This window comes from Aegilops tauschii, chromosome 6, assembly GCF_002575655.3.
Source record: "Aegilops tauschii subsp. strangulata cultivar AL8/78 chromosome 6, Aet v6.0, whole genome shotgun sequence".
NCBI lineage: Eukaryota > Viridiplantae > Streptophyta > Magnoliopsida > Poales > Poaceae > Aegilops > Aegilops tauschii.
The window spans coordinates 172,148,225-172,220,313 of NC_053040.3; the positions used below are offsets into that span (position 1 = coordinate 172,148,225).

A 72,089-nucleotide genomic window follows, 5' to 3' on the forward strand; every position below is an offset into this window, starting at 1 on the left:
AAGGAACGAAGAGAGTATAATTTTGTGATATGGGGCGAACGCCCGGAAGTAGGGTTTAAGCAGTCAGCTGTTGATGCTCCAAGAATCGGTCTCCGCCTCTCCAAATAAATTCCACCGACAGCCAAAATAATCCCAATAACGATCTGTAGCACGTCGGCGACAATGGCCTCCTCCCTCCGTGTCTTCTGCGCCGGCGGAGTGACCGCCCTTCCCGCACCGAGCCGCTCCACCAATGCCTGCGCCGCCCCCTTCCTCGTCGGGCGCAGAAGCAGCAGCAGCACGCACCAGGCAAGCGCTGCCCTGACGCCGTGCCGCGCACGCCCTAGCACTTCGGACTTGCGATCCTGGTGGGCGGCGGAACTTACCCCGGAAGACATCTCTTTCGACGACTTCCCCGAGCCGACAACTGGGCGCGGCCAGGAAGAGCTGCGCGCCATATGGAAAGCCCTCGTCACCGACCCCCTACAGCCCGTCCTGCTCGCCATGCGCGAGGTCAGGGCCTCCGGCCACTTCTTCCGCTGTCGCAGCTTCCATGCGGGGATAATCTGTGGTATTGTGGCTATGCCTTTTTTTTGTGTGTGTCCCTAATTATATTGTCCCAACTATTTGAATTGTCTTGTCGTTTCGATCGAATACTTCAGAAGTTCAGAGTGAAAATTTACTACCGTTCAGTTGCAACAACTGATTTTTTCCCCTTCCCGAATAATTGTAATCTGATACGTACCTCTGTTTTCTGCACGTTAATCTGAATTGTCGTGGTGTATCTGTTATTCATCAAAAGAGGCAGCACAACACACATTGTCTCCACTTATAATAGAACATAGATGTTCTGATAATCTGACATGTGAGGAAATATGGCACACGTCTGACTTAATAAGCTATGCTTTATGCAGGCCCCTTGCTACTGGCTGCTGCTTTCTGCCAGCTCGGCAAATTAGCGCCGAGGTTTTGCATCGATATAAGTCTTGGATATATATTCTACAAGTTAAGTGTCTTGGCAGCAGAGTTGAAAAGAAATCGGAAGGCAAACAATATATGTGCTCGGATACAGCTCGGTAAGTTTTCAAACTCAAGATGTTGCTTAGCAGGTGTTTATAGTGGAGGAAACAACTAGCATATCAAATTTCGAGATATTGGAACCAATAATTTTTCCTTTATAGTTCCTTCTACATTCTATGAAGCGAGCAGTTCCATAGGATCTATCGAGGACTACTACTCACTCTTAGAAAATCTCCTCTCTTTTGCTCAAAGAAAATTACGTTCTTCAGTGAGAAGTCCAGACACTCCTTAAAAAAAAAATCATTTGAACGCAAAAATGTTCTTTTGGTTTTTGTTATAGATATGTAAGAAATAGATAGAAATAAGATTGTGTCCAATAGGATGTGAACTTGTACTGAATGTCTGGAAGAACTCTGTCATTAGACAATAGACGCTTTGTTCTCGTATTTTCTTCTTTCTTTTCATTTTGATTACTCTTGTTTTAGCTTTTCTCGTTCACTTCGTTTTTCATTGAGTCATTTGTAAATTGGGTCGTCTAAATTATATTTGCACCATTTCGTTTGGGCACTCCTCTCTAATACAAAAGGACAGTAAATAGGGGAGAGGAAGGTGACAGAGGGCTCAGATAATACAAAAAGATCTGCCCATGGGTCCCACTAGGGGTAGTATTTTGGGCATTGGAAAAGATTTCTGACAGCGAAAAGTAATAGTGTTGATGGCACGGGCATGATAATTCTTCTTTACAATAAAACTCTGTCCAATTTAACCATAGTGGCCCTTTCCTGCTCGTTGCTCCAACTATGCTTCTCCAACTGCATTCTTGGGACTTCTTCTGACATGTCCGATCACTGCCCTGTCCTGCTGTCCTGCGATGCCCAGTTCAAGCCATGCCGACATTTCCGGTTCGACAACTTCTGTACTAAGATTGATGGCTTCGATGAGACAGTGGCAGCTGCTTGGGACACTCCATGCAATAGTTCAGACCCACTGGTGATCCTACGTAAATCCCTGAAGGCTACTGCGAAGGCTCTCAGGTCTTGGAGTTCCAAATCAATGATAACATCGCCCTCAGAGACCTCATTTCTTCTGAGGCATTGCTCGTTTGGATTCAGCCATGGAATTGAGAGCCCTGTCTCTGGAAGAAATCCAATTCAGAGCATGGCTGGAAATACACCGACTGGGGCTTACTGCCCTCGAGCGCACTATGTGGCGGAAGAAATCCAAAACTCCTGCTATGCTCGTCATTGAGTCATATTTTGGTGAATGGATGCATGACCGATGAGATTAACCATGCCAAGGGTTTGCGTCAAGGAGATCCTCTATCACCGTTGCTTTTCACCTTGGTAATGGACTGCCTGGCCGCTCTCCTTTCCTTCACCGAGGGGGGCGGCCTGCTGCGCCCCATTGGAACGATTGACATGCCTTTCCGTGCACCAATATATGTTGATGATGTGGTCATGTTTCTGAACCCCTGTCAGCAAGAATGTTCATCCATCGGCAAGCTGCTGCAGTTCTTTGGGGAGGCCTCGGGACTATCGTGCAATTTCTCCAAGAGCACAATCACTCCAATCTGCTGTGATGGGCTGATGGTGGAGAACCTTGCCACCCAATTGGAGTGTCCAAGCGCCAGGCGGACGTACCGCTCGTGCATGCGTCGGCGTCGTCTAGAGTTAGGGTTTGGCGGCGCGCGGCTGTGGGCTTCACGCGGCGGCCGGGCAGCTCACATCCCTCCGGTGATGGCTGGCCGGGGCGACGGGCGTTGCCACCTTCATGGCCCGCGCAGCATCAGCGGCGGCAGGAGCCCCCCCCCCCCGTCCCACGCAACAGCATCAGCAACTCGCTGTTCCTTCTGGCGGGGTGGGTGCTTGACGCGGCGCGGTGGCTGGCGGGGCAATCGCGGGTCGGGCTGGAAACGGCGGCGGCGGCCGCGGCGACTATGGAGCCGGCCCCAACAGCAGCGGGCACGGTGACTATGGCGCGGGTCGCGGATGTTTTAATAGTGGTCACGGTGGCTATGGTGCTGGCCGCGGTTATGACGGTGGCTATCCGGGCTACCAGAACGGATGGAACCAGTGGAAAGAGGCGGCAATCAATGGCAGCAAAACTTCAACCCTTCACCCGGCGAGTTCATCGAGGGTGCCATGGTGCCTAACTGTCGTCAGCGGGGTAGTCGGGGGGGGGGGGGGGGGGAGGGGGGGCTGAAACCCTCCTCCGCGTCGCCCGTATGTCCCCAAGGTTCATCCTAAGCAGCCGACGATCAAGCCGGCGACGTTTGACGGTGGGACGGCCAAGGCGGTCGCATCCACTGCTTCTACTTCCATGGCACCTCTGCCCGAGGAGGCAGTGACAGCCGTTTCGGCGTTGGCGGCGGTATCTATTCCGGCCGTGATAGTTGTCGATGATAGAGATGGGATGAGTGACAAAGGGACTGACAAAGCTGAGAATATGCGGGCTAATAAGGCGACCTGTAAGAAAGAAAATATGACCTGTTACTGATGTGGCGAGCCAAGCCACTTTGTGATTGACTGCAAGGCGGTGCTATGTGACATTTGTCTAAAGCCTGGTCACTCATCTGAGGAGTGTCCGCTGCTTTTGGTACCTAAGCCTGTGATGACCATATACGGTGTCTGCAACAGCAAGCTCATGTTCTTTGGGACTCCACGCACGGTCTAGGTAACCCCTTGTACGGAGAGCTCGAAGTTTGGTTTGGTCAAGGTCACTCAGGGGACTTTGACAGAGGAGCAGGTGTGTTAGCAGCTCAGGCGGCTAGTTTCTGAGACTTTTTTCTGGGCACCTGTCAGATTGGAGGATCAGGTCTACAGAGTGGAGTTCCTTAGGAGGGAGGATCTTAATCACCTGCTGAAGTGTGGACTCAGTAAGGTGCCTGGGAGCAACTGCATTCTTGAGTTCGACGAATGCAAAAAACCTGAACCAACGGGGATACCGTTGGAGAAGGTTTGGATCAGACTCTCAGGTGTCCTAGAGACTCTGCTTAATGATTCCCTTATTGTTTGGAGTCTTGGCTCTCTGTTAGGTAAAACAGAGAAGGTGGATATGCCATTTACACGTTTGCATGGAGTTGCTAGGCTACTTGTTGGTGTTGTTGATGCGGAATTCATCACGGATTATGTTCCTTGGACGTACGATGGTCTGTCCTATGACCTCGATGTTTTGGTTGAGGAGGCTCATCTGACAGATAATAACACTGTGATCAAAGATGTTGATATGACCGATGGAGGTGCCGGTAGTGGTGATCAGGGGATTGAGGGAAATCCCGGTGACCAGGTTGGCAAGGAGAAATCACAAAGTGACTCCATCCGGGCTTTGGCCGCCTGCCATGTGCCCCGCTGAAACCGAAGTGATGGGCGAAGATGCCCTCCTGGGATGACCCGCCTGAAAGTGCAATCATGCCCTTAATTGTATTTTGATGTTGATGACAATATACTCATAGGGGACTAACAAAGTTTGTCAAGTATATCTCAGGTTTTAGTCCCCTCAGGAGCATGTGTGTGGATTATGATTTCGGTAATATTTAGCTTCCTCAAGAACGAAGAAACAAGTCTACTGGCTTATGCCCCTTTTTTATGTTTGTTCTTGAGTATAGGGATCCCGCACTATTAACAGGGGAACATGGGGTCTCGCGAAAGTCTTGCTCAAGTGATCTTCTTTAAACACCTGTCTACAGAACTAAATCATCGGACGTCCGGTGTACATCGGATGTCCGGTACTTTCTTCACAGTGCCAAAACGTCGGATTTCCGATATCCACCGGACGTCCGGCATTTCCTTCACAGAGCCAAAACATCGGACGTCCGGTATCCATCGGTCGTCCGGTACTTTCTATACCGTGCCAAAACATCGGGCTTCCAGTCTCTGTCGGTCGTCCGGTGGCTGCCGAGGCCTCGGACGTCCGGTACTTCCTTTGCAGTGTTAAAACGTCGGACTTTTGATCCCTGTCGGAAGTCCGGTGTCTCCCGTGGCCTCGGACGTCCGATGGCTGCTGCGCTCAGATTGGCCCTAACGGCCACTTATTGAGGGACACTATATATACCTCTCAGTTACCCCGTGGGAGGTTTGACCATTTACGAAGAACATCCTCAAGAACACTTTTCACTCTCTCTCTCACACTCCTACACCAAATCTTAGATCCCCAACGGATTTGAGAGCATTTGAGAGAAGTTGTCCACTCAAGTGATAGATCCACTCCTTCCCCATCCTTGCACCAAAGGAATTCGTGATTTGAGCAAGTCTTGAGCCTTCCCCCATCGTTCTTGTTACTCTTGGAGGTTGGAGACTCCTAGGCGGTAGGAGTCATTCGGAGAGGAATCGACCATTGTGATTACCCCCGGAAAGTTTGTGAGGGTTTGAAGACCACCCCAAGGTCTACCACTAGTGGTTGAGAAACACCTTCGTGGTGTTGTCTCAAAGGGAGAATAGGGTGAGCCTTCGTGGCGTTGGTGTGCCTTCGTGGTAACATCCACCTCTCTAATGGTAACGTAGCTTCCCTCCAAGGAAGTGAACATCAGCATACATCCTCGTCTCTCGGAGTTGCGGTTATCCCTAACACTAACTTCCTACTTGTGGTTACTTGTCTCTTAGTCTTTACTTATATCATATTGTGCTTGCTTACTCACATACTTGTGTTCTTGTTTACCTTGCTTAGCTCTTAGCATCATACTTGCAATTGTTAGGCTCACTTTCATATTCCGCATTATTGCCTAAAATTGCTAACTACTCCCTCTGTTCCAAAATAGATGACTCAACTTTGTACTAACTTCATATAAAATTGAGTCATCTATTTTGGAATGGAGGGAGTAACAAATTAAAATTTGTAATTGTACCTATTCACCCCCCCCCCCCTCTAGGTCCATCTCGATCATTTCACCGCCAGTGCACCGTCAACCGTGACGGCCCTGGCAGAGATCTCGGTCGGCCGTCCGTCATCAACTAGCCAGGACACCTCCTGTGTCGGCCGGCCGCCATCACCAACCAGCCGGGACACCTCCTGTGTCGTGCTGGTCAGCTGTGGCGAAGAAGAACGAGACGAAGTCCGTGACGAAACCGACTGCTCGGCCGGTTCGGCACCCTCCATCGCGGCAAGAGAGGCAGCCGCCACCGGACTTCCCTCCGCCGTGCAAGTAGAAGCAGTGGGGGCTACCTCCACTGCCGCCGGAGTATCCTGGTCACCGGGATTTCCCTCCATCCCCTGATAACCGCTACCGGCACCGCCATCAGTCATATCAACATCTTTGATCACAATGTTATTATCTGTTAGATGAGCCTCCTCAATCAGAACATCGAGGTCATAGGACAGACCATCGTACATCCAAGGAACATAATCCGGGATGAATTCCGCATCAACAACACCAACAAGTAGCCTAGCAACTCCATGCAGACGTGTAAATGGCATATCCACCTTCTCTGTTTTACCTAACAGAGAGCCAAGACTCCAAACAATAAGGAAATCACTAAGCAGAGTCTCTGGGACACCTGAGAGTCTGATCCAAACCTTCTCCAACGGTATCCCGTCGGCTCAGGTTTTTTGCATTCGTCGAACTCAAGAATGCAGTTGCTCCCAGGCACCTTACTGAGTCCACACTTCAGTAGGTGATTAAGATCCTCCCTACTAGGGAACTCCACTCTGTATACCTGATCCTCCAATCTGACAGGTGCCTAGAGAAAAGTCTCAGAAACTAGCCGCCTGAGCTGCTGACACACCTGCTCCTCTGACAAAGTCCCATGAGTGACCTTGACCAAACCAAACTTCGAGCTCTCCGTACAAGGGGTTACCGAGACCTTGCGTGGAGTCTCAAAGAACATGAGCTTGCTGTTGCAGACACCGTATATGGTCACCACAGGCTTAGGTACCAAAAGTAGTGGGCACTCCTCAGATGAGTGGCCAGGCTTCAGACAAATGTCACATAGCACCGCCTTGCAGTCAATCACAAAGTGGCCTGGCTCGCCACATCGGTAACAGGTCATCTTTTCTTTCTTACGAGCCGCCTTATTATCAGCTTTGTCGCTCCCTTTGTCACTCATCCCATCTCTATCATCGACAACTGCCGCGGCCGGAATAGATACCGCCGCCAACGCCGAAACGGCTGCCACCGCCTCCTCGGGCAGAGTCGCCGTGGAAGTAGAAGCAGTGGACGCGACCGCCTTGGCCGTCCCACCGTTAGACGTCGCCGGCTTGATCATCGGCTGCTTAGGATGAACCTTGGGAACATATGGGCGATGCATAGGAGGGTTTCGGCCACCCCCCCCCCCCCCCCCTCCTGACCACCCCGCTGACGATATTTAGGCCCCATGGCACCCTCGATGAACTCGCCGGTTGGAGGGTTGAAGTTTTGCTGCCATTGATTGCTGCCGTAACCCCGCCCTCCACCGTCTTGCCACTGGTTCCATCCGTTCCGGTAGCCCTGATAGCCACCGTCATAACCGCTGCCAGCACCATAGCCACCGCGACCACTATTAAAACATCCGCGACCCGCGCCATAGTCACCGCACCCGCTGCTGTTGGGGCCGGCTCTGTAGTCGCCGCCGCCGTTTCCAGTCTGGCCCGCGATTGCCCCGCCAGCCGCCGCGCCGCGTCGAGCACCCACCCCGCCAGAAGGAACAGCGAGCTGCTGCTGCTGTTGCATGGGACGGGCGGGGGGGGGGGGGGGGGGCTCCTGCCGCTGCTGCTGCGCGGGCCACGAAGGCGGCAACGCCCCAGCCATCATTTGAGGGACGCGAGCTGCCCGGCAGCCGCGTGAAGGAAAGCCCACAGCCGCGCGCCGCCAAACCCTAAACTCCAGACGACGCCGACGCATGCACGAGCGGTACGTCCGCCTGGCGCTGGAAATCCAAGGCTACTCTAAAAATAAAGATGTTCTCCTGGTTGGCTGTCCTTGGCAAGTGTTGAACGACTGACAGTTTGATCAAGAGGGGTTGGCCACACAACCCAGTGTGCTCGCTATGCAGCACCGTGCAGGAGACTGGCATTCATCTGTTTTTTTTTCGCGAATATGCAAAGCTTGCGTATCAATTCATTGATAGGTAGAAGAGAAGCAACAGTGACATACATACCGAAAAAGGCTTCCGCCCCACTTTATAAATAAAGCAAACTGCCAAAGACAGAATCCAGTACACACAAGAAACACCACACCACACGACACAAAGTACGGAAGGAAGTACTGAGAGGTTCTGCTGAGAGCACAGCTCAACAAGCCCAAAAGGAACAACAAAATACAAGCCGCAGTCCCAGAGCAGGGGCAGCTAATCTGGCTCGGGAGAAGGTGGTGGCAGCGGTGACGTCAGGCGGAGCGCGATGTAGCGAAGACCAGCGGAGATGGAGCGATGATCGCGTGCTCCGGGCGACGGCTAAGGGGCTTCCAAAGCTGCAGGAAAACACAAAGTTTGTATAGGGCATCCGTAGACCGCCGAAGAGGCGTATGTTCAATCACAAGCTTGTTGCGGATCGTCCACAACGTCCATGAGAGAACTCCGACCCCAAGCCACCTAATGTGACGGGAGCCCATAGGAGAGGTTTGTAATTCCGCGAACATATCGGGGAAATTGATGTGGCACCACCCACCACCCATCACTTCCCGGAAACAACTCCAGAGGAATTGGGCCGTCACACATGAGAAGAATATATGGTTCGGGCTCTCCATGGTGTCGCAGAGCGGACATAGGCCATCACTGGGGCCATTGCGTTTGAGTACATAGATGAGAGAATGGAGGAGCACAACACAAGGTGTGGGATGAGAAGAGAGGGATACAACACGGCACAAACTCTCTAAGCTCGAACTCTAGCCGAGAAGGCAAAGAGCGAGATACAAGGCATCTAGACCACGTCACGACCAATGGTAGGCACCAACGTCGCACGGCCACGACACCAGGAACACCAGGACTTACCGGATCAATGTACCTCCCACCTCAAGTGCCTAGAGAATTGACAAGTGGGATGCACGACCTGGTCGGACCAGAGGGAGAAGCCATGGAGAGAGCGCCACCGATCGCGTACATTGCGTCCCAGATGCCCATGCCACAAGGAACAACCCGAACCACCAAAGCGTCCAAGATCTCGAATCCAACACCGAACATACCACGAGTAACCAAGACGATGCCTTCATGAAGGGTACGACGCCGAGATGCCCCCGCTGTCCGGTCTGGCGAACCAGGCCTAGGGTTTCCCCTGATACTTGAAAAGGGGCATGGAGAAGAGGCCATGGCAGCGTCTCCAAGAAGGGGTGGGCACCCGCAGGTGTCGCCACCGCCAGCATCGGCAACCCGAGCAAGGATTTCGCCCCGGCCAAAGTCCGAACAATCATCTGTTAGCCACCTGCTCTTTCACCACCTTGGTATCGATCCTGATGCTTGACAACCTACACCTGCCGCACCACTTATGCCCTTCACCGGACGTCACCAGCTGGTGGACGTCATCCTATTTGCACTTGCCAGGCCAGCACACCAAGGCTTGGTCCTCCGTTGTGCAACTTGTTTGGTGGTACATCTGGAAAGAGAGAAACAAATGTATCTTCCGGCACATGGCTGCTACCCCCAAGGCTGTAATGTCGTGCATCGCCAATGAAGCTTCTCTGTGGTCGGCCGCTTGTAAATCGAAGATTGCTGGGCTGATCAACAGACCAGGGGAACCTGACTAATTAACTGAACTACCAACCTTTTGCTGTTTGCATGGCCATTTGTTGACTGACCCATGCGATGGCCACTCCGGCCATTCAGTTGGGTCTAGTCCGCTGAGGTCCATGAGCGTGCTGTAATTTTCTTTCTTTGGCTCGGTATCACCGACTGTAATTCTTCTCTCTTATTGAAATGAAAGCTGCCCTGACGGCATTTCAGTCAAAATAATAATTCTTTACAGAACTTGTAGAAAAGAACTAGACATAGCACCTCTGACTTCCATTGAGGAAGATGTGAGAAACAGATGGCACAACTGCACAAGCAAAACTCACAGGGCCTCTTTCGTGTGGTTTCTTGAACACATGAATAGATAAAACACAGGGATATAGTGCCATACCGTCTTTGCTACTACATGATTGCTTGGATGTTTAATTTTGCACATGAAAATATAGGATTCTTTACAAGAAGTTAAAGTGGATGGAAATTTTCTTATGAAATTTAGTACTAATGAGTCCTTATAGAAAATCCTATGGATTCAATCCTACAAATCAACAACGCTCATGGGAAACCTCCAAACTTCCTTTAGAAATCCTGTGAGGGGGGGCGGTTGGAAAGAACAACTATGTAAACAAGAGGAAAGGGGGACCTCAGGGCCGAAGCAGGTATACAGGAGGATAGATATACCACCGGCTAGTACTGAAGAGCAAGCAAAAGAGAATGAAGCTACTAATAATGTCATGGTGGTTTTTACTGCTAGTTGTGACAAGCCGGGTGGAGGTACGGGAGGGGAGATATATGGAGATGGAGAGAGGGCGCAAAAAAAGAAGAAACCTACTCCTACTAATTCCTAAAATTCTGAAAGTTCAGCTGATGGAACTGCCGGAGGCATGGGAACCGCGAGTCAGTTCGCAAGCTTAGCAATGTGGTGAAACAAGAAAGCCCCTCTTTGCTCCTCTTTGCTCTTCGTGATGGAGACGAAGATCAAGAAGTAAGGAGTGGAGAATCTGCAGAACGATTTAGGTTTTGCAGGTTGTTTTGCCGTGGATAGCAACGGACTCAGTGGAGGGATTGTTCTTTTTTGGTTGCATGAGGTTGTGGTTGATCTGAAGAATTTCAGTTCGGGCCATATTGACACTATGATGCGGAGACAAAGCGAACAATCTATTGAATGAGAATTTACAGGTTTCTATGGAGCTCCTCGGGCTGAGAATAGATATCATAGCCGGAGATTCTTGAAAACGCTATATGGTACTCGTATTAAACATGATGGATTTGTATGGGTGATTTTAATGAAACACTCTATGGCAGCGAACATTTTTCTTTATCTGCTAGACACGAATGGCAAATGCGTGCATTCGAGGAGGTGACTGATGAATGTCATTCCAAGATCCGGGTTACTCCGGCTTGCCATATAGTACATGGGATAATCGGCAGCGGGGCAATTCAAATGTCAAAGCTCGGCTGGGCAGAGCGTTTGGTAATGCAGCGTTCTTGGCCCGTTTTGCACGCGCGCGCGCGCACGCACGCACCTTTCAGATACGAGAACGTGTGGCAAACAAACGTCGATGTGAATATTTGATTGCTGAAAATTGGCGCAAGGGATCTGGTGATAATGGTCTACAGGGTGTTGCTCAAGCCGTGTCAGACCTCCAAGCCACACTGAATGCATGGGGCGCTCGAGAGTTTGGTAGTCTGACCCGCACTGCTCGGAAACTCCGCCAAAAAGTAGAGAAAATGCGTGGCAAATCTGTGGCTCATGGGCCATCGGACAAGAAGAAGTCCATCATGGATAAACTTCGGAAAACAACCTATAATAGCCGTGTGATCAGTCCAAAAACATTTTACACAAATTCACACGTTCTAAAAGATTAAAATTTCATGAATTTTCCAAGTGGCAATTACAAATTTTCAATTTTTTTGTCATGATGTATGAGACAAACATTTTATAAATTTGCCATGTGATCAATCCAATTTTTTTTCATAAATCCAACATGTTCTAGAAAGCAAGTATTCATAAAATTTCCGCTTCATTATCGCAATTTTTTTATTTTTGCCATGATGTAGTAAACAAATTTGCCATCATTTCTAGGGAACATTTTTTTTTTGTCTAGAACTCGCGATGTGTCCAGTACAGACAACAAGTTGCTAGCCTAAAAAAATGCCACACTTTTTTCTTGAACTTGCAATGTGTCCAATACAAACCACAAAGTTGTTATCCTAAAAAATGTCACATAAATTTGCCATGCCAACACCAATATGAAGAAGAAAAAATTGCCAAAGTAGGAGACACGACATATAGCGGAGCAGGAGCTCGTATTCGAGCTGGAGATGCGGCCAGGCGAGATCGAGGTAGGGCTCCTCCTCCTCAGGGGTGGCATTTGGGTCAATGGAGGCAATAGACTCGTGCAGCTCGAGGGGGAGGGGCAGAATATGTTGGTGGAGATGGCGGCAACTAGGGTCTCCTGGACGTTGTTTAGGAGGTGCGTGGGTGCATTGTTGGGGGCCTACACGTAGTCGACGAGCTCGAGGAGCGCCTGGCGCTTGGCCTCCCTCTTGTGGGGGGTGCCTGAGGGAGTCAGAGAAATCGAAGAGCGCGGTGATGAGGCACAACTTGCGGAGGAGGAGGCAAAAGGGCAGTCGGCAACTGCGACGTCGCGGAGGAGTAGGAGCAGCTCGAGGAGCAGCAGCAACACGCTGGACGCGGCGGCGGCATGAAGGCGGAGAGAAATGTGCAACGAGGTCATCACAACCTTGCGCCATGGCGTGCAGATACATCTATCATAGTGGGGGCCAAGAAATGACGCGTGGCACGCTGGACATCCCCTGAGATCGCTGCTAGATATCAACCCCCGTGTGGAGAAAGGTCGGCCCCTCGGTTCTCTAGAGCATGGTTGTGGAGGTGGCGACACGGAGGAGATGTCCTTGCGATGAAGATGGCAGCGCCAGAGGAGCCGACCTTGCGGAGGAGGTGAACTTTGCAACATCGGATCTGAGAGGAGGTATTTGGGTGAGCAGGGAGAGAGGAAATGGGGACAACGTGTCACATGGGGGAAGAGAGCAAGATGATGATGCGTTTGCTCGGTTTCCATCAGCAACGAACCATAGTGTGATGCCGATGTGTCAACCATACATGCGCCAAGATTTAATTGTCAGATCCAACGTGACAGTGTTCACAACGGACCTCACCCATACATTCTTGATCATGTCTGCAAAGTCTTCCTGTACAACCATCTCAATTCAAACATGAAAGAACAGCGAGAAGATGGACTCATAGAGTTAGAATTAAGAATGATGGACGCATGATCCGATAGTGCCCCGATATGCTCTAGGGCCCCCATGGTTACTAAAGTAAATTTTAGCTCCCATTCGTTGTTCATGAGTACTATATCAAGCTTCTCATATATTGGCACACAACAGTTATTCACACAAGTGAATTGCCGCCCCGCATACCGACTTCTCAAATATTCAAATTGTCAATGAGAAAATTGAATATGAAAGGCCAGTAAGTGTTAGAGCGATTATTATTTTTCTTTTCCTCGTACCTAAGCATCTCTAACTGTAAGTATCAAAATCCGGTCTCCAAACGCCCGCGGATGCGCCCGAGCGCGTCCGTGGGCACTGAACGGGTAGCACACAATAATTGTCCGCTGCAACCATGGACATCAAACTTCATACCTCAAATGCATACCAGCCACGCAGACTAAAGACCTACATATTATGTACATATCTAAACTACGTACTGATCGTCGGATATGTCAATGATCTCCGTGCCAGGCGCCGGGTAGATGAACGTGTGCGGCAGCTCCATCATGTACGAAGGCTCCGGCGCTTCGTCATCCGAACTAGGGCGAAGATCTCATCAATCTTCGTCCTTTGCGGCCGGATGAAGCGCCGGTTGGCCTCCACATAGGCCTCATCCTGGATGGGTTCGAGGATGGCGGACTGCTCCGCCATCTCCTCCGCATGCGCGACCTCGTACTTTGCCACGATGTCCTCCATAGTGAAGCCCGCACCCAGCTCTATTTCCTCCTCTGGCTCGACTGCCTCCTCCCCCATGGGTTGGGGCTTCTCCGCCAAAGTGAGCATGTCGTAGGTGGTGATCAGGCACCTCGACATGGTAAGCGGCAGACGGATTGGAAGTCGCGGTGACAGAGGCGGAGAGGAGAAAGGGGAAGAAATGGGGCGTGCTAGGGTTCGGTTGCCGCTGTCTGGCTTAAAAACCCGTTCTTCCTCCCTCGGGCGGCACGCCGGAGCAGTGCCATGCAACGCGGAGCGGAGGAGGCACCCGTCGGACTAGTGGTCTATCCGTGTCCCTTCATGGACCGTATCGGTCAGTCCGTCGTGGCGGGCGCATCCGGGTGTCCTCATATCTGCCCAGATATGGGCCGGATATGGGGAGTGCCGGTCAGTCCGGGTGTGGGCCGGCTATGGGAAGATTGGTTGGGTGGTGTTTTCCGTCTCGACACTAACCGAGCTACCCGCCTGGGTGTTTCGGGCAGGTATGGGGCTCTGGTTGTAGATGCTCTTAAATTCCTTCTAATAAGCATTAGATGTGGGTTATCCTTAGCCAAGTTCACTAATTCCCAAAGAAAAGCATATTCATGCTCATCATGGACGGCCCCATAGAATGCCATCAGACTCCATGTAAAATTATCGGCTCTATTTCAAAGATGAAATATAAAATTCTTCTGTTGAAAAAGCTAACAAGTCCATGGTTGTGATTTGAATCCCAAGTAAGATTCCTCTAGACATTCCATGTGCTGCTAGACTATGTCACGTGTAGTCAAAATCACATGTTAAGTGATCTAAGACATTCGTAAGGAAGTCACATTTACTGGCCTCGAGAATCGCCATGAAATTCAATCCATGTTGTCGCACACAATCACTGACGCGTTTATGTTGTCAAGTCTGAAAGACCTTTGCTATTCCAGAACACGCCATTCATGTGGAAATTCGGGTACGGTGGCTACCTTCTCCTTCTTGGGTGATTTTCTGTTTTCTAAGGAATGTGATTTAGAATTTCATAAAGACGATGTGAAGTCACAAAACATGAACTAAGGTATGGCATCATCCAAATCCAATCTTGGCAACTGCTCCAACCAAGTGGGGAGGAGGCAGACCATCATTGTACCATCATTTTTCTCCTCAGTTGGAAGGTTAGGAGAGGTACTCAGATATTTTGGAGAAACTTTTTAAGCGGTCGATCTCCATGTGTTTGAGCACTAGAACCGATAGACTCACCTCGTTAAGCTAGAAGAAATATGAGTATTTGAGCAAGCAAGAAAGGATTCCGCAGATACCTGAAGTGAAGTTCAATTACGCGGAGCCTCGCGACACATCTCCTTGTGCATAGCATGCTCATCGGCCGGAGAATACCTCAGAGATGATGGATTGGCAAGTACAGCAGTCGTAGACGACGAAGTCGATGCTGCAGGAGGGGCATGTGGCGTTGACGGAACAACCCCTAGTGACGTCGACGAGGTCCCTAACCCGAACTGCATGGCCCCACCGACTTATAAGTTCAAGGTTATGGACCATACTATTTGGCTGCCATCAGCTCGCAGCTAACCTCACGCAAACATTTTGTTCGCTATGGACAGGTGAAACAAGCAAACAAAAGATCCTCCCCTCGTACATTCGTTGTAGCGGTTCCCAGCGGGACCTTATCTGGCCCAAAAACGTCTTAACGGGCCGTAGAAAAAACAAACTTCATCCTGAGTCATTTGGATGTTTCTACATGACAAATTGCTGTGCTCAACTAAAAAGGTCATAATTAAACCTGCCACCTCTCTAGATAGAAAATGCCATAAAAAATACATAAATTTACAAATTTATAGAGTGCCATGCTCTGAAAAAGTGCAAATTGCCATGCTACTTTATAAAACTGTCCTTTAGTTAAAAGGGTTTTATCTCCAAGTCCCACTAAAAATTGCATGCCATTAAAAACAAAATGCCATCATCTCAATAACAAAAATTTCATCCTATTATTAATAAAAATGGCATGCGCTTAGTTATAGAACTGTGATGCCATTGAAATAAAAAATGTCATCCTCTTAATAATAAATTGACATCCATATTATTAATAAAAATGGCATATTATTAATAATAAAACTGCCATGTACAAAAACAAAGTTGACTTATGAACATTAGAAAAAAAGGTTTAAATTTGCCACATGACATACTCCCTCCGTCCCATAATATAAGAGCGTTTTTTGAAACGCTCTTGTATTATGGGATGGAGGGAATAGATTCAAAAAATTATAAAAACTGTCATATTAAATTCTTTTAAAAATTCCATGTACCTAAGCAAAACAGAACATAAAGAGCTATGCTCTCCCAGGTAGAGACTCGCGTACCTAGCCAACGTGGTCTACGGGAAGTGTTTTGATTAGTATCAGGTTCGCTAGCTTTTATATTCATAATAATGTATTATTCACGGAAAAGGCTTGTGTCGCACAATGCTAAAGAGACGTAACACAATTGCTCAAAAGGGCAAGATACGAAACTTGTGCATAACTTATGAGAAACAAAACGTGTCGACTTTCTATTCCAAGTATGCTACATGTTAATAAATCTAACGTGTCTTCTGACTTGCGTGATGATTCGTGCAACGAATCCGACGGGAGAGAGCGCGTTCGTCAGGATTGGCCTCCCTCGTGAATGTTCGCCAGTTGCTTTTCCGATGGCTATTAGGCGGAACGTTTGCCAGTTAGCTTTTCCGAAGGTTATTGGGCGGAAATCGCTTTCGGTGTCGAACTCGGACCGCATCCCTTCACCTCTTCTTTTCTTTCCCAACAGCTCCAGGTCCCTTCATGGCTGTTGTAATCTGCAAATGAATTATGTGTCCTTCAAATCGGGAAGACCTCCAAGCCGAAAGCCAATCATGAAGGATCTCTCCGTCCCAAACCAATCATGTACAGTACTAGACATAAAAACGACGCGTTAACCGGGGACTGCTTCCTTTCTCCATCTTACAGGTACTAGCCCACAACATTCACTAACAAACAACATATCACTCTCACAGTGACTTTTGAGGAGACGTCCAAGCTTCCAATTCGCGTGGAGCACGATGATTACGATGCGAATTAACGCATGTTCAGAATAAATCAAACAGATGTAAAGTCAAGGCTGAGAAACAATAATGCACTCCTGCTTGATTAAACAAACTGATATGAAGCAAGGAAGTCAGTGGGGGGAGCTCTAGCCTATACTCATGACAAAACAGAAGCAGGAGCAAGCTGCCACCCCTAGTCCCAGCCCCGCTCTCTTCTCCCTCCACCCTACACTTTTCTTCCTATTCTCGTCGCTAGATTCCAACTTCCAGTTCACCCCCGCCGCGAACAAGAGGCAACCGGCGACGACGAAGGCAGAGGAGGACGAACCTTCGCACTCGCAGGGCGATGACCGGAGGCTGCCGGCCATGGATCATGTCAGGAAGCGCCACCAGGAGAAGGGCTTCCTCTATGACTGGTCAGTAAATTACATGTACACAGGCGCACGCTTGATGCTGTCGTTCTATCTCTTCTTGGTGTCTGCTTGCAGAGTTGCAGCAGCGTCCGTGTCATTGATCTAAGGGTTTTGTATAGCTGCAACTGTGGAAAACACATATGTGTACATAATATGTGGTGCGTCATGTTTTCTTCCTTCATTTGATTGCTGCAGCTTCTTCATGTTGTGCTGCTGCTTCTTCTGCCATGAAGCCTGCGAGCACTGCCTCAAGCGCTTCTGCTGCTGCCGCAACAAGGACGAGTGACCCACCAACCGGTCCGGAATCGGCGCTCATCCGAAGATAAACCTTGTGGATTTGTGATTGTATATTTTCAGTTTGGTTGCCAATTTGCACCATTTTAGTGCACTGGTGTAGTAAAGTCCGTGCGTGTACATCTGGAATTGGTCTTCCCCTGCATCTGAACACTGTACACCAAGAGACCCAGAGTAAGAAAACTGTGGTATTCTTTTTTTTAACCGTAAGGAAACTGTGGTATTCAGCAGATGCATACAGACGTTCCTTGTTGTTGTTGTTGTTGTACAATATCAGTTTGTTGTTGTTGCCTATGATTCTCCATTTCTGCATCATCTCAACAAAAATGCAGTCCCGATGACATTGCGTGGCTAGGAAGTGCCCAACGTGCTTGCAACTACAGTAAGCAGTGGCTGAGCCAATATGAGCCATGTATCCAGATTTCCAATACAGTGAGCTACTGAATCAAGCTTGCAAGGGGAAAAGAAAGAAAGAGATGTGACACCCGACCGAACTAACAGAAAAATGGTGCGTACGACACTATGTTTGTCGCAGAAAATACTCAAAGCATGATTGGTCTCTGGGTCCCCTTTGTTTTGCATGATTTTCACAACGAAATTTGTTTCCTATAATCCTGGCACAGCCGTCATCTAAGAGCGACTCTAGCGGTCATATATGATCAATAGCCACAATAATTGGCTGCACGACGATTTTGCCCACAAAGGCCGATCTAGCTGAGTCGCCATTCCGCGCTCGAATGCCATATTTGAAGATCACTCTGAATCGAGCCGGCGAGTCTCCATACTTGGAAGTAAACCTGATCATTTGTCGGGCCGGGTCGGGTTCAGGCCGGGCTTGACAAAGGCCGAAGGAAAAATCCCAAGCCTGAGCCCGGCCTGAAGTACATGAACAGTGGCATTTCTTAATTAAATTAATTATTTTTGAGATATTATATTAATTTATTATACCTGTATTTTGAATAAAAAAATTATATGTACATTTCGGGCTTTATTTGGGCTTTCGGGCCGAGTTTCGGGTGAGAAAGTGAAGCATGAGCCTGGTCCGAATGTCGGGCTTCAGGTTCGGGCGGGCGGGCCGGGTTTTCCATGAACAGGTTTACTTGGAAGCACCGAAGAGACCTTTGGAGCACACTCCATCTCGAAAAACAGTTTGGTGCAAGCGACATTTCCACTCCAGCTCCTCTTTTTGTCGGCACCTCCCCTACCTCACCATAGCGCCGCCTCCGGCTGCCTGCCCATAGTCCACGGACTCCGGATGGACCGATCCCATTTCATGCCCTCAGTTTGGAGGCTGATCCCACGACTTCCCCATATATTGTGCCTCCTGCTCCTCTATCGGCCCTGAAGGCAGCGCCTAAGCCAGCAACTCGTCCATGTTGCCACCAGGCATCGTAGACTCAAGGCGTCGGCCTCCCCTCCGTAGGTGCCACATCAAAGAAACAGAGGAAGAAGGCAGCGCCCCACGTTCGCCCCCTCATCCCTTCATCTCTGCGGCATGCGAAACTCAGGCACCTACCCGACACACTCGGAGATTTGCCAATGAGTTTAAAAAAAGACCTCCCTTATCTTGTCTTTCGGATGGTTCAATTGAATGTAATGTGATCATGGAAGAGTGGTGGTAATTGTGCAATATTTGTGTTCAGTGATGATTTTGTGCATTCAAGGATGATCAGTAATGAATCATTTCTAGATAGTATAATGGGTGATTCCGTTGCGACCAATGATTTCCATCTTGATGGCACATTAGTGGCGCACTTTAAATAGTTGGATGCTCGCGAGAAGGAAAGCAATTCTGGCCGCAAACTATAGAATGAAAGAGGATGTTGCTCTTTTGAGGGCATGGCAAGAGATCACACTAGATGCGCTCGCTAGGAAAATCAAACGAATGCAAACTGTTGGAGGCGCATCGAGTATTGCCATCAACACCTTGGGCCTAAATTGAATCGTGTCTCAAATCTCTCACAAATGAATGGGGTATGATTCAAGAGATGTGCAACCATTGAGCGGGTTTTTTGGACCAAGTGAAGCACGCTCCTCCTAGCAGTGTCACCATTGACTAATATGCCAGCACTCTCACTGTTCTTTGATTGCCATATGTGAAATTGGGTGAAGAGATTGCTATGTCGGAGCAGGAACTCGTGCGCGTATATATATAATAGGAGAGATTTACAAAGGTTGCTTCACATTGTGCGAGACTTAATCTCTATGATAACTATACAAGAGATAGGATCAATCTGTACAACAATCTGAACTGGGTTACAACAACTTGAAGATGAATATAAAAATGTACATGCACAAGAATATTACATAGGTATTTCAACATCCCCTTTCAATCAAACTTGTCTAAGTTGAGATTGCGCTGAAAAGTTTCTAGCTGCCTTACTATAGGAGGTTTAGTAAACCCGTCTGCAACTTGATCTCCTATGGGTATAAACCAAATATTGAGTAACTTATTTGATACTCTTTCTCGGACAAAATTACAATCAACTTCAATATGCTTGGTTCGAGCACGAAATACAGGATTTGTTGACAGATAAGTGGCATCAAGATTATCAAAACATAAGGTTGTTGTTTGTGATTGATTAATACCAAGTTGTAACAGACACTGCACCCAAATTACTTCTGTTACATTTGCAAGAGACTTGTATTCTGCCTCAGTGTTGTACCTTGATGTTGCAGCTTGTTTTCTTGCAATCCATGAGACAAGATTGCATCAAAAAAAATATGGCAAAACTTCTGGTGAACTTTCTATCATTAGGATACCCTACCCAATCAGGATCAGAAAATACACTTACAAGAGATGAGTATGACTTCACAATTTTGAGTCCAGGAGAGAATGTATATCTGGGATATCTAATGATTCTTTCTACTGCTGACCAATGAACAGTTGTAAGAGCATGTAGATATTGACATATCTTATTTACTAAGATGATATATTAGGCCTAGTTAGTGTTGGATATTGCAATGCACCAACTATGCTTTTGTACCTGGTAGAGTCTTCTTCCCCAAGTATTTCACCCTCTGTCGTTGACAATTTCTCTAAACTAGATAAAGATGTGGTGACTGGCTTACAATCATTCATGCCAATTCTTCTAGTTATGTCTGCAATATATTTTCCTTGAGATAAAATAATCCCATTGTATACTGGTGTTACCTCTTTTCCCAAGAAGTAATGCAAGACTCCCGGATCATTCAATGAGAAATCCCAACGCAAATCATGGAGTAGGGCTTCAACTACCTTTGGACATGCGCTTGTGACAATAATATCATCAACATAAATAAGCACATATATGGTTATTCCATTTCTACCTTTGAGGGAGTAAACCAAGTGACTGTAATTTGGTGAGTACACGAGTGTACCATGCACTTGCTTCATATTTTAGCCCATATAATGCTTTATCTAGCTTGCACAAAAAAAACAGATTCTTGAGATCCTCATATCCTTATGGTTACCTCATATAGACCTCCTCTTCCAGAAAGCCATGAAGAAACTCATTATACACATCTAACTGTCGCATACACCACCCTCTTGACACAACAACGGAAAGAATTAATCTGATTGTTGTTACCTTGACTACGGGACTGAAAGTGTCTTTGTAGTTAATACCACAATGATGCTCTACATGTGCCTTGTACATGTCAACAATACCATCAGATTTTCTTTCAACCACTTACAGTCAATGACGTTGTATCCCCTCTAAAAAGGAACTACATGCCACATCTCATTTTTCATGAGAGTAAAATACTTGACATCCATTGCATGCTTCCACTTCACATCACCAAAAGTTTCCAGTAAATTTCCTGGTTCCCTGTACTACAAAAACTAGCCAAATGAATACAATCGTTGTTTTATTATTTAGGACGAAAAATACCATATTTTGCGTGTGTGTGCACATGGAGAGGCAGCTGGGAAGGCTTGGGCACATAAATGATGGAATATCCGGCGGCAGCAGCATCATGTATGCCGGGGACCAAAGGGTCAGCGGCGTCAGAGCAAGTACAATAGCGTGATGTAGACGGGCTATAAGAGAGCCACACCGGATGTGTGCCTAGTTGGACGAGAGAGGAGAGAAGAGAGAAAAGAAGCGGGCTACAAACTTACAGCCAGCTATAGCACGAGCTCCAACACTCTTTGTGAGGGAAAGAGGTGGGCCATATATTAATGGTATAGCATACTTGTATGACTAACTATTGTATGAGTGGGCTATTATGTTGGCCATACGGCCTCTTCCAATGCTCCACCATGTACAGATGCTAAGGCTACCAAGTAGGCATAAAATCTGATGTGGCGAGTTATTAATTATGAAGAGAGAGACTAGTTTGGTGACCACAGGAACAAATGGTGCTAAGCGCATGTACCTAGGTGGGAAGACAATTTTGAGTTTATAGCTAATTAAATGGAGGAAGCTTAACAACAAAAAATAAATACCTATGCATTGAGGACTTCAGTTGCTAAGCTATTTAATGCACTTAGCACCTCATCTAAGCATCTTTGCATTGGAAGAGGTCTAAGTGATGTGGCAACTCCATATAGTCGGATGTTGGTTATACTATTAACCATGCTCTCGGCTTCTGGTGAGAGGGGAATCCGCTCGCTGGAGTGCGCCTGACGAAAACTCCTCACATGGTGAGCCATGGTTGGTGCAAAGGGTGGACATCGTGTCCTCCTGAGAGGCGGCGCCACTTGGGGAACCCAAAGAGATCGGCAATCACGCGGGACCGTGCGATGCAGTTTCCCCTTGATCCCGCGTGACGAACGTTAATCCAAGAGTGAGGTTGATCCCGAGGCAGATTCGCTACCAGCTTCCGCACGCGATCACTTGTGAGCGGGACAATCGGTCTTGTTGCTTGTCTCCTGATCTTCTATGGTTCTTTGATCCTGCATATAAAATCACTTATGGAAACACCATTTTAGGATCCTTGTGTATCATTAGTATTAGAACTAGACATATTATCATTATACGCATGACCCCCATGACCCAAAGGCATAAATGGATTGAGAAGGAAAGGTGGTAATATGAGAATTTCATCCCGGAGTTGAGATCCAACATGAGGATGTAAATCGGCAAATGGAAATTTGAATCATCATACATTACATCTCCAAATATATAAACTTAATCGATGATGACATCTAGACATTTGTATCCTATGTGAAGGCCACTATAGCCTAGAAAAAACACATTGTTTTGAACGAAGTTGGACCTTATGTTGGTTGTATGGATGAAGATTAGGCCACACCGCACATCCAAAAATTCATAAAAAAAGAATAGTCTAGTTTAGCGTGCAAAAGACGTTCCATGGGTGTTTGGAAACTAATGACCTTGCAAGGGAGTCTATTAATAAGATAGAAAGGAGTAAGAAATGTTTCATCCCAGAATTTAAGTGGAATGCATGCATGCACAAAAAATGACAAAAACAAGTTGAACTATATGACGATGTTTTCGATTAGCGGAACCGTTCTGTTGATGAGCACAAGGGCATTAAACATGATGTGATATACCAATGTGATTGAAAAATTAATCTAACTAACTATATTCACCTCTAAAATACATGATGCTGAAAATCATGAAATCTCTAAAATACATCAGATTTATTTTTCAACAAATATATATGTATAAATTTGTTGAAGTCATCAGTAATCTTACATAGAATTTATTTCTACCGACTGAAGGTGTGGTAGGACCCGATACATTAGAGAAAATGAGCTCCAAAGGAGCGCTAGAAACACTTTTGAAATAAACCATAACTTTATTCATTGGAAATAACCAATACATCATTTATGAGGATCGTTAAAGTTTCATTTGATGCCTCCTTAAACCAATCAGAACTTAAGGAAAATCTAGCTAATCTAGCAAGGTCGTGAGCAACTATATTTGCTTCTCTATTACAGTGTTCAAACCTAGTAATAATGAAATTATAGGCAAAATGAAAACAATCATAAAAGAATTGCCGCTGCCACACCCGCCGACCATCCTCCATCTTTCATGGTATCAATCACATCTAGATTGATAATAACAAGGTGATTGCATCCTGTCCTTTGCGCAAGCGAAAGATCAAGTTTGAGGGCCAAAGCTTCAACTGTTAGGACATCCGCACAATAGTCTATCTTCTCATTCCCCCAGCGATAAATCTTCCTTTGTCGTCCCTTAGGACTGCCCCCATCGTGCCCTAAGCAGGTCATGGTCGAAAGAAGTATCAACATTAAGTTTAACAAAATCCACTAGAGGGTCAGACCGGCCCCATCTTTTCATAGAAGGCTTTGGAGAGGAGGCAGTAACAAAGTTGGTCGTAAGAGATAGTATCCCTGTAGATATTGTTGGGGAACATAGTATTTCAAAAAAATTCCTACGATCATGCAAGATCTATCTAGGAGAAGCATAGCAATGAGCGGGGAGAGTGTGTCCACGTACCCTCGTAGACCGAAAGCGGAAGCATTTAGTAACGCGGTTGATGTAGTCGAACGTCTTCGCGACCCAACCGATCAAGTACTGAACGCATGACACCTCCGTGGTCTGCACACGTTCATCTCGGTGATGTCCCTCGAACTCTAGATCCAGCTGAGGCTGAGGGAGAGTTTCGTCAGCACGACGGCATGGTGACGGTGATGATGAAGTTACCAGCGCAGGGCTTCGCCTAAGCACTACGACGATATGACCGAGGTGTTAACTGTGGAGGGGGGGGCGCCGCACACGGCTAGGAACAATTGATGTGTGTTCTAGGGGTACCCTCCCCACGTATATAAAGGAGGGAGAGTGAGGGAGGCAGCCTAGGGCGCGCCCAAGTAGGAGGAATCCTACTTGGGCCCCTAGTCCAATTCGGCCCCCCTACCATATTTGGACAAGGGGGAAAGGAAGGAGGGCGGAGGGGAAGGAAGTAGGAGTCCTACTTCATACTTTCCTTTTCCTCCTCTCCTGTCCATTTCTCCCCACGTGGCTGGCCCTATAGGGGGCGCACCAGCCCCTTGTGGGCTGGTGTGTTCCCTTACTTGGCCCATTAAGCCCATATCTTTGCTGGGGGGTTGCCCGAAACCCCTTCCGGTGACCCAATATCACCCGAAACACTTCCGGTGTCCAATTATCATCGTCCTATATATGAATCTTTACCTCTCGACTATTTCGAGACTCCTCGTTATGTCCGTGATCTCATCCGGGACTCCGAACAAACTTCGGTCATCAAATCACATAACTCATAATACAAATCGTCACCGAACGTTAAGCGTGCGGACCCTACGGGTTCGAGAACTATGTAGACATGACTGAGACACATCTCCGGTCAATAACCAATAGCGGAACCTGGATGCTCATATTGGCTCCTACATATTCTATGAAGATCTTTATCGGTCAAACCGCATAACAACATACGTTGTTTTCCTTTGTCATCGGTATGTTACTTGCCCGAGATTCGATCGTCGGTATCATCATACCTAGTTCAATCTCGTTACCGGCAAGTCTCTTTACTTGTTCCATAATGCATCATCCCGTGACTAACTCATTAGTCACATTGCTTGCAAGGCTTATAGTGATGTGCATTACCGAGAGGGCCCAGAGATACCTCTCCGATACACGGAGTGACAAATCCTAATCTCGATCTATGCCAACCCAACAAACACCTTCGGAGACATCTGTAGAGCATCTTTATAATCACCCAGTTACGTTGTGACGTTTGATAGCACACAAGGTGTTCCTCCGGTATTCGGGAGTTGCATAATCTCATAGTCAGAGGAACATGTATAAGTCATGATGAAAGAAATAGAAATAAAACTAAACGATCATTATGCTAAGCTAACGGATGGGTCTTGTCCATCACATCATTCTCTAATGATGTGATCCCGTTCATCAAATGGCAACACATGTCTATGGCCAGGAAACATAACCATCTTTGATTAATGAGCTAGTCAAGTAGAGGCATACTAGGGACACTCTTGTTTTGTCTATGTATTCACACATGTACTAAGTTTCCGGTTAATACAATTCTAGCATGAATAATAAACATTTATCATGATATAAGGAAATATAAATAACAACTTTATTATTGCCTCTAGGGCATATTTCCTTCAGTCTCCCACTTGCACTAGGGTCAATAATCTAGTTCACATCGCCATGTGATTTAACACCAATAGTTCACATCACCTTGTGATTAGTTCACATCGCCATGTGACTAATACCCAAAGGGTTTTACTAGAGTCAATAATCTAGTTCACATCGCTATGTGATTAACACCCAAAGAGTACTAAGGTGTAATCATGTTTTGCTTGTGAGAAAAGCTTAGTCAATGGGTCTGTCACATTCAGAGCCTATGTATTTTGCAAATTTTCTATGTCTACAATGCTCTGCATGGAGCTACTCTAGCTAATTGCTCCCACTTTCAATATGTATCCAGATTGAGACTCAGAGTCATCCGGATTGGTGTAAAAGCTTGCATCGGCTTAACTCTTTACGACGAACTCTTTATCACCTCCATAACCGAGAAATATCTCCTTAGTCTTCTAAGGATAATTTTGACTGCTGTCAAGTGATCCACTCCTGGATCACTATTGTACCCTATTGCCAAACTCATGGTGAGGTACACAATAGGTCTGGTACATAGCATAGCATACTTTATAGAACCTATGACATAGGGAATGACTTTTCATTCTCTTTCTATTTTCTGCCGTGGTCGGGTTTTGAGTCTTTACTCAACCTTGCAACACAGGCAAGAACTCCTTCTTTGACTGTTCCATTTTGAACTACTTCAAAATCTTTTCAAGGTATGTACTCATTGAAAAAACTAATCAAGCGTCTTGTTCTATCTCTATAGATCTTAATGCTCAATATGTAAGCAGCTTCACTGAGGTCTTTCTTTGAAAAACTCCTTTCAAACACTTCTTTATGCTTTCCAGAAAATTCTACATCATTTCTGATCAATAATATGTCATTCACATATACTTATCAGAAAGGTTCTAGTGCTCCCACTCACTTTCTTGTAAATACAGGCTTCACCGCAAGTCTGTATAAAACTATATGCTTTGATCAACTTATCAAAGCGTATATTCCAACTCCGAGATGCTTGCACCAGTCCATAGATGGATCGCTGGAGCTTGCACATTTTGCTAGCACCTTTAGGATTGACAAAACCTTTTGGTTGTATCATATACAACTCTTCTTTAATAAATCCATTAAGGAATGCAGTTTTGATATCCATTTGTCAGATTTCATAAAAAGTGGCAATTGCTAACATGATTCGGACAGACTTTAAGCATCGATACGAGTGAGAAAATCTCATCGTAGTCAACATCTTGAACTTGTCAAAAACCCTTTTCGACAAGTCGAGCTTTGTAGATAGTAACACTACTATCAGCGTCCGTCTTCCTCTTGAAGATCCATTTCATTCTCTATGGATTGCCGATCATCGGGCAAGTCAACCAAAGTCCATACTTTATTCTCATACATGGATCCCATCTCAGATTTCATGGCCTCAAGCCATTTCACGGAATCTGGGCTCATCATCGCTTCCTCATAGTTCGTAGGTTCATCATGGTCTAGTAACATGACTTCCAGAACAGGATTGCCGTACCACTCTGGTGCCGACCTTACTCTGGTTGACCTACGAGGTTCGGTAGTAACTTGATCTGAAGTTTCATGATCATCATCATTAGCTTCCTCACTAATTGGTGTAGGCATCACCGGAACTGATTTCTTTGATGAACTACTTTCCAACTCGAGAGAAGGTACAATTACCTCATCAAGTTCTACTTTCCTCCCACTCACTTCTTTTGAGAGAAACTCCTTCTCTAGAAAGGATCCACTCTTAGCAACAAAGATCTTGCCTTTGATCTGTGATAGAAGGTGTACCCAACAGTTTCTTTTGGTTATCCTATGAAGACGCACTTCTCCGATTTGGGTTTGAGATTTATCAGGCTAAAACTTTTTCACATCAACATCGCAACCCCAAACTTTAAGAAATGACAACTTAGGTTTCTTGCCAAACCACAGTTCATATGGTGTCGTCTCAACGGATTTAGATGGTGCCCTATTTAACGTGAATGCAGTTGTCTCTAATGCATAAGCCCAAAATGATAGTGATAAATCGGTAAGAGACATCATAGATCGCACCATATCTAATAAAGTACGGTTATGACGTTCGGACACACCATTACGCTGTGGTGTTCCAGGCGTGAGTTGTGAAACTATTCCACATTATTTCAAATGAACACCAAACTCGTAACTCAAATATTCGTCTCTGCGATTAGATCGTAGAAACTTTATTTTCTTGTTACGATGATTTTCCACTTCACTCTGAAATTCTTTGAACTTTTCAAATGTTTCAGACTTATGTTTCATCAAGTAGATATACCCATATCTGCTCAAATCATCTGTGAAGGTCAAAAAATAATGACACCTGCCGCGAGCCTCAACGCTCATCGGATCGCATACATCAGTGTGTATTATTTCCAATAAGTCAGTTGCTCGCTCCATTGTTCCGGAGAACGGAGTCTTAGTCATCTTGCCCATGAGGCATGGTTCGCAAGCATCAAGTGATTCCAAAAGCCCATCAGCATGGAGTTTCTTCATGCGCTTTACACCAATATGACCTAAACGGCAGTGCCACAAATATGTTGCACTATCGTTATCAACTTTGCATCTTTTGGCATCAATATTATGAATATGTGTATCACTACGATCGAGATTCAATAAACCATTCACCTTGGGTGTATGACCACAGAAGGTTTTATTCATGTAAACAGAATAACAATTATTCTTTTAAATGAATAACCGTATTGCAATAAACATGATCCAATCATATTATGCTCAACGCAAACACCAAATAACATTTATTTTAGGTTACTAATCCCGAAGGTAAAGGGAGTGTGCAATGGTGATCTTATCAACCTTGGAGTTACTTCCAACACACATCGTCACCTTGCCCTCAACTAGTCTTTGTTCGTTTTGTAACTCCTGTTTCGAGTTACTAATCATAGCAATCAACCCAGGGGCTACTATGAACACTAGTAAAGTACACATCAATAACATGTATATCATATATAATTTTGCTCACTTTGCCATCCTTCTTATCCGCTAAGTATTTGGGGCAGTTCCGCTTCCGGTGACCATTTCCTTCGCAGTAGAAGCACTCAGTTTCAGGCTTGGGTCTAGCTTTGGGCTTCTTCATGGGAGTGGCAACTTGCTTGCCATTCTTTTTGAAGTTCCCTTTCTTTCCCTTGCCCTTTTACTAGTGGTCTTGTCAACCATCAACATTTGATGCTTTTCTTGATTTCTACCTTTGTCGATTTCAGCATCACGAAGAGCTCGGGAATCGTTTTCGTCATCCCTTGCATATTATAGTTCATCACGAAGTTCCAGTAACTTGGTGATAGTGACTAGAGAACTCTGTCAATCACTATTTTATCTGGAACATTAACTCCCACTTGATTCAAGAGATTGTAGTACTCAGACAATCTGAGCACATGCTCACTGGTTGAGCTATTTTCCTCCATCTTGTAGGCAAAGTACTTGTCAAAGGTCTCATACCTCTCGACATGGGCATGAGTCTGAAATACCAATTTCAGCTCTTGGAACATATTATATGCTCCGTGGCGTTCAAAACGTTTTTGAAGTCCCGGTTCTATGCCGTAAAGCATGGCGCACTAAACTATCAAGTAGTTATCATACCGAGCTTGCCAAACCGTCATAACGTCTGCATCTGCTCCTGCAATAGGTCCGTCACCTAGCGGTGCATCAAGAACATAATTCTTTTGTGAAGCAATGAGGATAATCCTCAGATCACGGACCTAGTCCGCATCATTGCTACTATCATCTTTCAACATAGTTTTTCTCTAGGAGCATATAAAAAATAAATGGGGAGCTACATCGTGAGCTATTGATCTACAACATAGTTATGCAAATACTATCAGGACTAAGTTCATGATAAATTAAGGTTCAATTGATCATATTACTTAAGAACTCCCACTTGGAAGGACACCCCTCTAATCATCGAAGTGATCACGTGATCCATATCAACTAAACCATGTCCGATCATCACGTGAGATGGAGGAGTTTTCAATGGTGAACATCACTATGTTGATCATATCTACTACATGATTCACGCTCGACCTTTCGGTCTCAGTGTTCCGAGGCCATATCTGCATATGCTAGGCTCGTCAAGGTTAACCCGAGTATTCTGCGTGTGCAAAACTGGCTTGCACCCGTTGTATGTGAACGTAGAGCTTATCACACCCGATCATCACGTGGTGTCTCAACACGAAGAACTGTCGCAACGGTGCATACTCAGGGAGAACACTTATACCTTGAAATTTTAGTGAGAGATCATCTTATAATGCTACCGTCGTACTAAGCAAAATAAGATGCATAAAAGATAAACATCACATGCAATCAAAATAAGTGATATGATATGGCCATCATCATCTTGTGCCTTTGATCTCCATCTCCACAGCACCGTCATGATCACCATCGTCACCGGCTTGACACCCTGATCTCCATCGAAGCATCGTTGTCGTCTCACCAACTATTGCTTCTACGACTATCGCTACCGCTTAGTGATAAATTAAAGCAATTACATGGCGATTGCATTTCATACAATAAAGCGACAACCATATGGCTCCCGCTAGTTGCTGATACCTATTACAAAACATGATCATCTCATACAACAATTTATATATCGTCACGTCTTGACCATATCACATCACAGCAAGCCCTGCAAAAACAAGTTAGACATCCTCTACTTTGTTGTTGCAAGTTTTACGTGGCTGCTATGGGCTTCTAGCAAGAACCCTTCTTACCTACGCATCAAAACCACAACGATTTTTCGTCAAGTGTGCTGTTTTAACCTTCAACAAGGACCAGGCGTAGTCAAACTCGATTCAACTAAAGTTGGAGGAACAGACACCAGCCAGCCACCTGTGTGCGAAGCACATCGGTAGAACCAGTCTCATGAACATGGTCATGTAATGTCGGTCCAGGCCGCTTCATCCAACAATACCGCCGAATCAAAGTAAGACGTTGCTGGTAAGCAGTATGACTATTATCACCAACAACTCTTTGTGTTCTACTCGTGCATATAACATCTACGCATAGACCTGGCTCTGATACCACTGTTGGGGAACGTAGTATTTAAAAAAAAATCCTACGATCACGCAAGATCTATCTAGGAGAAGCATAGCAACGAGCGGGGAGAGTGTGTCCACGTACCCTCGTAGAACGAAAGCGGAAGCGTTTAGTAACGCGGTTGATGTAGTCAAACGTCTTCGCGATCCAACTGATCAAGTATAGAACGCACGACACCTCCGCGATCTGCACACGTTCAGCTCGGTGACGTCCCTTGAACTCTAGATCCAGCTGAGGCCGAGGGAGAGTTTCGTCAGCACGACGGCATGGTGACGGTGATGATGAATTTACCGGCGCAGGGCTTCGCCTAAGCACTACGACGATATGATCGAGGTGTTAACTGTGGAGGGGGGCGCCGCACACGGCTAGGAACAATTGATGTGTGTTCTAGGGGTGCCCTCCCCACGTATAAAAAGGAGGGAGAGTGAGGGAGGCAGCCTAGGGCGCGCCCAAGTAGGAGGAATCCTACTTGGGCCCCTAGTCCAACTCGCCCCCCCTACCATATTTGGACAAGGGGGAAAGGAAGGAGGGGGAGGTGAAGGAAGTAGGAGTCCTACTTCATACTTTCCTTTTCCTCCTCTCCTTTCCCTTTCTCCCCACGTGGCTGGCCCTATAGGGGGCGCACCAGCCCCTTGTGGGCTGGTGTGTTCCCTTACTTGGCCCATTAAGCCCATATCTTTGTCGGGGGTTGCCCGGAACCCCTTCCGGTGACCCGGTATCACCCGGAACACTTCCGGTGTCCAAATACCATCGTCCTATATATGAATCTTTACCTCTCGACTATTTTGAGACTCCTCGTCATGTCCGTGATCTCATTCGGGACTCCGAACAAACTTCGGTCATCAAATCACATAACTCATAATACAAATCGTCATCGAACGTTAAGCGTGCGGACCCTACGGGTTCGAGAACTATGTAGACATGACCGAGACACATCTCCGGTCAATAACCAATAGCGGAACCTGGATGCTCATATTGGCTCCTACATATTCTACGAAGATCTTTATCGGTCAAACCGCATAACAACATACGTTGTTCCCTTTGTCATCGGTATGTTACTTGCCCAAGATTCAGTCGTCGGTATCATCATACCTAGTTCAATCTTGTTACCGGCAAGTCTCTTTACTCGTTCTGTAATGCATCATCCCATGACTAACTCATTAGTCACATTGCTTGCAAGGCTTATAGTGATGTGCATTACCGAGAGGGCCCAAAGATACCTCTCCGATACACGGAGTGACAAATCCTAATCTCGATCTATGCCAACCCAACAAACACCTTCGGAGACATCTATAGAGCATCTTTATAATCACCCAATTACGTTGTGACGTTTGATAGCACACAAGGTGTTCCTCCAGTATTCGGGAGTTGCATAATCTCATAGTCAGGGGAACATGTATAAGTCATGATGAAAGCAATAGCAATAAAACTAAACGATCATTATGCTAAGCTAACGGATGGGTCTTGTCCATCAGACCATTCTCTAATGATGTGATCCCATTCATCAAATGATAACACATGTCTATGGTCAGGAACATAACCATCTTTGATTAACGAGCTAGTCAAGTAGAGGCATACTAGGGACACTCTTGTTTTGTCTATGCATTCACACATGTCCGAAGTTTCCGGTTAATACAATTCTAGCATGAATAATAAATATTTATCATGATATAAGGAAATATAAATAACAACTTTATTATTGCCTCTATGGCATATTTCCTTCAGATATGTGTCACTCATTCTAAGTTGTCTTCTTGTGCACCAATTTTTTCTTTCCAACCACAAATACCAGGCTGAGATGGCAATCATTTCACACACATTCTGATGACTCATAATACACAATTCTTGTTCTGGCAGAAGAAGTAAATACTCCAACACCGCCTCACCAGCACCATCAACTTCACAGGCTTTATCAATAATATCATCCACCCCTAAGCTTTTCCAAACCTCCCTTGCTTTGTTGCAGAGAAATAGCAGGTGCTTTCGTATCTTCTAGACCAGCAGAGCATGAAGGAGAAATGGGCGAGATTTTCATATGTCTATTTGCAAGCGTAACACGACATGGCAGAGTGCCATGTAGCTTACGCCAGATAAATATTTTAACCTTTATCGGGCAAGATAATTTCCATATCGTAGAGTACAATAAACACTAGTTGAAATAGGATAAGGGAACTGATGACTCTTTGCCTTTTGACAGGCATCACAAACTGACTCCTAACTTTTATTGAAGACTGGAAGACCGTTTTCTCGAAGAACTTTGTCAACCACCATATACGAAGGATGCCCTAGACGCCTATGCCACCACCGAGAGGAAGATGGTTTGCTTGCTTAAAGAGCTTGCCGGCCATGAACAGACCTTGTGTCCTTAAACCTATAACCATCTTTCAGCTAACCTAGCCTCCTCCGTGGATTACATTATAGGGGATATAGTCCACCCCCTACTCTGAGCGTGTAGCAACACCTTCCCCATTACTTGATCTTTAACAGAAATAAATTCTGGCCAAAAATCTAGGTAAGTGAGGTTATCTTGGGTAAGTTTATGGGTAGAAATAAGATTTTTTGGATGTGGATGAAACATGTAAGACATTCTTGAGATATAAAGGACGATCCTGCGTAGGAAAATGTGTTTTGCCAACATGTGCTATTTCCATACCTACTCCGTTAATCGCATGGACTTGATCATTGCCGGTGTAGCGATCATGTACTATGAGCTAGCTTTGTTCACCCGCGATGTAGTCGGTTGCCCCGGTGTCGGCATACCAATTAGTATCCACAACATCGGATTTTGCCACTGCATCCGTTGTCTTCTTCGAGGTTACTGATGGTGTTAGAAAGAGCTTATCATGCCTTTTCCAGCAGTGGTACGCTTTGTGGCCTTCTTTGCGACAAATCTCGCACTTCTCTTTAGTATCACCCCGTTGTTGCCTTGACATTCGCCTCCAACATGATAGCCGCTCCCACCCTGGTAGCCACCACCAGGATGACCACCGCTAGGATAGGAACCGCTGCTGCCTTACTTCATTTTGGATTGGTAGCTGCTACTGCTACCACCATCACGATCATCATAGTCGTTGCCATTATTCCAGTGTGGACCCCAGTAGACGCCCGCTGTGACGCCCCCGATTCAATTGTACACTAATCATGCACGTAAACGTGTACGATCAAGATCAGGGACTCACGGGAAGATATCACAACACAACTCTAAAAATAAATAAGTCATACAAGCATCATAATACAAGCCAGGGGCCTCGAGGGCTCGAATACAAGTGCTCGATCATAGACGAGTCAGCGGAAGCAACAATATCTGAGTACATACATAAGTTAAACAAGTTGCCATAAGATGGCTAGCACAAACTGGGATACAGATCAAAAGAGGCGCATGCCTCCTGCCTGGGATCCTCCTAAACTACTCCTGGTCGTCGGCGGCCTGAACGTAGTAGTAGGCACCCTCGGTGGAGTAGGGGTCGTCGAAGGTGGCGTCTGACTCCTGGGCTCCAGCATCTAGCTGCGACAACCGAGAAGAATGGAAAGGGAGAAAAGCAACCGTGAGTACTCATCCAAAGTACTCGCAAGCAAGGATCTACACTACATATGCATGGGTATTTGTGTAAAGGGGCAATATCGGTGGACTGAACTGCAGAATGCCAGAATAAAAGGGGGATAGTTAGTCCTGTCGAAGACTACGCTTCTGGCAGCCTCCATCTTGCAGCATGTAGAAGAAAGTAGATGGCAAGTTCACCAAGTATCATCGCATAGCATAATCCTACCCGGCGAGCCTCTCCTCATCGCCCTGTGTGAGAGCGATCACCGGGTTGTATCTGGCACTTGAAAGGGTGTGTTTTATTAATTATCCGGTTCTAGTTGTCATAAGGTCAAGATACAACTCCGGGTCGTCCTGTTACCGAGGATCACGGCTATTCGAATAGATAAACTTCCCTGTAGGGGTGCACCACATTACCCAACATGCTCGATCCCCTTTGGCCGGACACACTTTCCTGGGTCATGCCCGGCCTCAGAAGATCAACACGTCGCAGCCCCACCTAGGCACAACAGAGAGGTCAGCACGCCGGTCTAAATCCTATGTGCGCAGGGGTCTGGGCCCATCGCCATTGCACACCTGCACGTTGCGAACGCGGCCGGTGAGCAGACCTAGCAACCTCCATTACAAAGGAAGTTGCGTTACGCGGTCCAACCCGGCGCGCGCCGCTCAGTCGCTGACGTCAAGAAGGCTTCGGCTGATACCACGACGTCGAGTGTCCATAACTGTTCCCGCATAGTTGGTTAGTGCGTATAGGCCAGTGGCCAGACTCAGATCAAATACCAAGATCTCGTTAAGCGTGTTAATTGAAGTATCCGCGAACGCCGACCAGGGCCAGGCCCACCTCTCACCTAGGTGGTCTCAACCTGCCCTGTCGCTCCGCCACAAAGTAATAGTCGGGGGCCGTCGGGAACCCAGGCCCACCTCTACCGGGATGGAGCCACCTGTCCTTTCAGCCCCTACATCAGAATCACTTGCGGGTACTCTACGAGCCGACCCGACTTTAGTCACCACATGTATCATATAATGTATACAAGTATATACCCGTGATCACCTCCCGAGTGATCACGGCCCGGTAGTATAGCATGGCAGACGGACAAGAATGTAGGGCCACTAATGGAATACTAGCATCCTATACTAAGCATTTAGGATTGCAGGTAAGGGTAACAACTGTAGCAACAATGACAGGCTATGCAGCAGAATAGGATTAACCGAAAGCAGTAACATGCTACACTACTCTAATGCAAGCAGTAGAGAGAAGGAATAGGCGATATCTGGTGATCAAGGGGGGGCTTGCCTGGAAGTTCAGCCGAGGAGGGGTCGTCAACACCGTAGTCGTACTGGGTAGCAGGGCGTCGGTCTCGGTGTCTAGCGAGAGAAGAGGGGGAAGAAACAATAAATATAATGCAAACATATGCATGACGATGCATGACATGACAATGAGCGGTGCTAGGTGTGCCCTAACGCGGTAGTAGGTGATACCGGCGAAGGGGGGAAACATCGGGGAAAGTATCCCCGGTGTTTCGCGTTTTCGGACAAAGGAACCAGAGGGGGAAAGTTGCGTGTTTGCTATGCTAGGGATGTGTGGCGGACGAACGGGCTACGTATCCGGATTCGTCTCGTCATTCTGAGCAACTTTCATGTACAAAGTTTTTCCATCCGAGCTACGGTTTATTTTATATTAATTTAAAAAGGATTTTATCTTTTTCTAGAATTAACAGAACTAATTTAATTAGAAAAGGTAATTATGATGTCAGCATGATGTCAGCATGACATCGACAGTCAACGTTGACCGTTGACCTAGTCAACCTGACAGGTGGGTCCCACTTGTCAGGGACTGTTTAGCTAATTAACAGTGGTTAATTAGGTTAACTTGTTATTAGGTTAATTAATGTTAATTAGTTAATTTAAACAGAATTAATTAAGTTAATTAATTAATTGATTGATATTTTTATTTTATTTTTTAATTCCTTTTTTAAAAACGTTCTAGGGGCTGGGCCCCTTGTCCAGTGGCCCAGGGCCTTAACGGGCACAGGGGAAGCGGGCGCTGGGTGATGCGGTTACGGGCGCCGGGGCGTGCTGGCGCCCGAGCGGAGGCCGAGCCTGGGCGGCGGCCAACGAGGGGCCGCGGCGGAGGCGGTGGCCGGCGCAGGGCCCGCGGACCGGCTGCGGAGGTGGGCAGCGGCAGGGGAGGCGCTGGGAGTTGCGGGCAGAGGCGGGCGCAGTGGCAGGGGCAGGGGGGTCGCGGTGGCCGTCGGGGGTGGCCGCGATCGGGTGGCACACGGGCGAGGCGGCGAGTGGGATGGCGGGGCCGTTGTCCACGGCGGACGAGGCAGGAAGCGAGGCGAAGGGCGAGCATGGGTGCGCGTGCCTGAGCGGGACGCCGATGCGAGCGAGGGAGCAGCGGGATGGCGCGGGGCGGCGGAGGGTCACTGCAGAGGTGCGGCCAGTCGCGGACGACGACGGCGAGCGCCGGCGAGCGAGAGGCGCCGGTGCAACAAGGGGGTTGCGAGCACGCGGGGAGGCCAGAGACGGCGCAATGCTACCTCTTGAGCACTGCATTGGTTTTCCCTTGAAGAGGAAAGGGTGATGCAGCAAAGTAGCGTAAGTATTTCCCTCAGTTTTTGAGAACCAAGGTATCAATCCAGTAGGAGGCTACGCGCGAGTCCCTCGCACCTACACAATACAAATAAATCCTCGCAACCAACATGATAAGGGGTTGTCAATCCCTTCACGGTCACTTACGAGAGTGAGATCTGATAGATATGATAGGATAATATTTTTGGTATTTTTATGATAAAGATGCAAAGTAAAATAAAAGCAAAGTAAAAAAGTAAAGGAAATAACTAAGTGTTGGAAGATTAATATGATGAAGATAGACCCGAGGGCCATAGGTTTCACTAGTGGCTTCTCTCAAGAGCATAAGTATTTTACGGCGGGTGAACGAATTACTGTTGAGCAATTGACAGAATTGAGCATAGTTATGAGAATATCTAGGTATGATCATGTATATAGGCATCACGTCCGAGACAAGTAGACCGACTCCTGCCTGCATCTACTACTATTACTCCACTCATCGACCGCTATCCAACATGCATCTAGAGTATTAAGTTCATGGAAACAGAGTAACGCCTTAAGCAAGATGACATGATGTAGAGGGAGAAATTCATGCAATATGATAAAAAACCCATCTTGTTATCCTCGATGGCAACAATACAATACATGCCTTGCTGCCCCTACTGTCACTGGGAAAGGACACCGCAAGATTGAACCCAAAGCTAAGCACTTCTCCCATTGCAAGAAAGATCAATCTAGTAGGCCAAACCAAACTGATAATTCGAAGAGACTTGCAAAGATAACCAATCATACATAAAAGAATTCAGAGAAGATTCAAATATTGTTCATAGATAATCTTGATCATAAACCCTTAATTCATCGGTCTCAACAAACACACCGCAAAAAGAAGATTACATCGAATAGATCTCCACGAGAGAGGGGGAGAACATTGTATTGAGATCCAAAAAGAGAGAAGAAGCCATCTAGCTACTAACTATGGACCCGAAGGTCTGAGGTAAACTACTCACACTTCATCGGAGAGGCTATGGTGTTGATGTAGAAGCCCTCCGTGATGGATGCCCCCTCCGACGGAGCTCCGGAACAGGCCCCAAGATGGGATCTCGTGGGTACAGAAGGTTGCGGCGGTGGAATTAGGTTTTTGGCTCCGTATCTGATCGTTTGGGGGTACGTAGGTATATATAGGAGGAAGGAGTACGTCGGTGGAGCAACAGGGGGCCCACGAGGGTGGAGGGCGTGCCCTGGGGGGGTGGGCGCGCCCCCCTACCTCGTGGCCTCCTCCTTTGTTTCTTGACGTAGGGTCCAAGTCTCCTGGATCATAATCTTCCTAAAAATCACGTTCCCGAAGGTTTCATTCCGTTTGGACTCCGTTTGATATTCTTTTTCTGCGAAACTCTGAAATAGGCAAAAAACAACAATTCTGGGCTGGGCCTCCGGTTAATAGGTTAGTCCCAAAAATACTATAAAAGTGGATAATAAAGCCCAATAATGTCCAAAACAGTAGATAATATAGCATGGAGCAATAAAAAATTATAGATACATTGGACCCGCCCCCCTTTGTTGGCATGATTGGCAGATTATTCGCCCGCCTAATTTTAGGCTTCAGGGCGCCCTTTTGCTACAAGAAGTTTCCCGTACAAATTGCCAAGGGACAAGGACAACTATTTGCACGACTAGTCATTGCAGAGATGGCAAAGACAGAAGGATTATAGTTGTTGTCCAGCCCCGCAAGGATTTGTGAGATCAGATCATCTTCATCCACCTTGTTCCCGATGGTTTCCATCTCATCTGCTATTCTTTTCATCTTGGTGAAGTTTGCAGTCGACGTCATGCCCCCTTCTTTGTATTTGCGAGCAAGGTGCGAAGTTGAATTTCTCAGACACGAGATTGAGACGAAAGCATCACTGTAAGGAGCTTCCAAAGTGATGCAGAAAAGGTGATATGGGAGACTTGAGCGAGGACCTCTCGGGAGAGGGATCCTGATAAATCCAGATTTAGTGCAATGGATTTGATACCTTCTTTGTGCCAGATTTATCCGGCTCCTGGACCTCCACCTCGTTCCGGTGGTGCCGTTGAGGTAACCAAACATCCTTGTGCCTCTGATCTGTGGGGTACCTGAGCTTTCCAGAGAAGGAAATTATCTGGGTGAGGCACTCCGTGACCTGCTAACTCAAGGGATTGGTATATAACAGGAGAGATTTACGGAGGTCGGTTCAAGTTGTGCGAGACTTGATCCCTACGATAACTTATAAGAGATGGGATCAATTTGTACAACAACATGAACCGGATTACATCAATTCCAAGATGAATACAACAACGTACACACATAGAAATACCGTATAGGTATTTCAACATCACATTTGCAACACTTTGAACATTTGTATGTTGTAGGATGAGATTATCCAACATAGGTATCGGTAAATGGCCAAGTTGTAGTATAAATATTTGGCCTTCAACATTATTAGAATGTGTTGGAAAGCAACGACAAGTGGAAATCAAGGAATGATGACGCTGCTCCAATGCATGGGAAGTCATGGAACATTTTTCTTCCAAGATGGACGACGGTGAGGAAGATGGTGGTGATGGAGAGGAAAGTGTACCTAGAAGTCCCACTCCATCATCTAGGATGGGTTGGCTTAATGGAAGGAAGGTGTCAATGGAGATGCTCAAGAGATAAGGAGAGGTTGAGGCGATGAAAAATAAGATCGATGAGTTTATGAAGTCGGGGAATAAGTTACTGGATATACGACCCTTAGCTCGTTTGGGTGCAGTGTAATTAATGATTTAATTTGTTATGGCTTATCTTCCTATTATTCACTTGTTTCTTTCTTTCTACCACTAGGCCACAAGATTAAGATGCAAATATAATCCTTAATCCGATTAAATGCAATACAGAAGTAAGAGACAATGCACTTTGATAATTATCTAAAAAAATCCACTATCTATGACATGTCAAGTTAAGAGCCAGTACATTAGAGTTAGTGTCGGTGCTACATGTTGTATATGATGTCAAGTGACATCACAAAAGTTGGATTAGCAGCACTAATACACCTACGTTTTATAGTAGTTTGCCTACGTATATGCATGTGTACAGTGAACATATCCAGTGATACGGATGTTTCCCATGCTACGGTGCAATGACAACCAATGGATTCATATCGGACGAACAGGATTGGTGTGGAAGCACCCTGTATATAATGTTTAGGAACCACCCTGAGAAAGTGAAATATTGCAAAGGGATGTTCTAGTCCGTGGCACATTTATATCTGCATTCTTATATTTGGTCTTCTTCTCATTCCAGGTCCTTTCCCATTCTTAGTTCCTTCTACCAAATCGCTTTCCTTTGGAAACATGGAAGACGAGGAAGAGCAACCAATCAAGTGCGGTGCGCAAAAAGCACATGTACAATTTGAGCTACCTATTTCTGTTTTAGTCCAAGTTGGTGTTCATTTCTCCTTTTGTTTCTCAATCTTGCTCCTCAATGTCCATGTTACTCAAATGAAGGCGTGCATGCAACATAGATTTCAAATTCACATATCATGTAGTTGCTCCACTTGATGCGGTGATAGACCACGAGGACCTATGCGGGGACTGTGATATTGCTGCTGAATCTGTTTTGTCCAGGGCTAGTAGGGATGCCTCTAGATTTTTCTGTTTTCATCTAATTTTGGCCAATTTTTGGGTGTCGTTGGTATTCATGCCATAGAGTAGAAAAAATCTGAGAAGTGAAGCATCTTTTAAGAGGCTGTATAGAAAAGAACACCAGACGTTGCATCCTATTCCTATCCCTTCATTTATGCTTTGACGGGTGCCATTGTTCCGTGGCATGGTAGCATGGGCAGGTCGGTAGCACCTGATATGCTATCCACATGCACATAGCTTTGACATCACTTGCTTTGACTCCTAGTAGCACCGCCACTGCATTAGAGTGATTCAAATCGTGCGGTGTAAGGGACACGTGGAAGGCAAACGAGGCGTCCGACGCCAACGAGTTATCAGCCGGCTGGAACGAACATGTGCAATTATCTCAAATGGAAATGGCGCTGTAAAAAAGAAAACCTCCCCCGGGGGCTCGCGCGGATTCCAAGGCACCCTGCGGACTAGGAGCGGCGGCCGCCGGAGCCCGCGGGGGGGAGCCTGGTAGGGCCGGAAGGGGGAGCTTTGCTCTGAAGCAGACGAGGTTGAGGTGCTGCTGCGCCCGTGATGGAGGCAGAGGAGTCGATGTTGATTCGGCGGTGGGATCGATTGGGTGTGCAGGGGACCGCGACACTCCTTCAGGTAGTCCGTACTCAAATCTGCAGAATCTGGCGGAAGTGGATGCCTGTTCTCAGAGTTCATTAGCTAGTGTCGATTCTACCAGCATTAGTCTTATGCTACTGTTTCGAATTCTCAGGGCTATAATCTCAAAAGAAAAAAACTCAGGGCTATGATGAAATCATGTTTGCTGCTCCAAAATTATCGCTTTTATAACAAAACAATTTGAGACACAATAGCTTTCCACCCTGTTAGTTGTTGAAATAAGATAGTAACTGAATTTGAGACACCTCAACAATTGAAAATGTGAATACATTCAGCCAGATAGCAGCACCCTGTTAGTCGTTGAAATGCGAGTTCCTTCTTCTTCTTTAAGGTTCATTAAGGCTCTATTTTCCAAGTGCTACAATGATATTTAAACTGCCAAAACGTCTTACATTTGTTTACAGAGGGAGTACTTGTGAACGAGCAATTCGTATGCTGAACACAAACACAGCGCATCACCATTCACAAATCTTGATTATACTACCAGTTTCCAAAGCTAGTTTTCACTGGAAATTTGTTAAGTTTCCCACAATATTCTTCGGAACTATATAAGCCAAGTCATCTTTTTGGCCATGTTAGTCGGTAATGGGCTTTTCGAAGGGAACATGTATCAACTGAACCAAAGATAGACAATCTTGCATAAAAATATTTGAACTTTTGGCAATTTTACAAAATTACAACGGGCCCTTCTCTGATAGTTACAGTATACAGTATATATACATAATTGAACTGCTGATCTAAGAAATATGTTAATTGCATGAGAAACGGATACCAAATATTTGTGCCTCTAAACTTACTTTCCTGTGTTCCCTACTGCCAAGCCAACACTCTATTAGCTATGGCGATCTGAAGCTGTTTTCAGATAGCCTCTCTATCTTCTTTGGAAGTTCAAGACTTTGATAGAGAAGGCAAAAACGAAAGCGAAGAGAACAGTGAATCCTACAACACCGACAGCCATAAAACCTACGTAATCATGCCTGAATCCAAAGAATCTGTGGATGAAAGCGTTCACTTGTTCCCCATCCTCCAGCCTAACGTCTGCGATGTCTCCATATTGTGAGGCAACAAGCCCGTAGAGTGTCCATGCCACCGGGCATGCCCATGAGTACCACCTCCACCATATTGGTATCCTCTGCAAGCCAGACAAGACACATATAGTTTAGCATCGACAGTATGGAGAAAATGTAGAGGTTGGTTCACTGCAAATAAACCAGTCATAGGACACTTACTGATCGGGGGACTAGGAAGCCGGCAAAGATATTCCATACCGCATAGAATGCAGTTGCCACTATGGCAGCAATGTCACTGTTTGGCGTCATAGCGACCGCCATCATCCCATAAAATGTGAAGTACAGGAAAGTGAAGAACATGAAGAACATGTACCAGAAGAATTTCATAAATGCCCAGTCCAAGCCAATCAAGCTGTAAACAATCAGACCATAAATAATGGTCTGCAGGAAGACGTGTGGGATCTCAATGAAAACCTGTTGAATGGTTAAATCATTATATTTTATTTAAAAAAAATGTTGAAGGAAGAAAAGTGCTATCTTTTCTTTCAAATCTTCTGGGACGAGCAATACCTGTGCAAAAGCATAGGGTAGAGCAGAGTACATCCCAGCAGCCTTTTCTCGGTAAAAAACTGTTCGCTCGACGTCGACAATAGGTTGAACGCATTGGCCATTCTGAATTCCAATGAAAATAACTGCTGCGTACATGGAACCCAAAGAATTGAACAGGTCTTGTCTCTTGCCGCTGAAAGGAAAGATGAAGTACAAATAAGTTTCTTTCTCACGCTGTGTCATTATGTATCAGTGTCTCATCTGGAGTTGTTAGCGAAGGTACTTACACTTTCTGTCCTAGGTTCAAAAAGATGGTGCCAAAGATGAGGGCGATAACCGTCGTGAAGAAGATTCTAGTTGCAGTGTATGATGGATTTCTCCAATATGACTTGTGCTGCTTCCACAGGCAAGCAACACATTGTGTGAAGAAGGACTGCGCGTACTGTTTTGAGAAGTACAGGTCCGTCGATCCAGGTGGAGGTGTGCTTAGTTCACTTATCAAAGCTTTGTTCCTCCTGATGATGCATTTGAATCAGTGAAATGATGGAGAAGTATACAAACATACAGAAACAACGCTCTGAGACTGCAACATACCGGTATAGGTCAGAATTCATGTATACTTCGGCAAAGTTGAGACCCAAGGCATCTTCCTGAGCTAGGGTGGTCACTTCTAACATCCAGGTTGCAGGGTTGTATCCATCCTTGATTTTCTTCACACCTTGTATGCCCTGCATTTGGGGCACCAAGCAAGGTTCATCATGCATGCTATAAATTGGAAATCGGTTGCTCTATCCAATAGATCAGTAAGGAGCCTCACCTCAAAGTAATCGATCAGATGGCATGAGTTGTGTCCCAAGGGGCCGACATAAATTTCTTCTCCTCCCCGTTTCATCAGGAACAACTGTAAATATTCAAGAATAACAAGTGAGTTCTCACATGAGACAATCAATACTTCTACAGATCACACAATTTCCTTGTCCTTGCTGCAATTTACCTCATCAAAAGCTTCAAATATGTCGATGCTGGGCTGGTGGATGGTACAGACAACTGTTCTTCCTGTGTCTACTGTGTTTCTGACCGCCCTCATCACGATGGCAGCTGCCCTTGCGTCCAGTCCAGAAGTTGGTTCATCCATGAATATGATGGAGGGGTTGGCAACAAGCTCAACAGCAATGGTGAGCCTTTTACGCTGTTCGGTGGATAAACCATTCACTCCTGGCAGTCCCACCAATGCTCCCCTCAATGATGTCAGCTCGACGAGTTCCATGACTTGTTCCACAAACATCTGAATTCATAAAATGGATCAGTTCAGTACTCCAGAGATCAGTTGCAGTGTGTATTTTACGATGAGCTACTTATGAACTAGCAGAACAAAGGTCATTCAACTTACCTGTCTTGCTTCTGAGTCTACATCAGGGGACAATCGGAGCCACGCCGAGTACACGAGGGATTCATAAACGGTGACATGTGGAGAATGTATATCATTCTGCTCACAGTAACCAGCAATCCGGGCAAAAGTTTCTTGGTTCTTCGGGTATCCAGAGATGTTGATGTCTCCTTCAATGTAACCGCCAGTTTTCCGTCCCGCCAACACATCCATCAGAGTGGTCTTTCCCGCCCCGCTGACGCCCATCAATGCTGTAAGAACTCCTGGCCTGAAAGCTCCGCTTACACCTTTCAGGAGCACTAGCCGGTCTTCAGTAATACCTTTGTCTTTCATTTCCTGTCAAAGATTTGTGCATCACAATTAGTATCTGTCATTAGTACCAGCTGCCGCTGCGTTGAACCCGGGATAGAACTTCTTGGTTATGCTTACCTGAGGCATGTCCACAGAATATCTGATATTGTCGAATGTGATTGACAAGGGAGTAAATGGAAGTGCCATTCCCCTCTCCCTGGTGTCAGCGCCAGTGATTTCTCCTCCTCCTGCATTTGTTACACTTGTCACAATGATGCAGCGGTGGAAATGCGTTCCTTGATGCAGTCTATGCAAGAATTTCTACTGACCATTGGAAGGTGAATTCTCGGAATCGTTTCCAAGAAGCAGCAACTCTACATTTTCTCCGGTGCGGTTCACATGCTTCTCCATCAGTTCCTCTTCAGAAACAACATTTTGGCCCTTTCCAAGTGCTGTGGATAGAAGAAGGATGTCAGCGCCAACGTAAGATGTTAACGATGCGCGAATCAATGCATTTTACGGCTGGTGAGAAGGTACTCACGGTCAAGCAAGTCGAGGAACACAATGAAGAGTACATTGAAGAGCATGATGTACCCAAGTAAGGCACCAACACCGATCCAGTACCAGTTTGGGTCGACAAAGATGCCGCGCGACTTCAAGACTTGTACGCCAAGCGTGTCATTGCTGTCTGTCGGATCAACAACCTGTGCAAAGATTGGCATTTTTATAAATTATCTGTCTGAAAGTCGACTGGTCAAGGGTCCAGGAGACGCTGCATTACCATCCTCCAACTATGCCCAAGGAACTCGTTCACCGCTATGGCGTTCTGGGCATACATCAGAGGGGAGCACCAGTAGCCCCAAATCCACCATGCCTTGATGTTATCTGCAGAAATAGAACTCGGCATGATGTTCTTGACAGTTGACTACATGAACAGATGCTGAATAGAGGGAGATTTGACATACCTCTAGCTATCAAGAAGCCACCAAGAACCAGAAGAACAAGCTGAGCAAACGACCCAAACGTGTCTGCAACAACCATATCCCTTCCTAATGCAGCAAGAACCCGGAAGAGACCCGATGCCATCTGGCTGATCAGCACAAGCAGCAGGTAATGGCGGAAGAACCTTTCGATGTTTGGATCGAAGCCGATGACATAGTAAGTCATGCAGATCCATACGGCACACTCCAGAAATGATATCGGGATCTTGAGCAGCCATGTAGGCAATCCATACGCCCATGATGGATAGAAGAGCAGGTCCCTCTGCTTGTAGAATATGGGCAGCTTTGCAATGCTCATGGCGAGCTCGGCGAATGCATTGAATAAATGCGTGACCAGGCCGAGGAACATCGCGCCCATGTAGATCACTCCATCCTCGACTGAGTTCCGGTGCATCTCCGTACGCAAGAAGACAGTCATTGCGATGGTCCCAAGGATTATGAGCTGGTACAAACACGTAACATTCATCAGACTTCACTATCCGAGTTCAAAATTGAGGAAGATTTCAACAAGCAGGATGCAAACCTGGACTATCTTAAAGATGTAAACAAACGAGTTCCTCTTCATCAGCAGCCACTCCCTAGAGACGCATGCCTTAAGAAGCTCCATCTTGCTGATACCGAACTTGGAAGTAGTGAGCGCAGCAGGGTGGTTCCTGGTTCGATCAAACGGCACCCTGAGCTCTGAGCCCATCTTGCGGCCAACATGGAATGCTTTGAATGCCTCCGTGAAGTCGTTGACCGAGATGTATCGGTATGGCTCGTCATTTCGGCACCAGTACTGGTGCTGATCCTTCCTAGATGTTACCTGTGCATTCACAATGAAAAATGTCAAGTTTGAGTTCCTAGTCCTAACATGTAGCATAGGGAGTTTCTTTCAAAAAAAAAAAAAGCAGCACAGAGAACTCCTGTGTATCACATACTTCTTGCAAGAAGTCTGCAACGCCTTTCCTCTCAGGGCATCTGAATCCGACGGCCTCAAAGAACTCAAGGACACTTTCTCGAGGACCCTGGTACACGATTTTCCCCTCGGTGAGCAGAACAATGTCATCAAAGAGCTCGTATGTTTCAGGCGCGGGCTGAAGCAACGCGATTAACGCCGTGCCACCAAGGATGTGGACAGATTGCCTGAGGGAGTTGATGATCTGGTACGTTGTGGAGCTGTCCAGACCAGTGGAGATTTCATCCATAAACAGTGCCTTTGCTGGCCCGACAAGCATCTCGCCTATTTAAATTTCAATGATTTTAGAGATCTGATTTCACTGTCATGATCAAAAGGGCATCATTATGCGCATTTATTTCCTTCACTGCATATTGCATATACCTGTGGTGACACGCTTCTTTTGTCCTCCTGAGATGCCTCTGATCATACCGTCGCCAACCATTGTATCTGCACATATTTCCAGACCCAAAATCTGCACGACGGAGGCAAGTGTGTCAGGGGCATATGCACTTGTTTGGCTTATTTTTCATGTTATGTATGGTGCTCACTTTGAGGATGTAATCTGTGATCACGCTCTCTTGACCTTCCACAGAGATGGCCTGTTTGGACAGAGGAGCAGAATAACTTAGTAATTCTAGTTTATTTCGATTCTCTTCAAAAAGGCAAATATCGTTACTTCTAAATAAGCTGGGGTTTTGATCCGTATGGAATAACAGCTCACCTTCATGTAGACATCAATGTCAGGATCTGGCTTGATGTTGGCTTCTTTCTCCCTTCTTGAGAGTTCAGTAAGCATGTCTGCAATTTGAAACCACGATAAGAATCACTGTACAATTTGTGAATAGCTAGATATCCTTTTTCCAGCTCCCATGTCACCTACCGTAACGGGTTCCGACTCCTTGACATCTCGCAGAGAAGGCCAGCGTCTCCCTCACCGTCATTTCACCGATGTGAAGGTCATGCTGCCCGATGTACGCTGATGTCCTCTGGGGGACAAATTCATGCATGTCATGCCCGTTGTAAGTCACTCTCCCTGACACCTGAACATTTCCAATTTTAAATTCATCATGTTACAGCTTACATCTCTATATCTTCCCTGATCATACTGCAAATTTCTGTATCCGAACGAAAAAACAGAGTACTCAAAATCACGAAAGGATGTGAAGATGTGGTACCTTGAGAGTTGAGTCCAGCTTCCCTGCCAGTGCCAGGAGTAGGCTAGTTTTTCCAGACCCAGGGGGGCCAAGCAACAAGGACATCCTGAAGAAACTCCACAAGATTATGGAAAGAACTGTGAGATGATGCAAAACAAACAGGTCCGTGATCTCTCGCTCACCTGCCGGGCCTTACGATTCCGCTGATGTCATGGATGATAGAGATGGGCCTCTTCCCGCTTGACACGATGCGCAGAGCACTCAGCACATTCTGAAGGATTCAAACAAACAAGGATCAGAAGCTGGAGTTGGAACCACTCAGCGTGAACTTTGTTCGGTTCTCCCATTCCATGAGTGAAGGATCATGAAGCTGCTGTGCCGAAGAATAAGATGCATACCATGATTTTGTTGGAGAAGAAGTTGATGAACGTCGGGATTCCCCGGTTGCCGACGTAGGCCTCGGCGTCGATGTTGAGGTTCTGGAACCGCACCTCAATCGTCGGGTTCTCGATCCCAACCCTGCCAAGCACATCAAACATCAGCGCCCGTCGTGCCGGGAGAGAGAAATGGATGAACAGAGCTACGGAAGCGAGGTGATGAATTGAGCCGAGACGCACCGCTCCATCCGGTCGCGGAGCTTGAGGAGGAAGCGCTCGTTGTCCTCCTCGGCGGTGCGTATGAGGCGCTCGATGAGGTTCTTCCTCTCGTTGAGGCCGAGCCCCTGGATGTCCACCTCCTGCCCGGCGCCGCCGACGCCGGCGACGGCGCCGGGGAGCAGGATGCCCTTGCGCATGCGGTCGTACGTGGGGAGCTTCTCGATGGCCGCCCAGCGCAGCGCCTCCTCGTCGTCCTCCTCCCTGGCCGACCGCCCGAAGGCGTCGCTCCTCCCCGACGCCCCACGCCAGGACGACGCCGTCCGCCGCACGCCGCTCCCGCCCCCCGCCGAGCTTCCCATCCTCACGATCTCCATCGGCCCCTCCTCCTCCTCCTTCAGCCGCTAGCCGCCGTTGTTCGTGCTGCTAGCTGCCTTTATTCTTGCTTTGCTGATGCTCTCGTGGAAGATGCGTACGAGAGGGTTGGAAATGGCTTCGTCAGTGGCTGATGACTGACTGACTGACGGACTGTCTGAGGAGAAGGTGCCGGGGCACGAGCTATATATGCCCGCGCTCCCGCGCCGTCGGCTTGCCGGCGAACACGCGGTTTAGTGGCGCGATTAGGGCGTCGTGATCGAGAGTACGACTACGTACCAGGGTGGCGGGCGTGGAATCGCATGGGTCCTTGTCGTTCGGCTCTACTGCTCTCTAGTCGGACTAGGCTCGAGCGTGCATGGTTTGACCCGCCCAGCGCCCCAGCGCATGAACGGCTTGACCCGTTCAGGTCGCCTCTGTCGGACGGACGCTGCCGTCCAGCCCGGACGCGGCGGGCGCCCGTGGCCGTCCATCGGTGGATCGGAGGGATTACGTACGGAGATCAGGGAACTGGACTTTCAAGCCGGCGGGCGGCCGGCCGTGTGGCGGTGGCTGCAGGTAAACGTCGGTTAGGGGATACTTGTTTGTGACGTTGGCTAGCCACTCTCTTGATTTCACATTACTAGAACGAAATGATTCTCAAACATGCATTGTGACGAAAATTAATTCTCTGGGATCAAAATTAATTTTCACAAAAATGACCCTCACACTATTCATGTAGACGATGATGTAGCTACTAGCTAGTTGCTTTACTAGGTTTCTGTCGTCAACTTGGCTCCTTCCCTTTTAAGAATTTGGGTGTGCCCCTTCCATTTTATAAAAAAAAACTTAGAAAGGAGACATACAACCTATTATTGACAGAATTATTGAAGACATCTCTGGTTGGTTAGACAGAATCTTTCCTATATGGGTAAACTTATCCTCCTCGGCACGTGCATTGCTAGTATTCCTACTTACCTTATGTCTATCATGAAGTTTTGTAAGTGGGCCATTGATGCCATCACTTCCCAAATGACTCATTTCTTCTTGGGCAACTTGGGCAATGATCATAAGTACCATCTTGCTACTTGGGGTTTAATCTCCAGAAAAAAAGAATTTGGGGGTACAGGTGTCCCTAATCTTAGGGATTTTAATTTGGCAATGTTGGCCTTTTGAAGTAAGAGATTGTTTGATGGTAGACCCAGTGATTGGAAAAAACTTCTGGAATGTAAGTATGTTACTGACAAACCTAACATTTTGTCGGCCAATCCTAGACAGAGGTCTCCCTTTTGAAAAAGTATCTCTTGGGCTTTTGCTTCTGCAAAAAAAAATACTTTTACAAGTGGAAGATTGGTGATGGGCAAAGTGTCTCCTTTTCGCATAACATTTGACTTGTTGATGTTTCTCTGAAAACCCAATTTTGGGATCTATTTGCAATTTGTCAACAATAAAATGCTTCTGTTGCCCAGGTGTGGGATGGTACTTCTCTTAAGTTATCCTTTAGGAGATGTGTTGATGAAGTGCTCATGGGTCAGTGGTTTGATTTGCTTAATTTGGTCAAAATTGTAACTCTTACTTCTAGTAGTGATGCTCCCCATTTGGTTGCTTGAACCTTTTTGTTCCTACTCAGTTAGATCTCAAAATTGGGTTCCTCTTCTGAACTGAGATGCTATTTGGAAGATTAAGGTTCCTCTAATGTACATGTTTTCTTGTGGCTCATTATTAATAACAAGAGTCCACTCAAGACAACTTGGCTAAACATAGACATGTTGATGATCTGACATGTGTCTTTCGTAATGAGCTAGAATCCATCCATCATCTATTTTTGTGTCTGCATTGTTGCAAAAAGTATTTGGAACGTGATTGCTGATATTCTCAATATCTCAATTCCCAGTTCTTTTGATGACCTAGTTCTTTTCTGGAAACAAAGTAAACACTATGAAGTTGTTAGCATCTTTATTGCTGTTACCTGTGGGGCTTATGGCGTTTTCACAATGATTTTGTCTTCTAGGGTTGAAGGTGGCGAAGTATGAAATGCATCCTGGCTTCGACAGGTGCACTCGTTTGACTTTGGGAGGTGCCCTATGTCGGTGCCCAAGCTACGTGGCTTCTTGAATATCTCCGGCTGCTTGATCGGGAGTTGCTTAGGATAGCTTGGCATTGATCTATCTATCTTAGTCCGAGACTTTAAATTCCTCCATGTTTGTAATAATCTGCCGCAGCTACTTTGTGTTGTGACCGAGAGCTGTAAATGTTTGTGATGTGGGATACTTGGCCTTGGATTTTTTAATAAAAAGTTGGGAACACCTTTGATTAAAAATAATGCACTGTGGCGGGACATTGAGGGGTAACCGAATATTTTATTGTTCTTTCAACAAATTTGAAAAAATATACATACTTGTATAGAATGCAACATATATTTTTTTTTTTGGAAAAGGAGGATGACCCCGGCCTCTGCATCTGGGAGATGCATGCGGCCATTTTATTAATTATTCTTAAGGACCTTACAAAGTAGAACAACAATATGCCTGAATCCACCATCTTAGCAACATCTGCCGCTACTCCTATCCAAATGATGAAAGGGTGCAAGCTGGGCCACATACCCAGACCTCTCACCTAAGCTATCTAAAGCCGGAGGCCCCGACCAAGCCATCTGCCGGGTCCGGGGCTCAAACCGGTCCGACGCACTCACATGTGTCGTCGCCGCCATCTTTCACTGGTCCATCTTCAAAGCAGATTGAGGTGACAACATTGGCAGGTCCTCCGCGATCGACGCCACCACGACGCCAAACGACGACCTCCACCTACGTGAGCCTTGGCAGGTCCTCCGCCATTGACGCCACCACGACGCCAGCCGACGACCTCCACCTATGCGAGTCTATCTTCAAGCAACGGACGTAAATCCATGTTAGGATAAGGCCGCACCACCGCCGTCGCCCACCACCCACAAGCGCCACCCAATCCCAAGGTTCCCAAAGCGGAGGCTTCAAGAAGGGAACGGCGCCGTGAGCGCCGCCGCCGCCCAACAAAGTTAGGGCTTTCGCCCGGGAGACCTAGGGGAAGGTGAAGTGAGGAGATCAGTCCATACCGACGCCTCCAAGGAGGGGAACGGCGCCCTCAGGCGTCGCCGTCGGCGCGGCCGGTCATGGCCGGCCAGGGATTTCGCCCGAACTAGATCCCCGCCACCAGCAGCGCCTCCTATACAGAACCAGCGACCAAGAGGAAGCGCGGCCCGACCAGGCTGCCCCGCACGCCGAACAGGGGAGGAGGCGAGGCGCTGCTTGAGAAGGTCGCAAATGCACGTGTTGCAAATGCATTTGGAATTGCATTCTACTCCATTGGTCAGCGGCTCGTCGTTGCCGCGACGGACCGGCTCGCTCACACCACGTCCTGTCCCGTCATGCATCCTGGTTCCGTCGCTAGGAAGTAAGTAGTGCGCGCGTACGTACGAGGAGTCTAGCAGGCCACGTCTCCACTGCCGTCCCCCTCGGTGCACCGCGCCGCGTCAACAGTTCACGAGCGGCCGGTCAACAAGGGCCTGCGCTTCTCGACGCCACGAACAGGACAATCAGGGCGGCTGACGGATCGGCACCATTTGTTGTACGTATGCATGGTACGCCAAGGTAGATCAAGTCACGGCGCCTCCGGTCTAGTCAAGGATGGATAGCCCGCCGGCTCTCGGATAATTGGATTGTAGTGCTGTGCTGCTGCAGCTGGTGTGATTCTTCGAACGAGAATGGTACACAGAGATATACGGGTACTGGTTGCAGTGGACCTCGACGGTCATTTTGCTTGACGAGGGACCTTCTCTCTCCCGCCTGCCAGACTTGTACTGCTCGTACTACTATCATCCTCGTTTACTTACTTCCGCCGAGAAATGATTTATTTTTTTGGCGGGGAGAGAAATGATATTGCATGGGAAATGATATAAATATATACTGGAGTACCATGAATTGATCCACCGATCAGTGTTGTGTTTGAGATCCGTGCTCACGTTTTCTAGGTTTGGCATATTGTAAACCATAGAAGACAGAACATAAGAGGGCCGATGTTTTCTAACCTTTCGTCGTGTACCAGTAAGTTCAGTCTCAAACAAATGCATTTGTTTTTGTTGGTACACTTTAAAATAATAAAACTTTGTGTATCCGGAAACAAGATTAATTTTATCAAAAGTTAAAAATATAGCACAGAAACTCAAATTAAAGGCGAATTGTAGATACATGCATGGTAAAAGAATCATTATTCCTTTTGCTATGTCTTTCACTCCATCGCTAATGAGAACATCTCTCCCACAACTACACCCAAAGGTCATGCTACCACACCTGCTCAAGTACAAGAAAGACACACAACGTTCGGACCCAAATACACCACTCGATTGGATCCCTCAAACTCATCTCAAACGTCTGTGTTGTCCGATACCCTTCATATACGATTGGGACGGTCCGGACGCAATGACCATGTACGATCTGACGCACTCTAGCCACCTTGACACCAAAAAAATCCCACCCAGACCAAACCCTAACCACTTTCGCTTTCACTTTCCTCAACCTCCTCGTCCACTCCCCTTCCAATGTCCTCTCCCCGTCCGCTCCTCCCCCCCCATCGCCTGAGCATGGCCGGATCCGGTAGCAGGTCCTCGTCTGAAATTGACCCGGTTGACTGAGACACCTTCACGACAGAGTCGAAGGGGGAGCTCGCAGTCAGGGTTGCCATCGACCGGCCGTGAGTGGGTAGGGGTGGCTTCTCCTCCTCGTCTTCCTCGTCCTCTACACATTCCTTGGTTGCCCGGTTGATCTCCTCCTCCTCTGCACACCGGTGCTGGTTATTCCCAATCCACCTGCCCCGGTGGCCCAGCAGGGCTCTTGGAGCTCCAGGTCATCACATTCGGCCCCGCTTTTCCCATCGACGATGGGAAATGGTTCCAACACGGCCTAGCCCATGGTCGCGGCTCCCCGCGTCAGAGGCGCGGGCAGCCCATCGCGCGAGGCAAAGGGCGCAACCCGGATGCCGGTTCGGCTGTGGATCATGTAGCGTGTCGGTTGCCCTGCCCTCCAACTCGGACGAGGAGCTCCTTTGTGGAGTCATCTGCCGATTATTGACCACAGCCGAGATGGATGCCCGTCGTCGCCTCCGCAAAAATGCCAAGGCATTGCGGCTTGGACTCGAGGAGTCCGAGCGGTTCACAAAGGAGCAGGCTGAAGGAAATATGCCTTAGAGGCAATAATAAAGTTATTATTTATATTTCCTTATATCATGATAAATGTTTATTATTCATGCTAGAATTGTATTAACCGGAAACTTGATACATGTGTGAATACATAGACAAAACAAAGTGTCCCTAGTATGCCTCTACTAGACTAGCTCGTTAATCAAAGATGGTTAAGTTTCCTGACCATAGACATGTGTTGTCATTTGATAAACGGGATCACATCATTAGGAGAATGATGTGATGGACGAGACCCATCCGTTAGCTTAGCATAATGATCGTTAAGTTTTATTGTTGTTGCTTTCTTCATAACTTATACATATTCCTTTGACTATGAGATTATGCAACTCCCGAATACCGGAGGAACACCTTGTGTGCTATCAAACATCACAACGTAACTGGGTGATTATAAACATGCTCTACAGGTGTCTGATGACCCACAAGTATAGGGGATCAATTGTAGCTCTTTTCGATAAGTAAGAGTGTCGAACCCAACGAGGAGCAGAAGAAAATGACAAGTAGTTTTCATTAAGGTAATGTCTGCAAGTGCTGAAATTGTAAGTAGCGAGTAGTTTGATAGCAAGATAATTTGTAACGAGCAAGTAACGATAATAGTAAAAAGTACGCAGTAAGGTAGCCCAATCCTTTTGAGGAAAAGGACAGGCTAAAACGGTCTCTTATGATAAGCAAAGCGTTCGCACACGGGAATTTCATCTAGTCACTTCACCATGTTGGTTTGATTTGTGTTCGGTACTTTGATAATTTGATATGTGGGTGGACTGGTGCTTAGGTGTTGTTCTTACTTGAACAAACCCCTACTTATGATTAACCCTCCCGCAAGCATCCGCAACTATGAGAAAAGTATTAAGAATAAATTCTAACCATAGCATTAAACTTTTGGATCCAATCGGTCCCTTACGGAATAACGCATAAACTGGGGTTTAAGCTTCTGTCACTCTCACAACCCATCATCTAATTGCTACTCCACAATGCATTCCCTTAGGCCCAAATATGGTGAAGTGTCATGTAGTCTACGTTCACATGACACCACCAAAGGAATCACAACATACATACAATCAAAATATCGAACACATATCAAATTCACATGATTACTTGCAACATGATTTCTCCCGTGACCTCAAGAACAAAAGTAACTACTCACAAATGATAAACATGTTCATGATCAGAGGGGTATTAAATAGCTAATGGATCTGAACATATAATTTTCCACGAAATAAACCATATAGTAATCAACTAGAATATGTAATCAACACTACTAGTCACCCACAAGCACCAATCTATAGTTCTGGTAACAAGATTGAATACAAGAGATGAACTAGGGTTTGAGATGAGATGGTGTTGTTGAAGATGTTGATGGAGATTGCCCTCCCCAAGATGGGAGAGTTGTTGGTGATGATGATGACGATGATTTCCCCCTCCGGGAGGGAAGTTCCCCTCGCGGAATCGCTCCGCCGGAGGGCAAAAGTGCTCCTGCCCAAGTTCCGCTTCGAGACGGCGGCGCTCCGTCCCGAAAACCTTCTCCTTATTTTTTCTAGGTCAAAATGACCTATATACCAGAAGATGGGCACCGGAGGTGGGCCGAGGAGGCCACAACCCACCAGGGTGCGCTAGGGGGCCCTTGCGCGCGCAGGTGGGTTGTGCCCACCTGGTGGCCCCCCTCTGGTAGTTATTTGCTCCAGTAATTCTTATATATTCCATAAAAAATCCCCGTCAAGTTTCAGCTTGTTTGGAGTTGTGCAGAATAGGTGGCCCGACGTAGCTTTTCCAGGTCCAGATTTCCAGCTGCCGGAATTCTCCCTCTTTATGTATACCTTGTAAATTATGAGAGAAAAGGCATTAGAATTACTCCAAAAAACATTATTATGGATAAAAACATTATAAATAACAAGAAGAAAACATGATGCAAAATGGACGTATCAACTCCCCCAAGCTTAGACCTCGCTTGTCCTCAAGCGAAAACCGAAATCGAAAAACATGTCCACATGCTTTGAGGGAGAGGTGTCGATAAAAACAAAATACGGACATAGAAGCATCATGTTGATTATTATAACAACAACAAAATTAAACATAGGACTTTTATCATAGAACTTTCATCATACACTTCCCATGAATAAGTAATAGTTCATCACACAATCGAAGTATAAAGCAAAAACTCTATTAGAAACCAACAAACTATGTTCTCAGTCAACTTTGCAATTATAATTCATCATTTTTTCAGGAAGGGTCACGTGTCGGAGCCTTTAGGCAAGTCCACATACTCAACCGTCATATAGTCTTCTATGATTGCTAACACTAACCGCGTAACCATGAGCAAAACGTTTCAACCGGACACATAGAAAGATAGGGGCTTATAGTTTCGCCTCCCAACATACTCACCTCAAGGGTGATGTCAACAATAATAACTCATGCTATCTTTATTCAACTGGACATATGTGCCTAGATCTTTCCGCACCACATGATGCTTGCCAAAGGAGAAAATAAAAAGGAATATAAGGAAAACTTTGACTCTTTGCATAAAAGTAAATACATAAAAGTAAAAGATAGGCCATTCGCAGAGGGAAGCAGAGGTTGCCATGCGCTTAATTGTTTGTATGCTCAATCCCTTAGTGCAAGAGAATGTCACGTTGTATTGCCCCTTAAGATGACAACCTTTATTATGCAGTCTGTCGTTTTATTCTTTGCCATCCAAGTTCGTACAACGCTGAATTTTATCTTACACTAAATGATCTCACACTTTTAGAAGCAATTTTTATTACCTTTTTGCACCGATGACACCTTACTTGAGGGATCTTGCTCAATCCCTGTGTAGGTATGGTGGACATTTGAAAAAGATTTGGGATTAAGGTTTTTCTGGATGCACAAGTAGTATCTCTACTTAGTGCGTAATTTCTGGCTAGCAATGATAGGGGCAAGCACCACATGTTAAAGGATCTATGACAATATGACTTCTATGTGAATATAAACAAACATAAACCATTAAGTTGTCTTCCTTGTCCAATGTCAACAATTTTGGCATATAATATTTTGATGCGGGCTCACGATCACAAAAGATTTCTATGATAGTATATTTATATGTGAATCTTCTCTTCCCTTATTAATTCTTTCTTGAGTTGCATCATTGACAATGTTCAAGAAATCGTTAACTGGTAGCTGCTCGGTCAGTTTAGGAGTAGCGATTAATCGGTGAATCGGCCTATTAACTGGATTAATCGGTCGACCATTAATCGGTAGATTGAATAGAAACTTTCCAACATATATCTAGATTTTTTATATACCATACTCTCATGCTCCCAGCTATGTAGTATACCAAAATATGCTGCCATACACATATGAAAAGCATAGAGAGGAGGTAAAATTATTAATCCTATCTATTAAGGAGCGGCATGGGGCCGGAAGGGGTTATGGACCAAAATTTTGGGCTTTGTTTGCCCACCCGTTAATGGGCCAGTAGGGATTAGTCGGCACGACAACTGATTAATCGGTCTAACTAGCTAATTAATCGGCATGACAAGTTAACGTGATGAATAGGTGTTATTCGATTCGGCCATGCTATGAGTAGCGATTAGTTGGCTCGTTAACTGATTAATCGGGTGAATTCTTGAACGGTGATCATTGACTAATACTCTGTTTGTCAATCTCTAACAAAATTTCCTACTTATACTTTTCCTTATGTGGTGCTATCACCTACCATAGAATTAGTATATAATCTTATTGATTTATTTCCTTTCTTTTTATTTATTTCCTTTCTTATTTCTTTATTTCTTATTACTTTTCTTTATTTAAAACATGAAAGTAAAGAAAGCAAAAACTCAAACTAAACTTTATTATATAATTTGCACACGATTACAATGATAGATCACTAAGCAAACTCTTGAAGAAGAAAGGATCGAACTAACTTTATTTCATCTAAAGCAAAAAGAACGAACTAAGATAAGTAAAAGCAAAAAGATCGTGGGATGATACGATACCGGGGCACCTCCCCCAAGCTTGGCGGAAGCCAAGGGGAGTGCCCATACCTAATACTCAGTTCTTCTTTGGTGGTGAAGAAGATGGAGGTGGTGATGAAGAAGAGGCCTTGTCCTCAGATTTCCATGGTAGTGGTCCACCATCATAAGAGGGAGAGTGAGTCTCACGGGTCCTGCAACTAGCAGCCAAACTCATACCTTTAAACCTCGCCTCATATTCAAAGACTTGGTTTTGAAGGTCATAGATCTGGCTTTGGAGGAAGTTGATTTGCTCGTTGAAGGTGAAAATGATGTCCTTCATGGGCTTGCCATCCACCTTGAGATCACAGGAGAGGTCCGTGATCATGAGGTGATTGACATGGAGTCCACGCTCCACCATCCCCTTGCACCGGAAGACATCTTGCTCCATAGCTTCAAGCCTAGCCTCCACGGTTCCCGTCCCCTTGGGACAGGGCACATCGCAAAGGTGAAGCACCCCCTCATGCATCTCAATGACCTGAGGGTGCTGCACCACCTCCCGCAAATATGGGTTGATGACGTTCTTGAAGAACTTGTCCTTGGAGGAGCTTGAAGCAGCCATGGTAGATGGGATCTAACAGAAAACAGCAAGGGAAAAGGAGAATAGAGGATTTTCTCCGCGATATAGTGATTAACAGGTTCGGGAAGTATATATAGATTTTTTATCTTGGGAGACAAGTACATGGAAGAAAAATGGAGTACAGGAGGTGTCCCAGGTGGGCACAACTCACCTGGGCGCGCCAGGCTGCCTGGCACGCCCTGGTGTCTTGTGCCCACTAGGGGACGCTTCCTGTGAGTTTCTTTATTTCCAAAATTCTAAAATATTCCAAAACTGATAAAAAAATATTTTTGCGGATTTTTCGGAGTCCGTTTACTTTCCGTATCACGTACCTCCTTATTTTCATGATTCTGGAGTGCTTCGAAAGGACTCTTTTATGTGTTCTTCCGGTGTCAAAGTTTGGATAATATTACTTTCAACATTAATAGAGGTACCTGAGATATAATGCTTTATTCGTTGCCCATTGACAACCTTCGGGTTAGTACCTTCGGAATTATTTATTTTGATGGCTCCAGACCGGTAAGCCTCCTCGATGACATATGGGCCTTCCCATTTTGAGAGGAGCTTTCCTGCAAAAAATCTAAAACGAGAGTTGTACAAAAGAACATATTCTCCGACTTTAAACTCACGCTTTTGGATTCTTTTGTCATGCCATCTTTTAACTTTTTCTTTGAATAACTTTGCATTTTCATAAGCTTAGGTTCTCCATTCATCTAATGAGCTAATATCAAATAACCTCTTTTCACCAGCAAGTTTGAAATCATAATTGAGCTCTTTGACTGCCCAATATGCTTTATGTTCTAACTCAAGAGGCAAATGACAAGCTTTTCCATAAACCATTTTATAAGGAGACATACCCATAGGATTTTTATATGCTGTTCTATAAGCCCAAAGTGCATCATCTAATTTCTTAGAGCAATTCTTCCTGGACCTATTAACAGTCTTTTGCAAAATTAATTTTATTTCTCTATTGCTAAGTTCAACTTGACCACTAGACTGAGGATGATAAGGTGATGCAATTCTATGGTTAACATCATACTTGGCAAGCATTTTACGGAAAGCACCATGAATAAAGTACGAACCACCATCAGTCATTAGATATCTAGGGACTCCAAACCTTGGGAAAATAACTTCCTTAAGCATTTTAATAGAGGTGTTGTGATCAGCACTACTGGTTGGAATAGCTTCTACCCACTTAGTAACATAATCAACAGCAACCAAAATATGTGTATACCCATTAGAGGAAGGAAAAGGTCCCATGTAATCAAATCCCCAAACATCAAATGGTTCAACAGCAAGTGAATAATTCATAGGCATTTCTTGACGCTTACCGATATTACCTATCCTTTGACATGCATCACAAGATGAGACATACTTATGGGCATCCTTGAAGAGAGTAGGCCAATAAAATCCAGACTGCAATACCTTGTGAGCAGTTCTATCTCCAGCATGATGCCCTCCATAAGCCTCGGAGTGACATTTCCATAGGATTTGTCCCTATTCATGCTCATGTACACAACGTCTAATAATACCATCTACTCCTTTATAAAGATGTGGGTCATCCCAAAAGTAGTGTCTTAAATCATAGAAGAATTTTTCTTTTGTTGGTAAGTAAAGCTAGGTGGCAAATATTTGGCGACAATGTAATTAGCATAATCAGCATACCAAGGAGTACCATTAGCAATATTTATTGCAGCTAACTGCTCATCAGGAAAACTATCATCAATAGGTAGTGGGTCATCAAGCACATTTTCATGCCTAGACAAGTTATCGGCTACGGGGTTCTCAGCTCCTTTTCTATCAATGATATGTAGATCAAATTCTTGTAACAAGAGAACCCAACAAATAAGTCTAGGTTTAGCATCTTTCTTTTCCATAAGATATTTAATAGCAGCATGGTCTGTGTGAACAGTTACTTTGGAATCAACAATATAAGGTCTAAATTTATCACAAGCAAACACCACTGCTAAGAATTCTTTTTCAGTAGTAGCATAACTTCTTTGAGCACTGTCTAGAGTTTTACTAGCATAATGAATAACATTCAATTTCTTATCAACTCTTTGTCCTAGAACAACACCAGCAGCATAATCACTAGCATCACACATAATTTCTAAAGGCAAGTTCCAATCAGGTGGTTGAACAATAGGTGCAGAAATTAAGGCTTTCTTGAGTGTTTCAAAGGCTTCAAGACAATCATCATCAAAAACAAAAGGAATATCATTTTGCAAAAGATTAGTAAGAGGCCTAGAAATTTTAGAAAAGTCTTTGATAAATCTCCTATAGAAACCAACATGACCTAGGAAACTACGAATACCTTTGATGTCCTTAGGACATGGCATTTTCTCAATTTCATCAACCTTAACTTGATCCACTTCAATACCTCTTTCAGAGATTTTATGACCCAATACAATGCCTTCATTAACCATAAAGTGGCACTTCTCCCAATTCAAGACAAGATTTGTTTGTTCACATCTCTGCAAAACTCGGTCAAGATTGCTTAAACAATCATCAAAAGACTTCCCATAAACAGAGAAGTCATCCATGAAAACCTCAACAATCTTTTCACAAAAGTCAGAGAATATAGCAGTCATACATCTTTGAAAGGTAGCAGGTGCATTGCATAAACCAAAAGGCATACGTATAAGCATAGGTTCCAAAAGGACAAGTAAAAGTGGTCTTTTCTTGATCAGGTTGAGAAACAGGTATTTGTGAAAAGCCAGAATATCCATCAAGGAAGCAAAAGTGTGTGTGCTTATATAATCTTTCAAGCATTTGATCAATAAAAGGCAAAGGGTAATGATCTTTCCTAGTTGCTTTATTTAATTTTCTAAAATCAATTACCATTCTATAGCGTGTAACAATTCTTTGTGGAATAAGTTCATTATTATCATTAGGAACAACAGTAATACCTCCTTCTTAGGGACAGAATGAACATGACTTACCCATCTACTATCAGTTATAGGATAAATTATACCTGCTTCTAGAATTTTTAGTATTTCCGTTCTTACCACTTCTTTCATCTTCGGATTTAACCGACATTGGTGATCAACAACGGGTTTAGCATCAGGTTCCATATTAATTTTGTGTTGACATAGAGTGGGACTAATGCCCTTTAAATCATCAAGAGTATATCCAATAGCAGCTCGGTGCTTCCTTAGAACTTTCAATAATCTTTCTTCTTCATATTCTGAAAGGTTAGCACTGATAATAACAGGATATATTTCCTTTTCATCAAGATAAGCATATTTCAAAGTGTCTGGCAATTGTTTTAATTCAAACACAGGATCACCTTTAGGTGGAGGAGGACCTCCAAGAGTTTCAATAGGCAAATTGTGTTTAAGTAGAGGACGTTGTTCAAAGAAAATCTTATCTATTTCGTTTCTTTCATGCATATGTAAATAATTTTCATGGTCTAGCAAATACTGTTCTAAAGGATCAGTAGGTGGCACAGCAATAGAAGCAAGACCAATTATTTCATCCTTACTAGGCAATTCTTTTTCATGAAGATTTCTACTAAACTTGGAAAAATTAAACTCATGAGACTCATCACCAAAGCTAACACCAACAGTTTGTTTCTTGCAATCTATCTTAGCGTTAACTGTGTTTAAGAAAGGTCTACCAAAGATAATGGGACAAAAGTCGTCTTGTGGGGAACCAAGAACAAGAAAATCAGTAGGGTATTTTATTTTCCCACACAAGACTTCAACATCTCTAACAATCCCAACTGGTGATGTGGTGTCTCTATTAGTAAGTTTAATAGTAACATCTATTTCTTCTATCTCAGCTGGTGCTATGTCTTTCATAATTTCCTGATATAAAGTGTAAGGAATAGCACTCACACTAGCACCCATGTCACATAAACCATGATAACAGTGATCTCCTATTTTAACTGAAATAACGGGCATGCCAACAACAGGTCTATGTTTATCTTTTCTATCAGGTTTAGCAATTCTAGCAGCTTCTTCACAGAAGTAAATAACATGCCCATCAATATCTTCTTCCAAGAGATCTTTAACCATAGCAATGCTAGGTTCTACTTTAATTTGTTCATTAGGTTTAGGTGTTCTAATATAGCTTTTGTTAACCACAATTGAAACTTTAGCATGTTCCTTTATCCTAACAGGAAAAGGTGGTTTCTCTATATAAGCAGAGGGAACAACTGGATCAACATTATAAAGTATAGTTTCTTCTTTAACTGGTACCGGTTCTTTGATTTCATCTTTAATAGGTGGGTGATATTTAAACCACTTATCTTTAGGGAGTTCAACATGAGTAGCAAATGATTCACAAAAGGAGGCTGCTATCTCAGAGTCAAGTCCATATTTAGTGCTAAACTTTTGAAAAGCATCGGTATTCATAAAAGATTTAACACAATCATACTTAAGTTTAATACCTGACTCTTTACCTTCGTCGAGTTCCCAATCTTCAGAGTTCCGTTTAATTCTTTCCAAAAGATCCCACCGGAATTCAATAGTCTTCTTCATAAAAGAACCAACACAAGAAGTATCAAGCATGGTTTGATCATTACGAGAAAGCCGAGCATAAAAATTCTGGATAATAATTTCTCTTGAGAGCTCATGATTGGGGCATGAATATAACATTGACTTAAGCCTCCCCCAAGCTAGAGTGATACTTTCTCCTTCACGAGGCCAAAAATTATATATATAATTCCGATCACGATGAACTAGATGCATAGGATAAATTTTTTGGTGGAACTCCAATTTCAAACGATTCCAATTCCAAGACCCGATATCATCGCATAGCCTATACCATGCCAATGCTTTTCCCTTCAAAGATAAAGGGACAACCTTTTTCATCACCTCATCTCCGGGTAAACCTGCAAGCTTAAACAATCCACAAATTTGTTCTACATATATCAAGTGCATATCAGGATGTTCTGTTCCATCTCCTGCATAAGGATTAGCTAGCAGTTCTTCTATCATACCCGAAGGAATTTCATATTCAATATTTTCAGTAGGTGCAGTAGGTTGAGGGGTAGCTAATTGTGGTTCTGGACAAGGTGAAGATACCCCGAACAAACCCCTCAAAGGATTATTTTCCATAGTAACAAGTGACAATAAATTTCAGCACACTATATAAATGTTTCCTTACCAGATTCCACTTACCAAAGGCGCTTCACTCCCCGGCAACGGCGCCAGAAAATAGCCTTGATGACCCACAAGTATAGGGGATCAATTGTAGCTCTTTTCGATAAGTAAGAGTGTCGAACCCAATGAGGAGCAGAAGGAAATGACAAGTAGTTTTCAGTAAGGTAATGTCTGCAAGTGCTGAAATTGTAAGTAGCGAGTAGTTTGATAGCAAGATAATTTGTAACGAGCAAGTAACGATAATAGTAACAAGTATGCAGCAAGGTAGCCCAATCTTTTTGAGGCAAAGGACAGGCCAAAATGGTCTCTTATGATAAGAAAAGCGTTCTTGAGGGCACACGGGAATTTCATCTAGTCACTTTCACCATGTTGGTTTGATTTGTGTTCGCTACTTTGATAATTTGATATGTGGGTGGACCGGTGCTTAGGTCCTGTTCTTACTTGAACAAACCTCCTACTTATGATTAACCCTCCCGCAAGCATCGGCAACTACGAGAAAAGTATTAAGAATAAATTCTAACCATAGCATTAAACTTTTGGATCCAATCGGTCCCTTACGGAATAGCGCATAAACTGGGGTTTAAGCTTCTGTCACTGTCGCAACCCATCATCTAATTGCTACTCCACAATGCATTCCCTTAGTCCCAAATATGGTGAAGTGTCATGTAGTCGACGTTCACATGACACCACTAAGGGAATCACAACATACATACTATCAAAATATCGAACACATATCAAATTCACATGATTACTTGCAACATGATCTCTCCCGTGACCTCAAGAAAAAAAGTAACTACTCACAAATGATAAACATGTTCATGATCATAGGGGTATTAAATAGCATAATGGATCTGAACATATAATCTTCCACCAAATAAACCATATAGTAATCAACTACAAGATGTAATCAACACTACTAGTCACCCACAAGCACCAATCTATAGTTCCGGTAACAAGATTGAATATAAGAGATGAACTAGGGTTTGAGATGAGATGGTGTTGTTGAAGATGTTGATGGAGATTGCCCTCCCCAAGATGGGAGAGTTGTTGGTGATGATGATGACGATGATTTCCCCCTCCGGGAGGGAAGTTCCCCCGGCGGAATCGCTCCGCCGGAGGGCAAAAGTGCTCCTGCCCAAGTTCCGCCTCGAGACGGCGGCGCTAACTCCCGAAAGCCTTCTCCTTTTTTTCTAGGTCAAAATGACCTATGTACCAGAAGATGGGCACCGGAGGTGGGCCGAGGAGGCCACAACCCACCAGGGCGCGCCAGGGGGCCCTGACGCGCCCAGGTGGGTTGTGCCCACCTGGTGGCCCCCCTCTGGTAGTTATTTGCTCTAGTAATTCTTATATATTCCATAAAAAATCCCTGCCAAGTTTCAGCTTGTTTGGAGTTGTGCAGAATAGGTGGCCTGGCGTAGCTTTTCCAGGTCCAGATTTCCAGCTGCCGGAATTCTCCCTCTTTGTGTATACCTTGTAAATTATGAGAGAAAAGGCATTAGATTACTCCAAAAAGCATTATTATGGAGAAAAACATTATAAATGACAGTAAGAAAACATGATGCAAAATGGACGTATCAGTGTCTCCGAAAGTGTTTGTTGGGTTGGCATAGATCAAGATTAGGATTTGTCACTCCGAGTATCGAAGAGGTATCTCTGGGCCCTCTCGGTAATGCACATCACTATAAGCCTTGCAAGAAATGTGACTAATGAGTTAGTTGCAGGATGATGCATTACGGAATGAGTAAAGAAACTTGCCGGCAACGAGATTGAACTAGGTATGAGGATACCACGATCGAATCTCGGGCAAGTAACATACCGATGACAAAGGGAATGATGTATGTCGTTATTGCGGTTTGACCGATAATGATCTTCATAGAATATGTAGGAACCAATATGAGCATCCAGGTTCCATTGTTGGTTATTGATCGGAGATGTGTCTCGGTCATGTCTACATAGTTCTCGAACCCGTAGGGTCTGCACGCTTAACGTTCGATGACGGTTTGTATTATGAGTTATGTGTTTTGGTGACCAAGATTGTTCGGAGTCCCGGATGAGATCACGGACATGACGAGGAGTCTCCAAATGGTCGATAGGTAAGATTGATATATTGGACGAGAGTATTTGGACACCGGAATGGTTTCGTGACGTTTCGGATATTTATCGGAGTACCGAGGGATTACCGGAACCCCCCGGGGAAAGTAATGGGCCTACATGGGCTATAGGGCAGAGGGGAGGCAGCCCACAAGGGGTGGCCGTGCCCCCTCCCATAGGGAGTCCGAATTGGACTAGGGGAGGCCCCCCCTTTCCTTTTCCTTTTCCTCTTCCCTCTCCCTTCCCTTTTTCCCCCTCCATGAGAAGTGTCGTGGAATTGTCACGGCAGATGTCCTCGAGCTAGGACTTAGTCGTGGAGCCATCGCAACTAGGAAGCTTGAAGGGGTTAATGTGGGACAAGGGACACGAGGGTTTATACTGGTTCGGCCCCTTACGGTGAAGGTAAAAGCCTACGTCCAGTTGAGATGGTATTGATTAGGGTTACGATCACCAGGGAGTTAAACTTGCTATCCCGGCTACCGATGAGATTGTTCTTGTCCCTAAACCGCTGCCGGGTCGTCCCTTTATATAGGGAGGCTACACCCAGCAGCCCTTAGAGTCCCGGCCGGCTCATAAGAGTGTCTGGCTCGGACTCTCAACCATACTTGCCTTACACTACAAGTTCTATCATAATAATGATTGTAACTATGGGCTTTAAGCCATATCCGGGTCTTAGCCCATCTCTGGCCCATCGTCTTTAAGCTTGGCTCCGGGCTTCTGGCAACGACCATACGAGTAACCCGGCCCCTCCTGGCGGGTGACTCTAAGGTCTATATCCTCAATATTAGGCCCCAGATTGATTTGAGCCGGCTCATGTCAATCTTCAACTCTTCTGACAGAAAAAATCTCCGGCTTACCATTCATGTGAAGGCCATAACCCGGAGTGACGTCATCCTCTGGACTCCGGATAATCCGCCGTGACGTCATCCTCCATTAAGTCTGTTTTTTACTCCGCCAGATCCGCAACGGATCTTTGCTTTTACTGTCATTCTGAAAATCGAGGCGTCGTGGGGGGAGATAACCACACCGTGGTCTCCTTGAATCTCGCGCCCACTTATGACCTTGCCTTATAAATAGGCCGGCCCGACGGGCTCTTCTCACGCTCCCTTCTTCCTCCTCACGCCGCTGCCTTTCTCACTGAGCTCGCACTCCGCCACCGTCGTCTCGCCTCCGGTCTTCGTCAACCTTGGCCGCTGCATCACCCTGACTCGGACCAGATAAACGGCGGCGACTCCCGCACCTCTTCAGCTCCGGTAAGTTCTCACCACCCCGTAGGGTAGATCTGCAGTAGGGTTCCTCCACGTTCTTCGTGTTCGTCACCATTGCCCGCAAGTTCGGTAGTTCTCCTAGTTACTGCTCCTGCTTGATGTTAGTCCTGCATAGAACTAGTGCGGTGGTTGTTTAAGATCCATTTCACACGCAAGTAGCCTTCCTTGAGCTGCATAAGAACTCTGTTTGAACCCAAGAACTCCCTCACTGCTGTTTCTAGGTCTAGAAATTTTTTCTTTTGCCCGACCATTTTGATCCAAAAAAGTTACTGCAATTTGTGAAACCTGTTTTACCACACTTAGTAAAAACTGCAATCATTGAATCTTGGCGGCTTACAATTCCGGTTTAAAGAAACCACGCGACGTAGAATCTTCCGGCTTAAAGGAAACCATACTTCGTAGATCCTCCGGCTTAAATAACCCACTGTATTTGAGTATATACCATTAGTCCCCTTCATAAGCCGCCACCTTAGTTTTGAACTGTAGATCTCCGGCTTATAATTAACCCGGACATTTTTCCTTTTTGTCATAGACCACCAACTTTCACCATGCCTCCCAAGGCTCCCATCACTTGCAACTGGATGAGGTCCAACGTCACCAACGAGACCCTAGCCAATTTTGTTAAGTCCGGATATCTGCCTAAGAAGGAAATCATGTCCTACCGTGCCCCTGACCCGTCAGAAGAGAGACCACAGCCAAAGGACGGGGAGGTAGTGATTTTCGCAGATCATATGAGCCGGGGCTTCGCACCGCCCGGCTCAAAGTTTTTTAGAGACGTGCTCAACTTCTTCGACTTGCGGCCTCAAGATATAGGCCCCAACTCAGTGTCCAACATCTGCAATTTCCAAGTCTTCTGCGAGGTTTACCTTGGAGAAGAGCCTAGTCTGCTGCTCTTCAGAGAGCTTTTTTATTTAAACCGTCAGAATGAGTGCGCCAACGGACCAAGTCTGGAGTTAGGTGGCATTTCCATCCAGCGGCGTAGGGACTGTCTTTTCCCTTACGCAGAGCCGCCGAGCCACCCTAAGGACTGGAACATGACTTGGTTTTACTGCCAAGATACGTCCCCGGGTGATGAAAGCCCGCTGCCCGGCTTTCGCCCAACACGTCTGGAGCCGACTCACCCACTGTCGGACAAGCTGACACAAGCGGAGCGCCAACCTCTGCTTCCTACTATCAACAAAATCAAGGCCCTCCTGGGCAACGGTCTGAACGGAATTGATCTGGTCCGGGTCTGGATCTCCTGGCGGGTGATCCCATTGAGCCGCCACCCCGGCTTAATGTGTGAGTACACAGGGCGAAAGGATGACCCTCAGAGGCACAGCCGCAATGATCTTCCAGAAGACGTTGCAGAGGAGGAGACCAAGGCTCTTTTAAACGAGAGCCTGGCAGACTGCGGAAGGACCGGGTTAGCCCCCTTCTGCAAGACCAATCCAGCCCTAGCGGTAAACCGCTGACTTTAACTTTTTATCTTCGTCTGCATATAACCTTCATCTGAACCGTTTTAAAGATCTGTCATTGTATTTTTCAGGCTGATGATAAGTTCTGGCGGGTCAAATATGACCATGAGGCGGCTAAGAAAGCCAGGAAGGCGAAGAAAGCCGCCAAGAAAGCCGCCCCTCGCAAAAAAGGAAGCAGGCCTACTGCTTCGGAGCTGATGCAATTAAGCGACAGCTCCGAGTCAGAGGTAACTCCTGAGCATTTAAGTCTTTACTATATTCACTGTTTGTTACTGTCCGCCTTATCGATACTTGCTCATTGACAGGATGACACCGGCGCAAGTAACCCGGTGGTTGAAGAGGTAATGTCACTTTCCTCCGACTCGGAGCCCTCGCCACAGCTGAAAATCCGAAGGGTAACCCGGAAAGTAAGCTTTTCACATCCTTTAGCTCATCAAGACCCTCAATTTCTTTTGAAGCGACAGGTTCATGAAAGCCGGCGTCACACCCGGACCAACAAGGACACCGACCTCTCCGCCGGGTTACCCGACGCAACAAGGAAACGCCAAACTAAGGTTATTTCCCACTTGTACCCTTTTCACCCGTTGGCGGGTGTTATCCGTCAGCCACTCAACTCTTCTGACTCCAATTACCAGGAGACCTCCCCCTCTTCGGGTGACTCCATGCAGTCAAATCTGCCGGCTTTCAAGACCGCGCCCGGGTAACAACAATCATCTTATGTTGTTCGGATCTTTATTCATATTCTTTGTACCAACCTTTATTGTTCTTTCAGTGCCCAGGAAAAGCTCACCAAGAGGGTGAAGAAAACCAAGTCGGCCGGAGTGCCGGATCTGCCTGAGCCGGCGGTGACAATCCAAGAACCGCCAGCTGCCTCCGCCCCCGAAGCCACCACTCTAATGGACACGGCACCTGAAGCCCCCGCCCCAACTACCAAGGCAACGACCGAAGCTTCGGTTAACCCAGAGGCCTCCGGCTCAGCTCCTCCAGCAGACGACCCGGACGTGGTAATCACCCGGACGGAGTATGTTGAGCCGGGGAGACCGACCGTGTTGGCCAAGTGCTCCGCTAAGGGGGAGTTGCTGCAGCCCCACCGGGCGAATATGGACCTCTCCAACTACAGCAACCTGAGCATTGGAGAACTCGTCTCTGGCTACATCAGCCAAGTACACAAGAGCCGGGACGCCGAGGTCGCCATAGTAAACCAGATCCAGCAAAAATTGGAGGTATCTTTCTGCTCTCTTCTTACTTACTGCATAGGTACCTTTGCCATGCTAGCCCCCAAGTCGACAACTTATGACGTGATATGTTGTAGACTTAGGTTCCGGCTTACTCAATTGAGTCGGCTGTATGTAGATAGATACGTTCAATATGCATTAGCCCCCAAGTGCCAAGTGTCTTTGCTTGGAAAGCGCTTGGGACTTATATAATGACTGTTAATAACCCGGAAATTTATTCAGGCTGTTGGCAAGAAGCTAGAGTCGGACCTTGCGGATCTCAAGAGCCGGCTGAAGACGCAGGAGATGGAGACCCGGAAGGCAAACGCCAAGTTTGTCTCCAGCATCGCCGCTCAAGAGAAGCTGAAGACAGAATTTGATGCTAAGCGGAAGGCCTGGGCTGAAGAGAAGGCCGCATTGGTGACCCGGGCAGAACAGGCGGAGAAGACTCTCTCTGAGAAGACCGCCGAGCTCTCCGGCCTAAAGCGCCAGGTTTCCCAAATGGTGGCCGCCATCTTCGGTAAGTCGCCTCACCGGCTTTCATCAATGTTATAATGTTTATATCTCATGATTCATCCTTGTCACCGACTTACTTGATTCTGTTAAACAGGTCCCAGAAGTGCCAACCTCAACCAGAGCGTGGTCACCAAGCTAAAGGCCGTGTATACCCTGGTGGAGCAGCTCTACACCGGGTCACAGCGTGCCTTAGCTGTGGTGGCCCTATCCAACGAGGTGCCGACTCACCTGGCAGAAGTCCTGCGCCGGCTCGCCGTTCTGCCTCAGCGGATCCAAGAGCTGCGACGGGCTTCTGCGAGAGCCGGAGCAATCGCCGCACTGAGCCGGGCCAAGGCATTCCTGCCGGAGTTAGACCCGGCAGACATTGCCCTTGGCTACCCAAGCCTGAAGGAAGACGGCTCAGCTTTCGATCAAAAGGACTTCGCAGCGTGCGTGGAGGCTGTACGCCCGGTGGCCACCCTCATCGGGAATGACACAGATCTGACCAAGTACCAGCCGGGTTATGACGTGGAGAATCAGAGGATTCCAACCCCTCGCTATGAAGCCCTCAACCTGATCCCGCCGGCTCGTCAGCACACCTTCGCCCCGGAGATTGACCCGGCCGGGTTAATTGACGAGGAAGCCCAGTTCGAGGCTCTCAGCGGCATCGACTGGAAGTCATCAACCTTCCAGGTCTTGGGATCAACCGGAGGAGAAGACAGGAACGAGCCGGAGACTTCCACCCAGCGGGCATCGTGACTCGGCTGGCGGTTTACCAAACAATGTTCCACCCGTCTTAGACTTGATGAGTTTTTGTAATAGAATAGGTGCAACAGTTCATTTCTGCCGTGCCATCGTGCACGTATTGAATGCGAAAGTCCTTTGAAGTTGTCTCTTTGATATTTCTCCGGGTTATAACCATCCCTTTGTTTTTCTCAACCTCAAAGAGGTGCCTTTAAATAACCTGCATAGAAAGGCAAATCACAAGTCTCAAGGCAGCTTACCGCCCTGAGAATCAGGTGTTTTGGATAGATAACCCGGAATATGAATCAAAAAAGACTGGTCCTCAATTATATCCTTAACACAGCCGTAATAATACACTTAGTGGCCTGTAAGCATACTTCCGGTTTAGATAACCCAGGTAACAAGGTTGGTATCTTAACTCCGATTTACCTGTCGTAATGACACCCATGGCGTTCAACGAACACTGTAAACCAAAGTTAAGCCGGTAAAGTGAGACCCGGACGTACACACCTTGACATAATCAGAGTAAACTTGTGATAAAGCAGAGGAACTTTAGGGGCTTCCGGTTCGAATACGACCAGAGACCCGGCCCAAAGGGGTTAAGCCAAGATTCGGATACGATCATATAGCCCCCAGTGGGTGTGGCGATGCCAATCAAGAGGGTACCGACAGCTATGTTCTCTTTGGTTCGAATACGACCCATGTTTGAACAGGAAGCCCCCAAGTGACTTTTAGAATTGTTTAACGATGCTGATTCGAATACGATCCACGTCGGTTCTCAGAGGGGGTAAACCATGATTCAAATATGACCAAAGGTAACCTCCCAATGAGCTCGGCATTTTGCCAATCAAATGGGTATTGACAGCTATGTTCTCTTTGGTTCGAATACGACCCATGTTTGAACAGGAAGCCCCCAAGTGACTTTACTGCTTACGGCTCGATTCGAATACGATCATAAGCCGGATCCTCCTTTAAGCCATCATGTAATCTTGTAATAAAAACAACACGTGCCTATTTGGAGGAGAAAATAGGACAGAGGTCCTGCTTTATTGCTTTATCATAATATATACATGTCTGAGAGAGATATGTACACCACGAGAGCCGGTGGCTCAAGTGTAGTAAGGCCGAAGCTGAGCTATGTTCCATGGCCGACGGGTCTCCTCCTCCGACTTACGTGAATCTTTGTGCTCCCGAACGTCAATGAGGTAATATGACCCGTTGTGCAAGTTCTTGCTGACCACAAAGGGCCCTTCCCAAGGTGGGGATAACTTGTGCGCATCTGTTTGATCCTGGATGAGCCGGAGCACGAGGTCGCCTTCCTGGAAGACCCGGGATTTGACCCGGCGGCTATGATAACGGCGCAGGTCTTGTTGGTAAATCGCCGAACGGGCTGCTGCCACATCACGCTGTTCGTCCAACAAGTCAAGAGCATCCTGGCGCGCCTGTTCATTATCCGTCTCAACATAAGCCGCCACGCGAGGTGAGTCGTGACGGATGTCGCTGGGGAGGACTGCTTCTGCTCCATAAACCATGAAGAAAGGCGTGAAGCCTGTAGACCTGTTAGGAGTAGTGTTGATGCTCCATAACACGGAGGGCAACTCCTCCACCCAACAACCCGGCGTCCGTTGCAAAGGGACCAAAAGCCGGGGCTTGATGCCCTTCAGAATCTCCTGATTAGCTCTCTCAGCTTGACCATTGGATTGAGGATGAGCCACTGAGGAAACATCAAGTCGGATATGCTCTCGTTGACAAAACTCTTCCATGGCGCC

General features: G+C 46.1%; 1 protein-coding gene, 1 long non-coding RNA gene and 1 pseudogene across 2 annotated transcripts; 1 reads left to right on the top strand and 2 right to left on the bottom strand.

Annotated features, from left to right (window-relative positions):
- Positions 1-16,799: 16,799 nt before the first annotated feature.
- On the top strand, positions 16,800-17,676 carry LOC109751991 (uncharacterized). The gene is made up of 2 exons (XR_012187489.1): positions 16,800-17,093; positions 17,286-17,676. It is a non-coding gene; the product is annotated as an uncharacterized lncRNA (long non-coding RNA).
- A 20,601-nt stretch (positions 17,677-38,277) lies between these two features.
- Positions 38,278-38,361, bottom strand: LOC120967632 (small nucleolar RNA Z247; annotated as a pseudogene).
- A 3,153-nt stretch (positions 38,362-41,514) lies between these two features.
- Positions 41,515-48,673, bottom strand: LOC109751994 (ABC transporter G family member 39). Its single transcript, XM_020310855.4, has 23 exons — positions 47,845-48,673; positions 47,626-47,746; positions 47,410-47,498; positions 47,249-47,333; positions 46,954-47,113; positions 46,795-46,871; positions 46,622-46,672; positions 46,455-46,545; positions 46,054-46,355; positions 45,657-45,938; positions 45,098-45,575; positions 44,914-45,017; positions 44,674-44,836; positions 44,462-44,584; positions 44,271-44,380; positions 43,845-44,177; positions 43,449-43,739; positions 43,272-43,355; positions 43,049-43,182; positions 42,742-42,969; positions 42,476-42,647; positions 42,125-42,379; positions 41,515-42,027 (listed from the first exon to the last, which is right to left on the bottom strand). Exons 1-23 carry the CDS (start codon positions 48,195-48,197, stop codon positions 41,767-41,769), a joined length of 4,347 nt encoding a protein of 1,448 aa, XP_020166444.1. The 5' UTR covers positions 48,198-48,673; the 3' UTR covers positions 41,515-41,766.
- Positions 48,674-72,089: the final 23,416 nt, after the last annotated feature.

Bases quoted from the DNA above. Each gene is read 5' to 3' on its own strand.
- LOC109751994 (XM_020310855.4), bottom strand. From the start codon at position 48,197: ATGGAGATCGTGAGGATGGGAAGCTCGGCGGGGGGCGGGAGCGGCGTG. The intron at 44,178-44,270 runs GTAAGCATAACC...AATCTTTGACAG, and splicing joins ATTCTGTGGACATGCCTCAG to GAAATGAAAGACAAAGGTAT. The intron at 43,356-43,448 runs GTAAATTGCAGC...GAATATTTACAG, and splicing joins TATTTGAAGCTTTTGATGAG to TTGTTCCTGATGAAACGGGG.